Here is a 72,089-nt window from a genome sequence, read left to right as displayed (position 1 = left end):
AGTCAGAACTCCGTCACATCGACATCATATAGATTTCAAAAATATCCGCATGATCCTAAAATTTTTTGAGTGTGAAGAGGAGTAGAATTAAAATTATTACGTCAAGATTCCTCACCAGAGCATAGAAGACGAAAAAAAATCCTACTCTCCGATATGTAACTAGACTCAAAGATTTTTTTCACTAGACTGGACTCGGACAAGTTCGATCAATCAAGGGGGCTCCTAGGTTGGTACTGCTCTAATATCAACTTGTAATCCCCATGATGCGGTCCTATCCTTATTTTGGCGCGAGGATCTCGATAGGGATAGAAACACATCTCGTCGTTTTGCAAGAATGGATATTGTTACAAGTAGATGTACTGAAACGATGACTATAAAGAGTTGGCTTACTCTCGCCACATGCTACATTAGAGTCACATCAATACAATACATACAATCTTCATGAAGAAGAGCAGGGTCCGACTTCGGACAAAAACAAAGATAAAATAACGACGTCCATCCTTGTTATCCAAGGCTCCCGGCCCGGAACCCATCCTAGACCGATGAATAAGAAGAAGAAAGTCCAAATGAACAATCAACGGGCTTCTGTCAAGTAACCCTTTACATGTACCTACAACTGATGTTGTAGTAATCTATGATCCATAGGGACTGAGCAATCTCATTTTCAAAGGTATCAAGACTAGCATAGCTTAGTGGGTGAGGTATGGTTATGTGGTGAGGCTGTAGCATGTGACTAAGTATTTATTTGAGGTGGCTAACTTATGAGAACAGAATAAAAGAGAGGGATGATCTACGCATAGTGGACGTGTACTACTGATGATCAAATGAATGATCCTGAACACCTACTTACATCATACATAAGCCCACCATGTCCTCGGTCAGAGAAGGAGCTCAGGAAAGAGATAATCACAGTTACGCACTCAGTTGACATATTTAAATTAAGCTTACTTCAAGTTATCTAGAACCGGGTGTTTAACAAAGTTTCCACGTTGCCCCGTAACCGCGAGCACGGCTTTCCAAAAGATTTAGCCCTGCAGGGGTGCTCCAACTAGTCCATCACAAATTACCACAAGCCGCATAGAAAACCTCAATCACGAAACTCGTGATCTCCTTGGATTCCTTAGTAGAATACCTCAACTCTGAGATAGCCCAAAGCATCACTGGAATCCCGATGCACAAGATATTTCTTCAAAGGTAAAAGTAATCCAGCAAGGCCGCCTGACGTGTTGGTGATCCCGATAAGAGCCTCGTATCTCGTTCTCATCACACGACGGATGGGCCACACTAGGAGTAAAACCAAACCTCAGGTCGACCCGCGGTGGCCCAGTAGTCTGCCAATTTGGACCAACACTCATGCGGAGCACTGGCCCGGGGGTTGATTATTTATCCACTTGGTCCTGAAAGTCCCTATGCAATTTTCTTAAGTTATCAGGCAAATGTAGTACCAAAGTTATGCCTTGCAAGACCAGTGTTAATCTAAAACGAATTATCAAGGGGGTCCCCATAACAACTCTGATCGTGTTTGGAGAGCTCAGTTATGGAATATAACACTAGTAGCCGCAACTAAGATGGCGAAGGTGGAACAAAACACCAGTCTAGAAAGGTCGAGCCTTCCTCCTTTTACAAAGTATATAGGTGCATCAAATTAAATAGCATTTAATAGGGTGATATAACAAGGAACCAATGTTATCACATGGAAGCAACTGAACCCGCAACTAGCAACGCTAACACATGGTTAAGCAAGCGGTAACATAGCCAATAAGTGGTTCGCTAGGTTGTATAAAGGTGGATGGATTCATGACAATGTTGAAAGGCTGACATTTCACAGGTGGTAGGAATCCCGACATAACGAACGAAATGATACAAGTAGCATGGCAATGATAGTAATGGTATCTAGGGAAATGGTCATCTTGCCTGAGATCCCACTAGGAAGAAACCGACTCCGTGAAGCAGACGAACAGACGCAGTCGAACGGATCCTCACATTCGTACACGCTTGGGGAACTCTATCGAGAGGAAGCAAAACGGAAACAAGAACACGATATTCATCGACAAATGCACGACAGGATGCAATTCACATATGATGCATGATCAGTTTCAAATATGAAAGGCATGGCATCTCAATTAGCACAATCAATAACTACACATTAAGTGAAGCTCAAAATGCAACGAGTTACACATTGACAAAACTCGACATTCAAATATTGAGTTCACTCTCGTTTAGGTACACGACAATATTAAATGTTCTTATACATGGCAAGGGGTGAAGCACAAATAAATCTACATATCTAGGCATTTTAAATGAGGCAGGAAATGACATATACCATATCGTTACATTCTTATTCTGTCCAGATTTGTCCTAATCACATTTTATGTTTGTTAAACGACAAAACAAAGTGATTCACGTGAATCTAATCGTCCTTCTAATCCATTTACATATATGGCTCCTCTCCAAAGGAGCTACAGTTAACAGATACGTGCAACACATGATATTCTGCCATGAATGCAACATGCATGCAATTTTATCCAAACACAGGCAAGAAGGAACCATGGCGGAAAAACAAAAACGATGCCGCAACAACATTTCGGTCCCGATAACTCGATGAGGAACCGGTGCCAACGACTTGGGTGCGTGTGCGTTTCATGCCAATAATGATAGGGTGATCCCAGTTACTGGGTTCCCATGTGTCGGGGACACAGCAAAAGAGGGACAACGTGCAACTAGAAGGGCATCTACAAAACGGACAACATCGCCTCTCATACAACAATGCATTCGGTCCACGGGTATCGTCTCGGTTGTTATACCTTTGAAGCGTGCATCTCGGAGCGGTTCGAGTCGTTGTGGTGTAGATGTACATGGGTCATCATGGACTTCGTGGAAGTAGCGGTTCCCGCGACGGTAGCCTAAGTAGTGGTACAAGGGTCTTCGGCTTTGGTAGTTGTACATGGTTCGACGAAGAACTTGACGAATCCGATGTCCTTTCGATTCGTAGTGGAAGTAGTTGTACTCCCAAACTTGAAGACGGTTGTAGAGGTTCGGGTCTAGCAAGGCTTGCATCCATGCAGTCCATCTCAGCGTAACCGAAGGGTACTTGGTCTCACACAGAGAACTTGATGTGCACCAAAACAAAATATCACAAAAGGCTTCAGGCCAACAATTCCCAAAGGACAAAATGAATTGGTTGCAGCCCAACAATGAACTTGCACATATGGTGCTCACGAGAGCCATGGTGAAACTTGGGCGGGGGCCGCCAGAATAACGGAGGCGACTAGCTCGAGGTCTAGCAGAGAGAGGGGCTCGCCAGCGGGCAGGGCCAGGAGGCTCATGCACCGTGCGACGCGAGGGTGCTGGTCAGAGGGCGAGGGCAGGAGGGAGGTGCATGTGTAGGCAGGCGAGATGCGTAGAGGAGGCATGAAGGCTTTCTGGATCTCGAGCTCCTCCTGTCCAGGCGAGGAGGCGGGCAGCCTATAGTAACAAGTTTGGCATAGAGCTGCAGGCGGCGACTCTCTGCAACGAGGCGGTAGGGCGAGCTTCGACGTGGGGCCCTAGAGGCTGGAGCGGTGCAGAGCGACGCCAAGCAACTGATCTCACCGACGCGGAGTGACGACAACAGTGTGAGGCAAGGCGGCATGGGCTTGGGCGCGAGGCGTGGTAGGAGAAGGCTGAGCATGGCAATCTTGCGAGGGACTCGCCGGAGTGGGGCTGCAGTCGCGGGGATCAGGGCGAGGAGCTTCTCTCCTGTGACGTGCGTGTGGGTTGTGTGTGACGGCGCAAGAAGGGAGAGAGACCGAGAGGAGAGCGAGGTGGGGATCGGGCAGCGCTCTCCAAGGCCTTGTTTGGTATCTCAAAATTTAAAGGGGTTTGGAGGAGATTGAAAGGGATTAAATCCCCTACAAGTTAAAATTCACCTTAATCCACTTCAATGCACTTCAATCCCCTTGTGGGAGGGATTAACCAAACAAGCCCCAATGGTGCTAGGGTTAGCCAGGGTGGCTGGGCTGCGGGACGGCTTGGAGGCCCAAGTGGCCGGCTGGGCTCCTCTCTCTCACCGCTTCCAATAGCAGGAAAGAGAAAAAAAAAATTAGAAAGAAAGAAGAGGGAGAGATAAAATGTTAGAGAAGGAATTTAAGCACGGGGCTAATTTTACAAGTGTGTTATTGGTAATTCCAATTGATGGAATATTCATTATAGCTCGCTAAAATATTTGGCGAATATGTTATAAAGAGAAATCATCGTATGAATTCCCACAATTTAAATGGACCAAAGATCCATACAATTTACTTATTTGAGGTGCAGAAAATTAAATGACATGATGGCATGATGACATGATGAATGCAACAAACAAATAATTTAGACGACGACAACGAAAAAAAGGAATCTTTTGGAGCGTCGGTCTCGGTCTATCACACCTATGTTGCTAGTATAGGATTGTTAGCCAATAATGTTTTAGTTTCTTCCAATGCATCTGTTGCGTCATTAGTCCACTCAAAGTTTTTATCCTTTGAGCGGTTAGTAGAGCGGCAATGCCTTTTCACCAAGGCGGGAGATATAACGGCTCAAAGTCTCCACACAGCGTGCCCGTTTTTGAACGTGCTTCAATTCCGTAGGTATCGCTAGTTTGGATAGGGCTCAGATTTTAGCCGGGATGGCATCTATCCATCTATGGGAGACAATAAATCCAAGCAGTTTACCCGCCGGAACTCCGAAGACGCAATTGTTAGGATCCAGCCATATATCATATGCACGTAGATTATCAAAGGATTGCCGGAGGTCGTCTACCAGTTGGCTGATATGTTTCATATCATGACGAGATTTTGGTAAACCGCTCGGGGTGTTTAATTTCTTGGATGAATCCGGCTTCGAGTCGTTTTGCTAGTTCTTCACCCATAGGTTGATGTTTGGGTTCAAAAAATCGGCGTAGCGCCTGTTTGACTTCCTTGAAGCCTGCGACTATATTCAGGCTATGTTCCGCCAGTCTCCGTGGAAATGCAGGCATATCTGAGGGGTGCTATGGAAATATGTCCCTGTTTTCATGCAAGAACGTGCACAGTGCTTCGTCAACTTTGAGGTCCAGGTGAGCTACAATCGACGTTGTATTGTTGGGGTCCATTGGATGCACCTGAAATATGACGATTTCATCTGATGATTTGAAAGATCTGGATTTGGGCCTCTTGCTAAGGATTACATCATCCCTATCTACCATTGAGCGAAGTGTGGTTAATTCCTCTAGTGTGGAGTCTCGGAGAGTGCCTTGAGGGCAAGCAATGTTGTTTTGTTTTCAGACCGAACAGCTCTATCTGGGTCACTTATAATTGTCATCATGCCATTGGGCCCTCGCATTTTAAGCTCCATATACCCATAATGTCGTATGGCGTGAAATCTTGTGAAGGCGTCACGCCCCAAGAGGGTGCGATAACCGCTGCAAAAGGGAACAATATGGAAGAGATTTCTTCGGACCTGTAGTTCTCACGGGTGCCAAATACCACATCAAAAGAAACTCGTCCAGTGGAACGTGCCTCTTTTCCGAGGTTGATCCTTTGAAAGGTGGTGTGGCTTTGTTCGATGCGAGATTTGTCGAATTGCATGTTTTCTAGGGTATATCATAAATGAGGTTTAAACTGTAGCCCTTATCCATTAGCACCTTGTGGAGTTTGAAGCCATCTACTATTGAGTTGAGGACCAGGGCCGTAGATGTTCTGCCAGTGCAGGGTGTCGGCTGGTGTGCCTTGCTGAAGGTAATGGGTGTGTTTGTCCATGAATTTGTCGTTGCCACCTGATGTATTTGGTCGAGTTCTCAAAGATCTCTCTTCCTTTGATTTTTGAGGTAACGTATTGTAGATTGTTAGGATCTCGACATTGTTATCCGGTGGCATTACTTAGCGTCTGCTTGAGGATGGGACCCCGAGGATGGGCTCTCAAGGATGGTTCTAGGGCTCGAAGGTTGGTTTTTGCGACTTCCCTAACGACCCAGCAAGCTCGAAAGTTGTGCATCAGGTTCGTGTTCAGCAGGGCAGAGTGTATAGGGCATGGTTTGTCCAATAGTTCATCAAGGATGGTTCTAGATCCTGCACTTGGTTTTTTCTTTTTCTCGACGGGCTCGAGTTCTGCCGACCGTCATGGAGTATGCGCTTCCTCCAAGATCCCCTGGGATTCTCGACATGGATTGATTCTATGCGCATCTGTTGAGTGTGTAAGGTGATTTCCATGGCACGATATTTGCATACCTGGGCCAACAGCTCTGTGAATTTTTGTACGTGGCGACGGGCGTGGTCGTTTAGGATTGCTTCATCTCGGCAGTTATGCCGGAAGGTTGCTAGATTTCCTGTCCGCTGCAGTCCGCTATCCTGTTTTTGGTAAGGAGGAACCTAGCCTTGAAGTGTTGGACCGTTTCCCTAGCTGTTGTTTGATGAGCGATAGGTCTCGTATATCACGCTTCCCCAAATTACTTCAAGAGTATTCAATTTGGGGGTGGATGGGAAAAAACTTTCCATCCCGATATGATGTAAGTCTGAAACTTTGGTGGTCATCCCTTGTACCATCATGGAGTCCGACGTGCTGGGTTTGGGATCCGGATAATTAACCGAACACCGTTGTTTGTTATCCACATCATGCACCGAATCGGGGTTCAATCTTGAACATTTTCATGGCGAACTCGGGATTTCGAGTTGGAGGAATGATCCTGGTGATCGGAAACCTGAATGTAAACTGTTCTCGGCTTGGACGGTTAAGAGCGAAAACCCTTGGCCAGGTTCTCGATGGTGGCGACCAAGTGTGTGATCGGTGGGACATAAATGTCCGTGTCGTCGGGTTTAAGCCCGATCTAATCATAGACTGATGGTTGGCCGTCAGTTATCCCCATGGCTTGGATCTGACCGAGTAACTTGTTTAATGCCGAGATATTTGTGGAGTCCATGCTCTTGGAGTGTGTTGGCTCAATACACAGTATCGCTATTCCATGGGAGTTTAAAGTCACACCTAGGCAGTCTTCGATCGAAGATGATCCAAGTGTATCGACTAGTTCGGGCTCTAAGGACGGACCTAGGGTGGAGGTTGCCCTAATGGCATGGTCCATAACTCCCATCTTTAAGGCATTGGGAATCACGAGCTGTACGAGGGGAGTCGAAAGCTTTGTTAGAATAAGATCTCCCTCGGAGTCGCCGATGAATTCTAGGTTCCAATAACTAACCTCCTGGTCGGGGTGAGATTTCCAACCTGGCCAAAGTGGCCGGTCGGATTGGCGTGCAACGCGATGCTACTGAACACGAAAACCTCTCCAGGGACGAAAATGACTGTGTTGCAGATGTTGTTGTTGAGGATTAGGCGAGGCATCAATCCTTTGGAGACCCTACAGTGGAACTTTCAATAAAAGCACCAATGTCAGTGTCAAAACCAGTGGATCTTAGGTAAGGGGTCCTCAGCTATGGTTCTTGAATCAATGGGGAACAAGAGAAAACGAGGACAATATTTACCCAGGTCCAGGCCCACTTGAAGTGGTAAAACCCTACATCCTACTTGATTATACTCATGTGTGTATGACAATTACACAGTCAATCAACCACGGGATTAGATGAACTAAACCCTACAAGATGGTCATTGTCTCTAAGAACTAAAACCATCTTGTCTATATAGACACCGGGGGTACATAGGGTTACATATGGTCAATTACCATCATGGAATAAACATGTCGATTCTATCATCTTGAGTTGGATCACACACCGATACTTCGGAGGTTTCCTTCCTAAACACGACATCGTCTTATAGTTCGACCCTTTAGTAGTAGTCAGAGAGAGGCCCATCTGTCCGGCCCATAGAGATAGACCGGCGGCCTGAGGACCCTTTAGTCCCACACTCCCTAAGTACGCTTTGAAGTTCTTTGTGTTGGATTGAATATGATGAATCTGAAAATGTTTGATGTATGTGGAATAATTTACCAACGGATACTTGAGGTGATGTTCCAATATCTAGGTGACGTTAGGGTTGATTGATATGTATCATAGGTGTTATTGTACTACGAACTCTAGGGTTGTTTGTGACATATATAGGAATAGCCCAACAGATGGATCGGAAAGAATAAGTTTGAGGTGGTTTGCTGCCTACAACAACTTCTTATTACGTTCTCCGCTAATAGGAACTTTGGAGTGATTCTTTGTTGCACATTGAGGGATGATCATATGATTCTACTATGTTAGCATCGTTGAGAGATTGCACTAGTGAAAGTATGAACCCTAGGACTTGTTTCTAAGAATTAATATATTGTTTTGCTCGTTGTTTAACACTTGTTACCTTTCTTTTTTGTTTATACATATTATAAAAAATATATTTCTAATATCCTTACTACACTTGTATCACCATCTCTTCGCCGAACTAGTGCACCTACACAATTTGCCATTGTATTGGGTGTGTTGGGGACACAAGAGATTTCTTATATTTGATTGCAGGGTTGTTTGACAGAGACCATCTGCATCCTACATCTCCCACTGATTGATAAACCTTAAGTTATCCACTTGAGGGAAGTTTGTTGTTGTCCTACAAAACTCTGATCTTGGAGGCCCAACAACGTCTACAAGAATGAAGCTGCGTAGTAGACATCAAACTCATTTCTAGTACCGTTGCAGGGGAGGTGAGGGCTAGAAGGTATATATTCAGATATTGTAATTAAATATTTTAGTTTCTTGTTTTCACTAGTTTGGTTTTATATATTTTTACAAAAAAATGGAATTTAGGTTGCCTCAATTGCTTTTCTTTTTAATGTCTTTCGTGAAAATGATGATTCAAAAAATTTTGCTCAATTGTTAGAGGAAGAATTTTTAAAAATTCTCAAACATTATTTTTAGCAAATAATGTCCTACGAAAATGCTCAATTGATATATGGCTATTCATATAATTCGTATAATTCAGATAATTCATGAGTGAGGAACATATGTTTGTTTGATGAAAATGACATGTTTGAGAATTTATTTGCTAAAAATAATGTTTGAGAAATTTTATAAATTCCTCCTCTATGAATTGAGCACAATTTTCAAAACCATCATTTTCATGAAAGTCATTAAAAAGAAAAGTAATTGAGGCAACCTAAATTCCATTTTTTGTAAAAAAAATAGAAAACCAAACTAGTGAAAACAAGAAACTAAAATATTTAATTACAAAATATAAGATATACCTTCAACCAGTCACCTCCCCGGCAATGGCGCCCGAATAGAGCTTGATGTCTACTATGCAAATATATTCTTGTAGATGTTGTTGGGCCTCCAAATGCAGAGTTTTGTAGGACAACAACAAATTTATCTCAAATGGATGACCTAAGGTTTATCAGACCATGGGAGGTGTAGGATGAAGATTGTCTCTCTCAAGCAATCCTCCAAGTAAATACAACAAATCTCTTGTGTCCCCAACACACCCAATAAAATGGCAAATTTTGTAGGTGCACTAGTTCAGCAAAGAGATGGTGATACAAGTGTACACTACTGCAGGATGCTTCTAATGCGACACTACAATCAGAGACCCTTGAATTAAACTATGTGTGATGCATGAATCGCAAAGGATGATGTAAAAAATCATCAAAAAAGATGCAAAAAGTTGGCGATGGCGGAGACATCAAACAAGATTCAGATCAGAGTCACGTTTGTGATGCGTGGTATGAGGTTCACTCTAATGAACTATTTGCGATGAGGCAGAACAATGGAAATGGGTAGCCAGATGAAAGTGTGTGAGATATACGGCACTCGGATGAACTGTCCGTTATTAGGCAACATAGCAGAAACGATCAGCTACATCAAAGGTGTGTGCGATATACGACATATAGTTCACATGGATAAATTGTTTGTGTTGAGCTAAGAGAACAAGAATGGTTCAACTTAACAAGATGTGTGTGGTACGCGCCAAACAAGTCTTTAATAAGAAATTTGTGCGAAGACCGATAATAGCACACACGATTGCTGCTAATAAGTCGTGTGTGTTGTGGGCAAACACGTCGTGGTATATAATTGTCAGCGATTGATGAATTCATCACCGACAGTTTCCCTGGTATGTTATGTCTGTGATGTGATTGCATAGAGATCAATAACATATATAATAATAATGACATGATTGCACAACCATATTAAACTACCAATTACATAGGTGGCTAGTACACACATGACATTTTCACAGTGCGAAGTAAACTATTACATGCATAATTAATTAGGATAAACGATCATCTACTTCTTCTTGTGACGCTTGCCGCCACTGCTCTACTAGGATAAATGGAACAATATTCTTTACTGTGAATAATGCCCTCTGTTGGGCACACAAGTATATGGATCATAGCCGCAATGTGCCTGCACGCGTTGTGCTAGCTCGATGTTCCTTTTATGCTAAGTTTACATTAATTGATGGGATTCTATGAACACGCCATCGTTTCCCACCACTTCCTCACTTGTTTCTCGCGGCCACCCAGCGGTATTGCCATAAACCTACGCAGCGCGCGACGCACCGAGGCACCAAGCACAACGTGTAGCACATCCACCTTTTCCAAGCATGAAAAGCCACCGAAGCTCCGCATATTCCATCAACCTCCTCAACAAGGAAAACAATAAGGCACCAGAGCCCGTCGAGACCGATGTGCTCCCGGCAATGTGATGGACAACGCCATGATGTGGATCATTGCCAGAGTTGACCAGACCCTTCGCACACGGTGCTTCAGCGCCGCGAATCAAGATGGGCATGTCACTTCTGAGAGGCTGTATCCCACAACACAACATGATCGATGGTGCGACACAAAGAAAGATAGGCGCGTCCACGCTGATAGGTTGCGGCTCGTCGCAAAGACAGACCTCTGGAGCGCCATAGAGCAAGAGCACGGTGTGCTGCACAACAAGAGCAGATCCATCAGCGCTTGCCTGCTATTTACAAGGCGTCGCATATGGCTACATGTCCTGTCAGTACCCCCATTCCACAGCCGGAGAGGGCACATGCCATCAGCATCGTACTTTCACAAGAGGTCGGTCGTGCCATACTTGCACCAGACGGCCGCCATGTGGTACTTGCACCGAACGCCCGCCGCATTGTACTTGCACCGGACGCCCGCCGCGCCAGTCGCATGGGTCGTGCTGTTTGCCTTTTGTTCGGCCCACAGGATTCCAACATGATGGTCGCTAGGCTTAACCTCTTCCTTGGCCCAGGTGGACAGGAACATGGTCGTCGCATCCTCTACCTGGTGATCTTCGATTATATAGCCAACTTGGAGCTCGAGATCACGCTCCACATGTAACATGAGAGTGTCGACCGCTTGCACGAACGCCTGCACGAGTTCATGCGGAGCCAAGAGCAACCATAGGCAAGGGCTACTAGTCATGGGTGCATTTCATTTTGTTGAGTCATTTTGACGTGGATCACTATGTATTCACAACATTCATAATATTGCTCTATTTTGCTGTGTTTCAGTGTGTTTACTCTGTTTTGCATTCTGGTATGTTCTGTATCAATGTGCGTATATATGCTTTCCATTCTGTATATGTGGATCATAACAGCTAGACACAAGTTAGTATACAATAACAGATAGAAACATGGAATTCATAATATATATTAATTGTTCCTTAGTTCATAGAAAATATAATATCATCACTTATATCTGATGATACTTAACTACAACGTACAATGGATAAAATTGAAAATGAACAATGCTAAAAATTGTAATCCAGCATGGGGGCAGTATTCCAGCAGCCCCTCACCAACAGCTCCTTGGTGTGCAGCGTCTTCCCAGCGCGGAAACAGTACTTCGCCTCCTCCGCCTCACCAGTGCTTGACGTACCAATCTGCCTCTTGCTAGCGAACGAGCGCGACCGATCTTGCGATGTCGTTGGGCGCCCATAGGGGCTCCTCGTTGGTGGCACAATGGAGTTATCAGCGCACCTCCACGCAGCGAAGAGGCGCCTAGCGCCTTTGACCTTCCTCGTGAAGTACTAGTCTTCATACACCTCCTCTGCATGACGATGCATCCGCCACCAAAGCTCCACCGCCTCCTTTTTTCAGTGGCCTCACCGGCTTCATAGGCCGCCTGGTACGTGGCTTTCTCCTCCGACATCTCCTTCTTGAACACCACTTGCCTGGCTTTCTCAACCGGCGACGGCAACTTCCACAGACAAAGATCATACGAGCCCCAAATCCACTCCAAAGTTGAGGGGTCAGGCACAACCTCGTCTAGCGTCCCATAGGGTTCCTTTCCATTGCTGCTCTTCAACTAACATCCTCGGGGGCAGCGCATCCTCGTCGGCGTTTGGGAAGATCGTTGATGCCATGGTAGATATTTGAGAGAGAGAGAGAGATGGAGAGCTAGGGGAGGATGTGGATGAGAATGGAGGCGGCATGATGTGATCAAGGTAGTATTTATCGGCGGACCAAATATAGATCAACGGGAACAGTACACACGTCGGTCGCTGGAATTACGAGTACTGTACTTCCAATTGCACACGATACTCGCAGCAAAATCCGCGTGTGAACTTAATAGCTCATGGTTTCCAATATAGAACCGCTTCTGATTAATAACCCACGCCACTCACCTTCCAAACATAGAGGCGCGAAATAGAGTGGCAATCGTGTGGGGCCCGGTTGTATTGCAAGATATTTACATTTTCTTTCCCCATATATGGCACGAATGCTTATTTTGTGTTACGATGGCACTCCATGCATTTATCCTAGCCGTGACACCAATATGTTTGAAAATTCCTTCCAATTTACTGCACATGGAATTAACTCCACATATATGATTTTTCAAACCATTATGGTTAGCTATTTCATGTACATGAAGTTCAAATTTTAATTACGGTCACTAAATGGATAGAAAATCACTTAAATATGTTCAAAATGTCAAATGACCCCTGAAATTTTCCAAATTTATACATGATAGTTGTATTAGTGCACGTTAATAATAGAAATTTTTTGAAAGCCATAAGAGGAAGCTATCGTCGGTTCATCATCAAACTTGTGGTTTTCCCTCTTGAAACCATGAGCCTTCTATTTAGTTGCTCCGGTTTGTGAGGGGTGTTGTTCAAACTTTCGTCAAATATGCCAATTTTTTAACCGCACAATCTGGGTGTCCTGCCATTACATGAAGCAAGGTTCCAAGTGTTTCTGATCATTTTTGAATTTTTTGGAATTTAAATGACATGGCATACACTCAGTGCTTTGTGTCCACGCCGTGACACCAATATGTTCGAACATCCATCCAATTTACTACACATGGAGTTAGCTCGCACACAAGTACACAAATATGATTTTTAAACCGTTATGATTAGTTGTTGCATATACATGTAGTTCAATTTTGAATTAAGGTCATTAAAGGGCAAAAGAATCACTTAAATGTCTTAGAAAGATCAAATGACCACTGAAATTTTCCAACTTTTCATAACAAGTTGTATTAGTGCATGTTAACTTTACAAAACATTTTAAGACCACAAGAGGAAGCTATCGTCGGTTCGTCATCAAAGATGCGTTGTGCCCTCTCGGAACCACGAGCCTTCTATTTAGTAGCTCCGTTTTGTGAGGGGTGTGTGTCCAAAGTTTCATCAAACAGGCCAATTTTGTACCACATCATCTTGGTGGCAAGCCATTACGTCAAGCAAGGTTCCATGTGTTTTTTTATCATTTTTGATTTTATTTTGGAATTTAAATGCCATGGCACTCGAATCTTTGTGTCCAAGCCGTGACACCAATATGTTTGAAAATTCCATCCAATTTACTGGACATGGAATTAACTCGCACACAAGTATACAAATATGACATTTCAAACCGTTATGGTTAGTTGTTGCATGTATATGTAGTTCAAATTTTAATTATAGTAATTAAATGGTAAAAATCACTAAAATGTCTTACAAAGGTCAAATGATCCCTGAAAGTTTCCAAGTTTTGACATGACAGTTGTATTGGTACTCCAAATTTTCTCGTACATATAAAATTCGTGTTTCATAGCTAATGCAAAATATCAACAACATCACACACAGTTTGTTCTAGGAACCATTTGCGATGAAAATTTGTGGGTCTATCTAAGTCTTCCTCCATAAGCTTTGCCGGCTTCATCTGTTCTAGTACCGATCACCCCTGAATCCACGAATCCCCGATCCCCGTTCCCACAACCCCTTCCTGCAATGAATGACTCCATGGAAATGCTTCGTGGGCCCGTACGGTGGCCGCTTCCTATCCGAGAAACACCTCCTCCATTGAGAGCGCGACCACCAACACGGAGAGTGCGGCCGCGTCCGCATTGAGCGCGGCCACATCCACTGAGAGGGCATCTACGGCAGCTGACAGGGCAGATGCAGCAGCCGAGACAGCTGCAGTAGCTGCTGCGACGGCGGGTGCAAATAGTGAGAGCAGTCGAGCTGTCCCTTGTTCCACGGATGTCTCCCTCGCTCAGATCAAGGCCATCCACACCAAGATCGAGGATGCACACGCCAAGATATTCTAGGCCACCTCACAATCCAGCATGCAACCAATCATAGTTTTTTCACGGCAGATGTCCTCATCACAGGACTTAGTGGTGAGGCCATCGTTGTTGTGTGGCGACTCAAAGAGGTTAATCGATAACGGGAGGCGAGTTCACCCAGGTTCGGCCCCTCCAATGGAGGTAAAATCTTACGTCCTTCTTTCGTGTCCAAATTGATCGAGATCTCAATTACAAGGATGTGGAATATCTAACCTAGCCCTCGAGAGTTTCTTGCTTATCCTTTCTGGCTCCACGGCTCCCCTTTATATATAGGTAGAGGCCTCGAGTCTACAATAGAGTCCGGGTCTAATAAATGCCCATGACTTATTACAATTCTATTTCATCTTGCTTCTCAAGTTAGGCAAGCTTATGGCGTCTTCTGCCTAGTGGGCCTTGAGTTGCCGTCTTCTGGTGTTGGGTTGCCAGGTGGCGCACTTCATGAGTCCTTTGGATCGCGCTCATGTGTTCTATATGTCCCATCGGACACATGATCCTTAACCTGCCTATGGTCTAACCGGCTCAAACGACTGGTTATATCACGGGGCAATATCCCCGACATTAGGCCCTAGGTTGATTTGAAGTTGTTCATCTCAATCTTCCATGATCAAACTATGAGCGGGCAATCTTTCGCCCTTTATCTGTGAAAACAAACTTGAATCCAAATATAAAATATGGTGTGTCGTTTCTTCTTCTTTGAGATTGAGCGCCCATTCAGTCCATATCCGTATGATGTCATCATGCTCACTACTGTCGTCTAGGTCATCATAGCAAATCTTTTGAAAGACAACACTAAATCCAGCCTGGCACGAAAATCTAGGCGTAAACCCTGACACTAATTTCCTGCGACCATTCCCTGTGCTATCCTCTCCTTCTTCTTCTTCCTCGCGCTCCTCCTCGACGAATACCAGGCTGCTCAAACGCACCGCTTGCAGCACCGGATATCGTTCGCGACAACAGGATTGAAGCCATCCCACTCTTTCTTCGACGAGATCTACTATGTGCTCCTACCATTATGATTCGTAGATCCCTCAATCGATTCCACCGGTGTTCGTGTCGTGTTCGTCGAGCTCATCTGACTAGTCGCCTCGCGGATCTACAAGCTCTTCTTGACTTGTGCCTTCCTAGGCTTGCTGTTGGCCCCATCTCATATTTCTAGTACATAGATCCAAAATGAATCACCCTTAGGAGAACGTGTGTGACCACTGTAACTTTTGGTCCCTCCGCTAGCTTTAGAACATATATTCCTCCATTTTCCACACATATTCATATCCATCTCAAGAAGTGTCACTTGTTGCAACCTGTTTGTGAGGAATTTCTACTATGTCTCCCCTAAAGTTTACCTTTAAAAATATTTTACTTATTGTTGCGAGTTTATATACCTAATTATCGCATTGGCCGGCTTAAAACACTGCTCCATAATGACTTCGGTGACTTAATTATCCCTCGAAATAAAGACGAGTTGGCTGCTAGTATCACGCACTAGCTTATTTTATTAATGTTTGTAGCTGTTTTAGACCACCCAATGGCTCCCAGAAACTCCAAGGCTTGTAACTGGGCCAGATCCCAAGAGTCCAAACTTAATTTGGAGAACCTTGTTAGTCAAGGCTTCCTACCAGCTCGAAAGGAGATAAACCGGCAAGCTTTTAAAGAAGAGCCGTATCCACAGCCTCGAGGGGAGAAGTTTGTCATTTTTACTAATCACTTACGAATATGCTTTCGACCACCCGACTGGAAATTCTTTAGGGACCTTCTGCACTTCTTCAACCTCAAGAGTCAGGATATTAGTCCCAATTCTATGACCAATATGTGTCAGTTCCCTGTTTTGTGCGAGGTATATGTCCAGATTGAGCCGTCGGGGACTTTATTGAGGGAGTTCTTCTATGCCAACCGCAAGACTGAAGTTAGGAACCGTCCTTCTTGCAAACTTGGCAAAATATCCTTCCAGAAAAGGAAAAAGATTATGTTCCCTGAGTTAAATTTGGCATGTCATCCAAAAGGATGGTATAAGACTTGGTTCTATTCTAGAAATACCGCACCTCGAGATGAAAATCCATTGCCGGGATACAGATTGGATAGGATCGGCAACAACGTGGTACTCCCGGGTTTGCCAACAAACGAAGAGAGGGGTACGATGGCCCCTATTCTTACAAAGTTAAGGGCCTTGGTTGCTCATGGCCTAACCGGGATCGACTTGATATGTTGCTAGCTAAGGTAGCACATCCAGCGTGTCAATGTAAGGCCTGTCTTAACATGGGACTACTTAGGCGAGTCATCCGACATTCAGGGCTTCTCCACGAAGATTTATCCGATGATGCACTTAATAAAGACACAAAGAAGATTTTCTGAGATTCAAAGGATAGGTGTAGTGTTACTGGTTTAGGCCCATTCTATCTTCTTAATCCTCCGCCATCGGTACTGATCTCTTCTCTTAAATATATTGTATTACTTTGTTGGCCTTATTTCGACCCACCATCTTTATCATGCCCTTTTGTTGGCAGGAGGATTCTAACTTTTGGAAAGTCACACTTCAGATGCCTATTTCTTCCATGGGCCAAGGAAATGATCCGGCTCGGGATGACCGGCTCCTGGTTCGCCTTCAGGTGAACTATCTCAGGTAGGACTTGACTCACTCAGCGTTTTGTTTACTGAACTCGCTGACTCACCTCCTCTGAGGGAGCGTGTGAAGCCAGCCAAACTGGTGATGTTCAGATAATTCCAATTCTTCAGAAAACTTTGCTGCAAGAAGGACAAGGCAAGCTATCCGGAAGCTTAAATTGTCAAATAGAGCCGCTCATTTAGATACCAATTTTCTCTTGAAGAAAACGCAGTTGGCTAGTCAATCGAAATGCAAGACCCGGAGTGACATGGGTGAGCTACAACCAGCCTTGTCTCATGCATCACCGGCTCGTAAGCCTCGTGTTGAGGTGCCGCATAATTTTACCAGCTCTTTTCTAAGGCTGGTTGATTATAATAGGCTCTCAGTCCTTCAATTCTCTTTCGTCAGGAATCTTCCCCATCTTCGGGAGCCTCATCAACAACTCAACTTCCTACTTTCAATATCAACCGCGGCTAAATTTCTGATCATGACCCGATTGGCTATGTGTATCTTCCTTGGCATAATCTTTCATTTCTGACCTGTGTGGAGCCAAGGCTACTTTGTCTAGTCGTGCTGCCGGGTCATGCTCTGGTGTTGACAACAAATATATTTTGAACTCCCAAACAGAAAAAGCAGCCACCAAAGTTGACACTCATGAAGAAAACATTACAGATGCTGCGATCGATCCGGCAACCTTTGTTGGGATGTCACAAAGGGATGAGCCAGTTTTAATGGATGAACCAGCAAAAATTACAAGTCCCTTAGTTGCTCCTTCTGCTCATCCACCAAGTCTGACTCAAGATCCTAGTTTGACGACTCATGTGGATGATCCTATTCCAGCAGCTGACTAGGGCGCTCCAGATGTTGTATTTGTTAAGGAACAATTTCAGGCTCATGTTGCTTCCACCTCTCTTGCCAAGATTGTGGCCAAGGAAGAAACAATGAACTTGGAAAAGGGGAAAACCCAAATAGAGCTCCCTAATATGATTCTTTTTAGTGTTGAAGAAATCTACCAGCGGTACTTGACCCGATTGTCTGAAAGCCGGGAAATTGAAGCCAAAATGATTTGCGCTCTCAAGGAGAAATATGAGGTAGAGACTCTTGGTCGCCTGTTTCAAATAGAAATTTCAATCTCTATCTTCATATACTGTCTCTAGCCCCTAAGGGATGGTTTATTATATAAATATGGTAAGCCGGCTCTTTTGAAACTAGTTGAATGTGAGCTTGTGTCTGTAGCCCCTAAGGACAGAGTTGTTACGATGATAACAAGTCGGTACTGCTCCAGGATGTAATTTTAGGTGAAGATTCGATCTGTAGCCCCCAAGGGTCGGCTCATCCTGTGAGATGTGGTGGGTCTTCCACTTTTTTGAGATATCCTTTTTGAAAAGAACTACTATGCATTAGCTCCCAAGTGTCGAGTATATTGTGTGCAATATGCTGCGGACTTCAAAAAATATTTCCTCATCATGATCTTCTTAAGCCGTCCTCAAGGCGTGTTATGACCACAATTTTTTGACAAAGTCTATGCATATACCTAAGGTATGTAGGAGATGCCAAATCTGTGGCCGTAGATCTTTAGATGCGTCTGAAGGAAAAGGTGAGGTTTAGGGCTGAAGCCCAATCCACGATGGCTTATTTTGAAAATTCCGCTTGTCAAGCGCAGGACCGCCTTGAGAAGGCCATGAAAAATTTTGAAGGATAAAATTGTCCTCCTGAATCGTGCCGAAAAGGCCGAGGGGCAGCTTGGCCCCTTGAAATAAAAATATGCCATTGTGGCAAAACAACTTAACGAGATGCTAACTGCCATCTTTGATAAGAGCTTGTGACTTTCATTCCGTTGAGATTCTCTCATTGACATGAAAAAATGGGACGGCTCAAAATGACTTGTCTTCTGTGTGTAGGCCGAACAAATCAGTCCTTGGTGTAATTTCTTATTATGAAACTAAAGTCAATATTCACTTATGTGGAACAACTATTCACCGAGTCTGTTCATTCCATTATGGCCGCCAAGAACTTGAAATATCCACCCTGGACCCCCAAGTATATGCTCACGCAACTCTCCACTATGCCGGAATGGGTCTAGGAACTGGAATGGGGCAAATTTGGCTCTCATGTGTGCTAAGGCATATTTACCTGAACTGAACTTGGCGGCTCTCAAGGATGGATTTCCAGAATACAAGTTGGACGGCTCAGCATTCAGTCATGAAGATTTTGCTCGTCTAATGAAAGAGACCCGACCACTGTGACTTTTTTAATCGGAACAAGTCGACACATCCTAGTATTATGTTGCATATACTATTGATAATGAACGCATCCCAATGCCCAAAGATGAGCCGTGTGAGCTAGTCTCGACTCACCATAAGAGAAAATCTGCACCTGAAATTGATGCTTCTGCTTTGACTCGAGGAACTTCAAATTTTGAATTGCTAATGTCAATCTGGTGGATTCAGAAAGGCCATCAAGACATTGATGATGATGAGCCGGAAGAAACTGACGCTGGATCAGCCGACGATGAAGATTGAGGGCGGGTCCAAATTAACTCGCCCAACAAAAACAACCCCAAGCATTTACATACCAAAAGATCTTGAATATTTCACAACTCCTGATGTGAGTTTGTAATAGGGGTAGCAAAAACTCTTAGATGTCTTTGTCATGCCATCGTGCATGTCGGTTTGCGCTTTTAGCTTGCTATGATAAAACATGTCATGGTATTCTTTCATCCTGATCCTTTTACGATAATGCTTGTCCTTGCTTGGCTCTGTATGTTCGAAATAGGCAAGAATAGGTCATTAGAAAAACTTGTTTACAAAGTCCTTTGAATTATTCCACAAAGTCGTGAGTCAAATCATAACATTTAAACTGGTCATGATATGGTCGTAGTTTTTATAACCCGTTCACTCATGATGAGCCGGTAAATGTGGATTTGTACTTGAAAGGTGAAGACGTAATGCCTTGTAGAGAATCATATATATTTAATGCCTCGTGCAATGAGACATGGTAAAAGACGTAGGATTTTAAGCCGACAAACAAACTTGGTTTGCAAGGACCGCCTCTTAAATTTCTCACAACATTGTTGCAATTTTTAAACTAGTCATAGTATGACTACACTTGTCATAACTCAATTATTCATGATAACCTTTAAATAGTACTCATCCCTGAAAAGTGAGGACATCACGCAAAATATAAAGTGTAATTTACAGGTCGTGTCAGTGTGACGCGGTAAAAGAAAAGACCGACTTTTGATGCTCAATTATTGCTTCAATGAAGAGGCCATGATAACCCATGGCCTATCCTAGCTTTAGTATGTCGGCTCTCACGTGAAGTGGCCATGATAATCCAATGTTTTAACCTTGTTGATTCAGGGTCGACAATGGACTGAATAGTCAAGAGTACATGGAGTCACCTGATCAGAGTCGCATCAAACATACAGGTAGGTATAACCATTTTGTGGCATCTTTGTCGGATCAAGAGGGTGATAATGCTAAACTCGATGAGTTGGAAGCTCCCAAATGACATATGATCATGGAAAAGCTTGGCATAGGATTGAAGAAGACAATGTTATTACTGCCAAACAATCTGGAGACCAGATAAGCTGGCTTGATTCCATTGATCATAATTTGATAAATTTGACGATTCGTTTGAGTTGTAAGACCCCAAGTAACATTTTTTCAAATAATAAAGGCTCATGCTAAGTTTATGATCTATAAAACGAGCTTTATTAGACTCGAAATATTATAGAAGTATGTATAGAATTTTGGGGTTGATACAGAGATAATGAACCGGTGGCTCTAATATGATAGGGCCGAGGATTGGCCGGGTTATCTTACTTAACTGTTGGCTTACTTGAGGGGACCTTTGTCAGTTGGGTCAATTTTGTCTATGAGGAGCTTTAACTTTTCGGCGGCGCACAATGACTCAGCATAAGCCTCCTCTCCTTCCTCGCATTCTTGGGCTATCTTCCTGCTGCCTCCCACCGTTATGGTGCCATTTAGACCCGCCATCCCAAGCTTGTGGTAGATGTAACAAGGACGAGCCAGGAACCAAGCATAAGACGGCCTTCGGGAGGAAGCGTGATAAGGACTTTTTATTTTTACCACGTCAAACATTAGGGGTTCACATATATAATTGAATTCGTCCCCGAAAGCGACGTTCAGCTTGATCCACCCTACTGGGTGGGTTGATTTCCTAGGAATTATGACATGAAAAATCAAGGTGCAAGAGTGCAGATTTTTATCGTGAAGGTTCATCCGTCGGAAAGTGTCATAATTCAGGATGTTCATGCTGCTCCATCCATCTATGAGGACTTTTGTGAGCGTATAACCAGCAACTTGAGGCGCCACCACCAAAGCTAAATCTCCTAGGTTGTCAACTTAAGGAGGGTGATCTTCTCTGCTCCATGTGATCAGCTACTCACACCAACTGAGCTATCTAGGGACAGCCGACTTAACCATATTGCTGGATCTCTGCTTGCGGTTCATGTCTTGTTTGCAAGTGTTGGTGATGAAATTATGGTATTGGCCACTGTTCAACTGCTTAGGGTTTCTTTGAAAACCAGATTGATTGTTATGTTGCTGATTGACCTGATAAAACGCTTCCCATTGCTTGTGTTCCCTTGATGCTGAAAACCTGATCGCGAGCCGCCTCGTTCATTAAAGTCTGATCATGGGAAACCGCCACACAAGCTTCCCTATGAGCCGGGTTGACGATACTGACCTAGGTGTCCACCGTTAGCCCCCTCGCGGCTCTGGAAAGCTTGATTTCGAAACACCTACATAATATAGCAATCTTCCCATTAATCAATAGATGGTTTTATCCCTGGTACTATGCTTGCGCCTTGAGTGCATCGTTGTAAATGAGTGACTTATTCCCGTTATAAGGTCCTCCAAAGCAGCACTGGTTCTTGAACCCAATATTGGTATTAGGATCGAACTCTGAACCGCCCTCAGGATGCTTTCGTTTGTTATTCTGGCCTCCTTGGTTTCCACCTTGCTTCTTGCCCTGGCCACCTTACCTTTTCTTGCTCTTAACAGTTTTCTCTTCATCTGAGTCGGGATCCTTCATGCCGTCTGACTCAGCATACCTTGTTAGAACATCCATTAAATCACCCGTATCTTGAGTCTTCCATTTTAGGCGACCAAGCTTCAGGACTAGCGGCTTGGGAGGATGTAAAACTATCCGATGAGTGGATAATTTCTACAACCCGGCGAGTCCAATGATGATCCGACTCACCAGTGCGCTGAATACAATGCTGAAGATCCAAAATTGTCATGGGCCGTTTGCAGTTCCTTGAAAATTCTTGATAAACCATTCCTTCAGCCTAGCCCAAGTATTAATGAAATTGGGAGGAAGATTTTTTAGCCAGGTTCGAGCCGGTTCTTCTAGCATCATCATCAAATATATCATGCATACTACATCGCTACGTCGAGCATATCCATGGCCAGCTCATAACTTTCAATCCATTCTACTAGCTCAAGATGTGTTGTATAATTTGGTACCTTGTGAGGTCCTTTGAAGTCCCTAGGCATAGGCTCGCTGCAAAGAGCCGGCGATAGACAAGGAATGTCGATCATCCAGCTGCTGTTTCTAGGCCCCCGTGTTGCTGACTGGGGTTCCACAACAAGTTGTTGGGCCGCCCGCCTTGCTGCTACTTCTGACTCCGTCTGCCGAGCGGCTCTCGCCACATTAACTAGGTCTTGGGCGTTCTGTAATCCTGGCGACGTTGGGTAAACCTAGGGCTGTTGTCGCCTCCCGCTACTAGAAACAGCCGAAGACTCCTCATGACACCTGGCATGTAGTGTGGAGTGCATCTGATCTCGATTGTATGAGTATTGCGCATGTTGAACTACTATTGTCTTCAGCATCTCAATGAGGTTCCTAGCTTCAATCTCAACACGGTAATTTCCGTGAATAGGGAGTGCCTCCAAATTACGTGTTGTTGCCAGCATACTGTCAAGGGGGTTGGATAAGTGACCCTGTGGTGTCCGAAAATGTTGCGGCGATGCCTGACCCGGAGGGGGCTGAGTCAGCTCTTCCTGCCCGCGCGATGAATTTTGTGCAACACGTGGTGTGTGTGGAATGGCGAACAAACAAGTCAACATCACGTTTTGCAGGAACCGGTGGTGCCTCCTATGTCGAACCACCTCAGAAGCATTATGTCGAAGCCCTAGCCGTCAAGCATCAGTCCTCAAATGCTCCAACTCATCTTGGATTCGAAACTGCGACTCTGCAATCCGGGTGTTTTCAGGGTCGATCTTTCACTAGACCTTGACCATCTCCGCATGAAGTTTTACTAGTTCCGCGTTATGCTTCTCCTTTTTTTCCATAGAGACAGGACCCTCAAAAAGTTTGGTCATCTCAGCCACCAGATCTCTCATGGCGTGAGTCGGTGTTTTGCCTGACCTGTCAGCGCCGTTTGCAGCTTCTTTTGTAGATGATCCCGGAATCGCTACGGCTCCTTCCATGTAAACCATGACCTGACGGGGCGGTTCATCTTTCTCCCTTGCGGCTTCTACTTCTGGAAAGCCCCCAGGCCCATCATAGAGAGGAAAGATGGATCCGGTGTCTCTTATTGATGACTCGTCGTCATGGTTGTCGAGGATATCCTCGCTACCCACCGGCTCATCAGGGAGGCTGATTCTCTGGGTGAACACAATGAAGACGTGACGACAGCCGGCTTGACGTCGATCGCTTCGCGCGCACCGAGCCGGCTCCACGATGATGGTGTAGATGTCCGACCCGGGCGCTGATGCATAGATCTACCCGAAGGGACTTGCTGATAAGACTTGGCTAAGTCGGCCTCGGGGTCCCAACCTGGATTGTTGGTGTAGCAATCGCGACGACGGTTCTTGATCATCATGGAAACTACGTAACTGCCGAACCCTGGGCGGGTTCCCTCTGAGAAAACAACTCCACCTTGCGATAGCCCCATGATGGGCGCCAACTACCGTGGTTTTTTCACAACTAATGTCCTCATGAAAGGACTTAGTGATGAGGCCATCGTTGCTATGTGGTGACTCGAAGAGGTTAATCGGGAACGGGAGACGGGTATACCCAGGTTCGTCCTGTCCGATTGAAGTAAGAGCCTACGTTCTGCTTTTGGTGTCTATATTGATGGAGATCTCGATTACAAGGACGCGGAATAGTAACCTAGCTCTTGAGAGTTTCTTGCTTATCCTTTCAGGCTCGAAGGCTCCCCTTTATATATACATAGAAGCTTGGAGTTTACAACAGAGTCCGGGTCTAATAAACGCCTGTGAGCTATTACAATTCTAATTAATCTTGCTCTTCTAGTTAGGAAAGCTTCTGGCGTCTTCTGCCTAGTGGGCCTTGAGTTGCCGTCTTCTCGTATTGGGCCGCCAGGCCGCTCAGTTCGTGAGCCTTTGGTTTTCCCTCCTGCCTTCTCTACGGCCCATCAAACACATGATCCTTAAGCCGCCTATGGCCTAACCAGGACAAAACAGCGGGTTATATCACCGGGTAATATCCCCGACACAACGACCTCCGAAGAGGCGACAGAGGCCATGGAGCACCTGCTTCCTCAATAGATCATCGAGCGGGAGCTGGATATAGAGGAGGCGGTGGAGATCAAGGACGAGGTAGTGAAGAGCCTATTCGTCAAGGAATCGGTGGTGGAATCCCAACGCGAGATCTGGCGCAACTACTAATACAATTACTACAACCATGAGTGCATCGCCGAGGACAAGGACAAGGATGGTGACGCAACCGACTTTAGCCAGGGGGCGCGAAGTCCACCAACGGTGCCATGTTGCCAGGACAAGTCATCTACGTATCATCTTACACTGATGAGGCATAGGGCGGTGGGGCGGCGTCTTTATTAAAATTATGCGTACTTGGCCTTTGTTTATAACACTCCTCTTTTCTTTGAGCAATGTTTAGGTCAACTCGCTCTGTTTAATTACAAAAATTGCCTGATTCAGTAAGTGTGGTCTATGTGTTGTAGGCTCTTTTGTGTGCCCAAATTAGCAAACGATGTTAAATTATGCAATGACGTGGAGGAGGATAGTACCGAGGGAAATTTCCATGAAAAATTGAATAATCAAACTCATCGCATGCTCGTAAAGCATAAGAATCGTTTGCAATTCACACATTCATTCAAAGTGAATGGTGGCACCGCGCACACAGTTTTCCTCCACCATTCAAAATTTTTGGCCTACCGCCGAAATATCTAACCCCCCTCCGCACCCACTTTTCTCCTCGACCACAAGTCACATTTCCCTTGTTTCCTCCTTCCTTCCTTCCCAAGCCATAGCTTCATCCTCACTGGTTTTCTCGCTCCCTCTATCTCCAATACGACCGCCTCAGTCGCCATGGTCTTCTTCAATGACCTCTCTGGTGGTTCCTCCTAAGATGATGACTCATTCACCACCCGGGTACGCCTATCTTCTCTCTGTCATGTCACGAGTTTCAATGAACTATTTTAACCCGGCGGTCAATTTGAGTCAATTCTTCCTCTTGTAGCTTCCTAGGACCATCAGCTGCAAGGAATGGAGTGGGGTAGATACAGATATGCATCCTCATTATCACCATCAATCTCCATGCATGAAGTTAGTTGTCTTTGAATCTGTGGATAGTGGGAGGAAGTTTCAGGCATGTACAGAGAAGGTTAGCACCACTTTCGTTGTTGCAAAACATTTGTTAGATGTGATTCAAAGACTCTCATGGTGCTATGTTATACTGGATGTGATTAAGACAGTGTCACATATTCTACCTAGTATCTAAAAATGTTGCCCTGTCATCAGTGATGCCATTATCAAATTATTTGGCACCGTTTCAGCAGTTTGTGCAGCCACTTTTGGTCCACACATCCGAGCAGCTATCTTACGATCATGCAATGGCAATATGAGAGTGACCGCACAAGTCATGCAATGGCAATATGAAAGTTACCGCAAAAGTCATGAGACGGAACAGTGGGAGTTGCATGGCAATATATCTCAGAATGGCTATGAAAATGCCATAGTAGGTAGATATGGTGTCTGTTTTGAGGAAGGAATTTGGTGGGTTTGTGCACCGGTGAGAATTGTGCGGCACTAGAGAGGCTAGCAATGGTGGAAGGTGAAAGTGCATCTATACCATGGGCTCACATTACTCATGAAGAACTCACATACTTATTGCGAAAGTTTTTATTAGAAATCGAAACAAAGTGCTAAACGCATACTCCGAGGGGAAGGGTTGGTAGGTGTAAACCATCGTGCGATCCCGACCTCAACACAAAGGATGACAATAAATAGAACAATTATGCTCTGACTTCCTAACATAGAGGTTCACCATACGTGCATGCTACGGGAATCACTATCTTCAACACAAGTATTTCTAGATTCACAACACCCTACTAACATGACTTTTAATATTACCAAATCCATGTCTCAAAACTATTTGAGAGGAATCAAGACTTCTCTTTCTACTCAATGCACATGAAGATGGAGGTTTTTGCATCCTCTTTGGGTACCTATCACATTTGGAACTACTTTCATAGCACAACCCAACTACCAAATCATGCACCGCCGTGCTCTAAAATATATAAGTCAAGCACACAGAGCAAAATTATCTAGCTCAAAAAGATATAAGTGAAGCACTATGAGCATTCTAGCAAAATCACGATGAGTGCATGTCTCTCTCTCTAAAAAAGGTGTGCAGGAAGGATAAATGTGACAAAACAAAAAGAAAAGACTCCCAAGATACAAGATGCTCCAAGGAAAACACATATAATGTGGTGAATAAAAATATAGCTCCAAGTAATGTTACTGATGGATTGAAGACGAAAGAGGGGATGCCTTCCCGGGGCATCCCCAAGCTGAGGCTTTTTGGTGTCCTTGAATTTGGCTTGAGATGCCTTGGGCATCCCCAAGTTTGAGCTCTTTCCACTCCTTATCTCTTTGTCCATGAGAACACGACCCACAACTTGAAAACTTCACAAATCAAAACTTAAACAGAAACTTGTGATAACATTAGTACAAGAAAACAAACTACCACTTCTTTTGGTACTGTAGCAAACTTGAATTCTATCTATATTGATGATGGGCTACTGTATTATCACTTTTCCATGGCTAGTACCCACCGATACTAACCATAGTTTCATCAAAACAAGCAACCAACTGAACAAAAACAGAATCTGTCAAAAACAGGCCAGTCCGTAGAAATATGTATACTTCGTATACTTCTGGTACCTCAAAAAATATGAAACATTATGAAGGCCTGGTAAAAAAGCATATTAATCAGCAGAAAAAATAATCAACTCAAAATCTCTTTCTGAATAAAAATGAAAAATCATCTCGTGAGCGAAAAGTTTCTGTCTTTTTCTAGCAGGATCAAACAACCATTACCAAGACTAGCCATAAAGGCTTTGGTTGGCTCAAACACAAAAGAAACACAAAAGACACAATCACAACATAATTATGAAAGTATGGATGCAACGGAACAAAAATAAAAAGATAAATTGATTGGGTTTCCTCCCAACAAGCGCTATTGTTTAACGCCCTTAGCTAGGCATAGAAGCGATAGAATCACGTATCGTCGTCTTTGGTGCTCAAACCATAAGTGGCCCTCATCATGGATTCATAAGGCAATCTTATTTTATTTCTAAGAAAGTGTTCCATGCCCTTCCTTAAAGTAAATTGAAATCTAATATTCCCTTCCTTGATATCGATGATAGCACCGATAGTCCTTAGTAAAGGCCTACCAAGAATAATAGGGCAAGTAGGAATGCAATTAATGTCAAGCACAATGAAATCCACGGGTACATAGTTCCTATTTGCAATAATCAGAACATCATTGATCCTTCCCATGGGTTTCTTGACAGTAGAATCAGCAAGATGCAAATTAAGAGAACACTCTTTAATCTCATTAAAACCTAGAATATCACATAAAGACTTTGGAATCGCAAAAACACTTTAACCCAAATCACACAAAGCATTGCACTCATAGTTTTTGATTTTGATTTTGATGGTAGGTTCCCACTCATCATGAAGCTTTCTAGGGATAGAGACTTCCAATTCAAGTTTCTCTTCAAGAGATTTAATCATAGCTTTGACGATATGATCGGTAAAGGCTTTGTTTTGGCTATAAGCGTGTGGAGAGGTCAACATGGATTGCATCAAAGAAATGAATTCAATCAAGGAGCAACTATCACAACTGAATTCCTTGAAATCCACGGTAGTAATTTCATTACTACTCAAAGTTTTAACATCTTCGACTCCACTTTTAATGCTTTTAGCATCAAGATAGATGGACTCCGAATCATTGGGGCACTTTTCAACCAAAGTGGATTCATATCCAGCCCCATAATCATTAGGATGGACACAAGAAAACGAAGATTCAATAGGAGTCACACCAAGCACTTTAAGATCTTCATGATTCTCATCACGAGAACACTCCTTTTTAAGCCATTCATGTCTAGCACGAATTTGGGCGGTTCTTTCTTGGCTCTCAATCATGGAAACGCGCATAGCTTTGAAAGTTTCATCCATGTTGATTTTGGGAGGAGCACATCTAACTTTCAAAGCATCAACATCACAAGAAATTCTATCAACGCTCTTAGCCAAATCGTCAATTTTGAGTAGTTTTTCCTCTATGGACGCATTGAAAATCTTTTGAGAGTTGATGAACTCTTTGTTATTAGTCTCTAGATCAACGGGTAATCTATTGTAATTTCCATGAGTATTGTTTTAAGAGTTGCCAAAGTTATTAGAGGAGTTACTAGGAAAAGGCCTAGGAACATAGTTTCCTCTAAAAGCATTGTTGTTGCCAAAGTTATTCCTTCCAACAAAATTAACGTCCAAGCTAGCGTTGCTAGTCTCAATCAAAGAAGACAAGGGCATATCATTAGGATCCAAAGGAGCACTTCTACTAGCAATCAAATTCATTAACTCATCCATCTTAGCACTCAACGAGTTAATTTCTTCTATAGCGTGTAACTTCTTACTAGTAGGTGACCTTTCAGTGTGCCATTGAGAGTAGTTTGTCATGATGTTGTCTAAGAGCTTTGTGGCTTCCCCTAACGTGATTTCCCTGAACGTTCCACCCGAGGCGGAGTCCAAGATATTTCTAGAAGCGAAATTCAAGCCAGCGTAAAAGATTTGAATAATCATCCAAAGACTCAAGCCATGAGTGGGACAATTTCTAATCATTAATTTCATTCTCTCTCAAGATTGTGCAACATGTTCATGATCAAGTTGCTTGAAATTCATGATATCATTATGGAGAAAGATGATCTTAGCCGGCAGAAAATACATGGATATATAAGCATCTTCGCACTTATCCCAAGAATCGATACTATTTTTGGGCAAAGAAGAAAACCAAGTTTTTGCGCGATCTCACAACGAGAAAGGAAAAGGCTTCAATTTAATCACGTCATTATTCACATCTTTTTTCTTTTGCATATCGCAAAGCTCAATAAAGGTATTGAGATGGGATGCGACATCTTCACTAGGAAGGCCATAGAATTGCTCTTTCATAACAAGATTCAGCAAAGCAGCATTGATTTCGTATGCCTCTGCACTAGTGGCGGGAGCAATCGGAGTACTAATAAAATCATTATTATTAGTATTCGAGAAGTCACAAAGTTTGGTGTTTTGGTTCACGGTGACTTCCGCAAGCAAGCAAGTACACAAGAAAACAAAGAGCAGGCGAGAAAAAGGGCGAACGAAAGGGCAAACGAAAAAGGCAAATTGGTGAAGAGGGGGAGAGGAAAACGAGAGGCAACTGCCAAACAAAGTAAATGCAAGTGATGAGTTTGCGACACCTACTTGGATGATTTCTAGACTAGATTTTCCTCCCCAGCAACAGCGCAAGAAATTCTTCTGCTATCCCACAGAAAACAGCGCCAGAAATTGACACGTTGACAGGGGTTGGGCTTGCGTTGGTTGTTCCCTTGAAGAGGAAAGGGTGTCACACCCCAATTTTTGGCCTTCTTGATTAATTAACTTATTGCAAAATTTAGGACCAATTAAATTGTTTTGTGAATGCTTGTGATGCTTGGAGTGGCTATTGTCTGTCTGTTTGTTTTGCATGTGATTGATCCCCATTAATTCTTGCCATTCCCCTAATCACATCCTCACTCCATGATCTCGTGCCTAAAGATCATACCATGTGTTTAGGACAAATATCTATTTTTATGAAATATTATTTTCACCAAAAAGCTTTTCTTTGAATTAAACTTTCAAACCCCTAAGATGAGGTTTGTACTACAAGTCCTCAAATTAGGGAGTTTATTTTGCACCAATTATTTTATTTAAAACCCTTATCAAAATGACTTTCAAAAACCACCATATTATTATTTTAAAAAGTTATTTTATTATTTCATTTAAAAGCCCTTCTGTGAGGCCAGAAATGGTCTCCTATGAAGGAAAGTTATTTGTATTGCCTTCAAAATATTTCAGAAAATTTAGGGAAACTTAGTGGATATATTTATTCCATATTTATGAGTTTCAACACATGGTCATGTTCAAAATATTGGGCAAACCCCTCCAAAACCATTCCTGCCTATTTCAAGCTTTTGGAATATTTATATAAGCAATATTCTCAATAAATTCGAGTAAAAGTCTAGCATGTCATCTATGATATTCTTGATGATCTTGCCAAGTTTCAATTCAATCCAAGTTGATTTGACTCCCCTAGTCACTCTAAAACCCTATCTGTCCAGAATCAAATTTGAGCAACTCTACATTGTGAAGTGTCTCCAATTGTGCTCAAATTTGGTGGACATGTTCCAGTACTCCAATGACGCATCCACACCAAGTGGTACACCAAGGAGAATAGAGGAACTTTTCCTAAGACCCTCAAAACCCTCTCTGTTGATTTCTGACTTTGGTGAACTTTACATTATAAAGTTTGTCCAATTGACCTCAAAATTTTTGTGCATGCCTTAATGCTCAGATAATGCCCCTACACCAAATATTGGATTTTTGGGAATTTATTTGAACAGGGTTCTAAGCAGAAACCCATTTCTGCCCCTTTCGAGGGTTTTTCAAGTCTACATTGGAAAACTTCTCCAGCAAATCCCAGATTTGGTGTGCAAGCCTATTTTCATCTATTATTTGATCCTGTTAAGTATCATAGCCATTGGAATCCATCTGGTAGCCCTACCACAGATCAAACACCTTGTGTGCACTCACTAATTTGGTTTCATTTGCCCCTTCCACTTTATTCCTTGAGCTCAACTTTCTACCACAGCCTCTCATAGTCATATTTTACCTCCAGTAACTTTCCCATGGACACTGGTCAATTATTGGAGAAGGTTCCTTTGTAACTTTCTCTCATTTTCACCCTTGGCAGCACTGTTTTTCCTCTCTTTCCCTTCTTCTGCTCAAGCTATCACTCCCAACTCTTTCCAGACCATCTAATATATGCCAAGGCTTCATTTAGAACCAAGTTATGGCATGCTCATGTAGGAAAAATGAGCAGCACCTCCTCAAGTTCATTTCTGGCTGAATCATGGGTTTGAACAGCAAGTAGTAGCTATACTCCCTTGCTTGGGCTGAAACTTTGCAGTATTAAAGTCCTTCCATGCCTAGCACTGCCAGACACAATTTCTCCCCAAGGATCCCCACCTAAGACCCAGTTTTGTCAGCTCTAAGTTTGTTGTTAGAAACTTGGCAGCAGTCAAAATTAGTTCAAACCGACACCACTAGTCACCAAACTCCAGAGTCCCTTTCCAGATAGCATGCCCCACCTCCCAGACATGATTGACTGGACTTTGCAAACCTGTGGGTGTGGGTGGCCGTGGTGACCACCACCCTGGCGTGCAAACCGGGTGCTCTGCACCTAGTTTCACTCCTCCCGACCGTTTCTTGGCGAGGCAGGCTGTCCCAGCGTGTCTCAGAGGGTCCCCTTGACCGTTCAAGCCATCTCCATCCATTAGCTACCCTCCAAACCCCCGCAGGCATGCGTGGAATTCATGCACCAGAGAGCTCCAAAGGCTCCTAGGCTTTCTCTCCTTTTCCCCCTCCCCATATGGCTCCCTTCCGAGCTCCCTAAGCCTCCAGAACCTCTCCCTCTCTCTTTGGAACCACCCTGGAGCCCTGCTATCTCCCCAAGCCTCCCCCTCCTCCTGTCTTAGCCATGGCCGAGAGGGTAGAGCTTCGGCCTCCTCTCGAGTTGGCATGCGCAGGGCCTCCCCTCGCCTCCTTCCTCCCCTACGAGAGACCCCATACCGCCGCAGCTCCTCCGCAACGCCTTCAGCTCTCTCTCCCTTCGCGGTTGGTCGAAGCCAGGGGGTAGACGACTTCCCCGCAGCTTGCTCTTCCCTGCGTAGCCCCCATGGCCGAGGCTCTCTCCTGGTCCTTGCTCCATGCTCAGGAAGGACCGAGCTCTCCCTCCCCGTGGATCCTCCGGGGTATCTTTCCCTGCTTTCCATAAATCCAGATGGTCGGACGCCGACCTCCTCAGCTACCGACGCCGCCCTCAAACCGCGGCCATGGCCGCTCTCCCTGCAGTTCCTGTGCGGGAATGGAACCCCAAGGTCGATGCGGCTCGATGCCCCGAGCAAGCTGATGGCCGGAGCACCGCGGGAGGTTGCCGGGGCAGCCAGATCGGTGCTGGCGCTGCACGGCCTACCCCATGCCCTCCTTCTTGCCGAGCGACAGGTTGAAGAAAGGCCGTGAGACCCACGCGTCAGCTGGCGGGTGCAGCCACCAGGTGGGCCGCGCCACTTAAGTGGCAGCGCCCCCACACTTGTCGTCTCCCTGTGGGGGAGGCGTATTACTCGCTAGGGCGCATCCTGCGTGGCTCGGCTAGCCAAGCCAAGCCAGTGGGCCGGCCTGCAGGCCTACCAAGCGCCCAGTGCGCAAGATAGCCTTCCCCCCAGAAGCTGAGCCCTTTTATCTTTTTTCCATATTTCTTAAACTTCTAAAATCTCCCATAAATTCATACTAACTCCAATTTCATTGATTCAAATTTCTTCAGGTTCCTAATTTCAAGATCTATCCACACATGTGCTTTGCACATTTTTCCAAGACATGTTTCTGTGGTGTTTATCCCAAAATCCAAATCTAAATATTATTGCCCCATCTTTCAAAAATCCCATAGGCTTCAAATCAACTCCAAATGGAGTGATTCAAACGCCTAGAGCCTTCTAAAATCCTCCTCTATTTTTGGAACCCTAGTCAACATTTTTGTGTGACTTATTTCTCTTGCAATAAATAAATAGCTCCTATGGCTATTTAATCCTCACTGTTAAATCCCTAGAATATTCATACCATCTCCAAATCCAGTGAAACCACTTCCTAAATATTTCTGAAATCATTCTCTGTTAAATGGGTGCCTCCACTCATTTTTAACAGAAAGATTTCTGTTGGCTTATTCAATGGCCACCTATTGCTCCTTTCACCTATTCAAAAATCCTTGATGATTCAAATCTCCCGTGAGAAGCTTCAGGTATTTTTCTTATGACCAGAGAGGTCCAAGAAAAATAAAACTTCTATTTATAGAACACTTTTATTCTGCTGGATATATGGCTTACTATAGTTGTTTCCGACGCTAGTTGACGGTAGACGGAGTATTTGGAGTTGGAGCGGAAGACCTCGAAGACCCCGAGGACTTACATGAGCAAGGCAAGCAGCCCTTTGACCATGACTTGAGCAGATACATTGGTGCATGCTAGAATAGCAAGTACTTTTTGTTGCATGTGATCACGATGCCGGTTCAACATTGTGGTGATGGTACCGAAGGCTTCTTCGAAGCACTTGCATGATGGTAATGTTATTCACATGGCTCCTCGGAGCATGAGCATGATGAGCTTTATCTTACCATCTACGAGGATGATGCTACTGTCATGCTGACTACTAGAATTATAGAATAATTACATTGAGCTTGACCCTACCCCGTGAGGGTCATGTCATTACCATGTTGACAAGCAAAGTTAGAGCATATTATCACAAACATGATGATGAGTTAAATAAAGAGTTTATGAAAACCCCGTCGGGTGCCACTAATGCCTGAGGGTGATGACGGGTTGGTGATCACTTTTGGTGAAGTGATGCACCGGTGTTTTGGTGTGAGTATGGTTTCGGAAATGGGATTAGATTTATGATGTGTCGACCGTCCCAACCTTACCAGTACGACCACGATACCCCTTTATGGGACGGGGCTTTGTTGATTACTCTGGTCGGTACTAGCATAGAGCCACATTACTAGTGGCGGGAGTGATCGGTGTCACTCTCGTGATGGGGTCGTGCCAGGTAGGACGACTATGCCATTATTATGAGTTCCAGGCACACCGTTGGTCCCTGCATGGTTGATACAGTCCAGAGTCGGTGCTCGTAAGACGTACAACATGTGGGTTGGGTACCAATCGAGTGGACCTCTTTGTCTAGTATCGTCAGGGGAAAGATGATGATCGGGTAGTTACCTCGGGTATATGTGATATACCGCGAGTCGTGGAAGACACGGAAGTTTCCCGTTTCTCGTGGGTCCAGCGTACTACCTCTGCAGAGTGTAAACTATTCGAATAGCCGAGTCCACGGTCAAGGACAGTTGGGTGGTGCTGCTTAAACTGTGTCCAACGTTTCAGCATAAACCAAGTGTGTGTGTATGGTGTTAAAAAGGTATTGTTATGATAATTATAATAATATGACCAAGTTCGGAGACTGGGCATATAGGGTAAACCCGGATGGTTTAGCCCTTGTTAATACATTGAGATTATGACAAGTACGATGACTCGGCATATATGGTGAACCCGGTGTGTTCAACCCTTGTCAGATATGTCGGTATCTGTAACCTGTTCTTCAAAACTAATTCTTTAACTTGATGCATATCTATGATCATTCCACCCAGATGAGTTATACTAAAAGATGAATGATATTGTTACCTTCATTTTCGTCGTTCATATCATCGGCTGTTTGCAAGTACATTCAAAGTACTCATTGGCTTGCCACTGGTTATTTCATTGACCTGGTGTGAAAGAAAGGATATGGTGAAGATTAAATCGGTGACGTTCTTCCGAGCTAGGACGCTTCCCAGTCAGAATGCCTGTAGGTTAAGGCTGATGGCATGGGATCACGCTTTCAACCAATAATTCCTCTATTGGTCTAGTTTGGTGCTTTGGCCTTTAAGGCCCTATGTATGTAAGACACGACCGAAGTGGTCATTTATTGTATCAAACGTTATGTATGGATGTAAGACTCTATTATTCAGTATCTCTGTTCAGTGAGCATTGATCCTTGGGATCACTGGGCACAGCGATCTCGACTTACCAGTCGTGGTCCCCACAAAGGGTGATGCAGCACAGGAGCAGTAAGTATTAACCAAGGTATAGATCCAGAAGGAGGGTCTCGTCAAGTCCAGAGTACCTGCACAAACACAAACAAGCTTGCACCCAACGCTTCAAAGGGGTTGTCAATCCCTTCAAGATTGTTTGCAAAGTGAGATCTGAAGGCGGAAAGTGCAACAAAGTAAAAAGTGTAAGGCTGAAAATATGGTGTGGAGTAGACCCTGGGGGCCATAGTGCTCACTAGAGGCTTCTCTCAAAATAGCAAGTATAACGGTGGGTGAACAAATTACTATCGAGCAATTGATAGAACCGCGCAATGTCATGACGATATCTAAGGCAATGATCATACATATAGGCATCATGTCCGAGACAAGTAGACCGATACTTTCTGCATCTACTACTATTACTCGACACATCGACCTCTATCCAGCATGCATCTAGTGTATTGAGCTCATGACGAACAGAGTAACGCTTTAAGCAAGATGACATGATGTAGAGGGATAATCTCAAACCAATGATGAAAACCCCATCTTTTTAATCTTGATGGCAACAACATGATGCGTGCCTCGCTACCCCTTCTGTCACTAGGTCAGGTCACCACACGGTATGAACCCAAAACCAAGCACTTCTCCCATTGTAAGAATCATAGATCTAGTTGGCCAGACAAAACTCACAACTCGAAGTGAATTACAAGGATATGAAATCATTCATAAGAGAGATTAGAAGAAACTCAAATAAGATTCATAGATAATATGATCATAAACCCACAATTCATCGGATCTCGACAAACACACCGCAAAATAAGATTACATCGGATAGATCTCCATGAAGATCATGGAGAACTTTGTATTCAAGATCCAAGAGAGACAAGAAGCCATCTAGTTACTATCTATGGCCCCGTAGGTCTATGGTGAACTACTCACGCATCATCGGAGAGGTCATGGTGTTGATGAAGAAGCCCTCCATATCCGAATCCCCCCTCCGGCAGGGCACCAGGACGTGCCCCAGATGGGATCTTGCGGAGACAGAAGCTTGCGGCGGTGGAAAAGTACTTTTGATGATCTCCTGATTTTTTCTGGAATTTATGGGAATATATAGGCGAAAGACCTAGGGCAAAGGGCGTCCAGGGGGCCCACAAGCCGGGATGGCGCGGCCTCCCCCCTGGCCGCGGGGTGGGGGCTTGTGGGGCTCCTGAGGATCCCCTGCCTTGGCTCCCAAGCTTCCCGATCTTCTTCCGTTCCAGAAAAAATCTTTTCGGTGATTTTCTTCTGTTTGGACTCCGTTTCAAAATCTCCTCTCAAAGGGGTCAAAAACATGGAAAAAAAGGAACTCGCACTTGGCACTGACTTAATAAGTTAGTTCCAAAAAATATGTAAAAGGCATGCAAAACATCCAAAGTTTGACAAGATAATAGCTAGAAACCATAAAAAATTATAGATATGTTGGAGATGTATCATGTGCCATTACTAGTTTTAACTAGTAATGGCACACCACGTCAACGGTGCGCCACTACTAAATTTTTTTTCAGTTTTTGTTTAAACTACTAATGGCGCATTCTTCCCAGGTGCGCCATTAGTAATCATGCTTACCAATGGCGCATTCTTATGTGGGTGCACCATTGATAACCAGAAGTGAAAAAAAACTCCCGCTCCCCACCCCTCGTGGCTCTCCCTCCCGATCCAAATCCAGAAACTCCTGCTCTCCTCCCTCCGGCCGCCCCTCCCACCGGCCGCCCCTCCCACCGCACCTGCCTTCGCCTGCTGGCCCTCTGGTCGCCTCCCCCACCGCACCTGCCGCCCCCGGCTGAACCCCCTGCTCCCCCCTCATCGCTGCGCCACCGTCCGACTCGCACCGCGCCCTCCCCGCTCCCTGCCTCTCCCCACCACCGCCAGGAACCCCCTATGAGGGGCGATGACAAGGGCGCCGCCGCCACCCCCCTCCGCCACTGCCGTGCTCCCCTCCTTTGGCTGCGAGGTTTACCCCGAGGTTCGCCCTACTCCCTCCCCCGCATTTTTGAACATAGATTGAACATAGATGGTGGTCTTGTTCATGTGTTAGCTGATCTGGAACTTCCAGCCTCCACTCCCGAGAGAAATATCAAGTGCCAAACTAGGACAACCAACCAATTCAGCATAGCACATCTAGTAATCAGGCTTGGTGGAGTAAAAGGATTCCAGCTGAGCCCATTAAGGGTTGCTGGTGATGGTTTTCACATCACCCCCTTGGGTAAATGGACATACAATCTATATTTAACCAGTTTATAATCAACGAAGACTCGCTTGTAAAGTTTGCCACTGTCATCTATGATAGCTTGAACTAGATGGTCAATCTCCTTTGCAATCTTAAGATCAAGCAGATCAGAGCAACATGGCTTCCTTAGCTTGCCATCCGCGAATTCAGTAATTCCCCTTCTGTAACCCATGTTAGGCTTGTTGTGGATGTACATCAATTTGCTTGCCACTAGCCCCTTTCTCAATATAAAATGAACTATATTTTTTACCTGCCAAGGTGAACACCATAAAGTGCACTACATGTATGTAACTGCAAACCCACAATCGAATTTTCTATTCTCACTTTATCGGTCCTTCAGAATGTGCATCCAACACAGTTTAGCTTCATCATGTCCAGATGATTATTAGCGTAAGGCGTCTGTTCCTGCCACTTCGCAAAGGAATTAACTTTACAATCATGACCAAAGTGCAGGGCATGTGATCCCATAGTTTAAGAGATGCTGGTGACAGAAGGTCACGTGTCATGTGAAGGACCATTGACTGTTGTCCCTGGAAGCCTTGAACTGATGATTATATTTGGTGTGTTTTAGTGTTTTTGCACAATCATTGTATTTGGTGTGCCTTAAGATGAACCTTGTTATTTTGATGCTATTCGAAGCTATTTGAAGTGACATGATTATATTTGAACTGCATCAGAATAGCTTCTAATAGCAAAAACACACCAAACACCAGTTTAAAACAGCATAACTAGAAGCTATTTGAAATGACATGATTATAATTGGTGTGCTTTAGTGTTTTTGAACGGCTGACTCTAGTTATGTTGTTTGGTTGCCTTAAGATGAACCATGACACTTTAGTTTGAAGCATGGTTACCAGGCAAAAGACAGTTAAGATGTAGGTGAATCGTTTCATCTTTGTTACTCATGTGCCGATGATATGAAACAAATGCATTTTCTAGTTGATGTAGATAACTAAGTAGTTGCCGTTGTTAACTTGTGATGGTGTTGTTAATCCTCACATTCCCCTCCTATGATATGATGTTTGCCAATTATTATCCGAACCAATTATTAAGTAGTTGTTGTTGTTAACTTTTTAGTATATGTCATGCCCAAATTTTCTCTGTTTTAGGAATTGTCGTCTGATGACGAATACGTTATGTGCAAATACTGCAAAGACAAGTGCTGCCTTTGCGACACACCTTTCCTAGTTGATGATAGGCGCTTCAGCATCATGCTGGATGGGGACTTCCAAGTGGATATAGTAAGTCACAACGACAAGTATTTTTTCGTAATTAAGCATGACTTCTTTTGCTTCAACTTATAATTTTTATTATTTACTATTCTTCTAGCGTATCCCCTGCCATGCAAGACATTATGTGTTGGACAAGATTGGTTTCAGTACTGAAGAAACTAGGGAGGTAAAGATAGTTCACTTAAGGACCGAGCATGGTTATACTTTTGCCGTAACATTGTACAATGCAGACACCTACTCCTATTTTGAATGCAAAACTTGGGTAGCACTATGCAAGGCTTATGCATTTGAGCCTAATATGCTTATCACCTTTGATATTCGCTCGGGAGATGAAATTGAAGGTAATATCAACATCTGGGTCGATGTGCAGACGCCTCTAGTTCTACAATTATGTGAGTTTCTCAACCACATTTATTAAGTAATTTATATTGTTTATTTATAAGTAGTTGACAACTTATTTCCATTGACAGCTTATTTTCATTCTTCAAAAAATGTACAGAAAATGGTAGACAAAACCTATTACTACAATGATGAAGCAGAATTAACTTGTTAGGAGATACATCATCTTGTCCATTTTATCATTGATCTTGAGAAGTACAATACCAATCAGCAAACTTCCCCACGTTATGGTAAATATGTGCCACTAGTGCACGTGATGAACTACGGTAACATGCATCGAGATTGCATTGTAAGATTTTCTACTATTACGACATCCATGCATCTTTTGCATAAATTCTTGTAAAACTAAACTACATTGCTAGCTACAAAGCTAATACTATGTTTTTCAACAGAAAATCCCGGAAGATTGTGTGGCTCATATGATGTCACCAAGAGGTAGCGTTCATGTTATGATGATACAACCAGCGCGGCCATGTAATCCTAGGTATCTGATGTACTCCTGTCCATACCGGATTTCTAAAACCAATGAAGTCATGACAATCAAAGATTGGAAAAAATGTATGGTCTATCCTAGAGAGCTACTTGGAAGCAACATTGTGCGTAGGCCAAGAATTGGAGACAAGATGATCTCTATTCTCCATAATGGAGAGTAAGGGCCTATCTTGTTTTGTGATATTCGACCTAAGCAGAGGAGTAGGTCCTAGGTTCAATGTGTTATTATGTGCTATAATGTGATGATGTGATGATGTGCTATAATAAATTAAATAGTATTGGTGGTAATGACTATGATGATTATTAGCTATTTCCGAGAGGATGTGATGATGTGCTACAATGTGTTAGAGTTGACGATGATGATGATGTCCTACAATGTATTTTGTAACCTTTGCACCATCTAAAAGTACACAGGTTACAATGATGACGATGATGACGATGATGATGATGATGTGCTAGACTGTGCCAAAAAAATCCTAATATTCATAGTAGTGGTGCACCATCTATAAGTGCGCCATTAGTAAAACCACAGCAGTGGCGCACTTCTGGGCCTACTAATGGCGCACCAGGTGGTGCGCCGCTGTTATGTATATGAACAGTGGCGGACCAGTGGTGCGCCATTACTATTTATTAGTAGTGGCGTGATAATAGTGGCGCACCTATAGTGCGCCATTAATAGGCAAAACAGGTGCGCCACTAATAGCCTTTTTTCTAGTAGTGATTCTTCAAGCAATCTCCATAAACAAATAACAGTAAATTAATATCGATGCCAAAAATTAGATCCAAAAGAACGAAAGAACAAAATAAGTCAGTGTGCGAAAAAAACAACATACTAAGGTTTGATAGGAAAAATATATTTTGCTGTTACTAGGTGAAGGATGATGGGGTCGACTTAAAAGAGTCAGAGAATGATGAACTATTGCTATACAAGCTTAGGTTGGATACATTACTGAAGATGACTCAAAGTATAGGAAGAATAACATGAATGTTGCTTGACACACAACATATGACATATGAATTTATTTGAAACAAGAATTAATTGAAAAGGAGAACTACAACACAAGATATAGAAACATAATTTAAATTCAGAAAGGTCAAAATTATTTGAATTGGAGTATGGTGGTTATCAACAGAAAGTATATGACACAAGTTTGCAAGATATGATCAAATGAATGTTCGAACTCAAATGTCAATCGCTCAAATTTGGAAGGTTCAAACGTTGAAACTAAGGAAATTACTGGATATAGGAATATAATATGAACATGTAGGAAAAAGATTACTAGATTCGGAACAATAGAGCAAATGATACAAATAATCAATATAGCGTTAAATCTGCTTAGAACGATGTGTGGTAACACTCTTGTGGGCTAGTAGAATGATTTGACTATAATAAAAATTATATGTTGAAAAGATAACACTAATGGTATGAATGAAAGTTTTACTATGAAACAAATCTGATGTAGTTGGATTCATCGAAAACGGAGCTATGGATAAAAAGACATGATCAAAAAAAGTTTGCATATGAATCTGAACAGATTTCAAAATTTAAAAGATGCAAAAGTTTATTTGATATGTCCACTGGATGGATGAAATCAAAATAAAAACTAGGGCATTGGTTTAATCTAATAAAGATAAACGACTTGAGAGTTATGGCTATTTGAAAGTGAGGGTCAAGCTGTTTTATGAGAGAAAAAGAGCAACGGCTAAAACAATTCTAGGCTAATGTATAGAAGTAGAGAACAAATGATCATATAATTACTCTACAATATAGTAGTCTAGAAATAATAAACTATGGGAGTATAAAAGAAAATACAATGAGACTACCTTCCGAACACACAAAGGTGACAAGTTCAAGAATTCCCATGAGAGAGATGATATAATATTTAATTTTCATGAAGCTAGTAAAATAAAAAGATTTATTTAACTTGAATTGATGATTTTTAGGTGATTCTATGGGTCTATATATACATACATATATATATATATATATATATATATATATATATATATAGGAAAAATAAATCCTACCACCCAGGGGTAGTTACCCCACATGTTCCATATAATATCATGCGATAGTATATATATATATATATATATATATATATATATATATATATATATATATATATATATATATAGGTTGAAGGGAGACTCGAAGGTCAACAGCTAGACAATATAGGACTAAATATAGACAAAAAAGAGAAAGGGAGAGAAAAGAGGGAAAAAGGAAGCCCCATGGGCCTAAAAGATTCGGCCGCCCACGTGCACACTCCATGTGCATTGCACATTTTTTCTATATTTTCTTTTCTTAACAAAAATATTTATTTCAATAAAAAAACAATCTTGTGAAGAAAATACTTTGTTCCACCAAAAATACAATGTTTCAGAAAATCATTTTGTTTTTGAAAAAATGTATATATCCTTAATCACATATATTTTTTTAAATTTTCAAGCACAAAAATGCTTGGAATAAATATCAAACCAACCCAGCAGAAATTGAAATTTTGCACAAAAATACTAGAGTATATGTACGTACATGTGAACTATTTATTTTGCTAAAATGAAATAAATAAATAGTTTTTAGAAAATCGAAGAAGCAACGTGATGCTCAAAATCAATTCAAACTCACTTCAAAAAATATGAAATGGCTCCAAATAATTTCCCACTAGTTTTATCATGGAGGTAGTCATCTTACCCTCACTCATAATGAATCTTTTCTAGAGGAAAAGTATTTTGAATAAACCCAATAAAACTAATATTCATAATTTCAAGAAATAGCAATGCAAATGAATTCGTTTTTTTTTCAAATATTTCTTTGTTTGTCCTCTCATCACTTCCAACTCTCGTTCATATACTTTGAAGAAGTCATTTTATATTCTGCAATAAAAATCATTGAGTTGCCTAAAGTTTCTAGTTTGAAATATTTTGAATTGAAATCCCCTTCTTATTTATTTAATAGAACAAGGCATATTATCTTAACTCTTAGGTTTGTGTTGAAAGCATTTGAAGTCATGATAACCAAATGAAAGAATGAAGGTTTGGGAAAGTACTTTTCAAATTTCCAATCTACTTCAAACAACAATCAAACAAGAAATCATTATTACTTAGTAAGTATAATATTCCAGAATTAGAATTTTGGGATGTTACAAACTACCACCCTTCAAGTTAATCTCACCCTGAGATTCGAAGAGGCTAGAAATAAAAGGTTAGGTTCAGGGTCTTGTTGAAAGTCCATTAGTCGTCAAAAGGTCTAGGGTGCTACCGCCCTCAAAGACAAAGTGATGATTCATTCACAAATCATGACTTCCTCCATAGTGTTGACAACATCTGTATTCTCACATATCTTGTGGTAACTCCTTCATTGACGCTCTTTCAGTATAGGCAGAATGTTTTCTTAAAAATCTTGAGTCCTTTGATCAAAATAAAGTTCTAATGAGACTTGATCTTCTTGCCTGACAGGTCTGGTGACAATGCTAAACAACTATTGATAATCTAATGGGGGTTAGCATTAATGGTTCCTGCAGAAAAATAGGCCTTGGCTTTATTCTACTATATAACCTACGATTGACAATAGTTGCCCTGTAAAGGGTTTCTCGTCATACCATTCTGAAGTTTAAGTAGGCTTTAACTAATGTCATCTCTCTCCTATAGGTTAGTCACTCTTGATTTACCATTAGGAATAGCAAGAGTGAATGATAAGAGTAGCCGTCATCGTGATCAATCTATTTTGCATCCAAATTAATACCCTGTAAAAGGTTTAGCGAAGCTCGCTTTCTAAGACCCTGGAATTCTCACAAGCATTGCGGAATACATCTTGTTAAAACATTTTAAAAACTAATGTTGTGAGTGCCTTGATTGTCATTGTATGCTTGAGTGCTTGATGATTTGATGATAAAAACCACATTTCTCAAGATTAAATTATTTCCAAAACCCTTTTCTGGTTTCCGATTAAGGTAAAACCCTACTTTGAGTTGCACTACATGCCCTTGATGGCAAGGAGTGTTCTTACCCAAAGTTGGTGATTTGATTCTAGCACTATTTACAGCACCAAAACCACAAAATAATTATTTTGTGAATTATTTTTCTAATTTATTTATATGTCCATTTTTGAGGCCAGAAATGGTAATCCTATAGGGAAAAATACTTTTCCGCGTTAGAAAAATCTGATTAAATTTGGAGATGATCAGAAGGACATATATTTTCTATACATAAGATTTTTACCCCTAATTATATTATTATTATTATTTCAGTAAAACCTTGAAAACCATTTCTCTCTGTTTTGACCTTTTGAAATATTTTGAAAGGAAAAATACTCAATAAAATCCTAGAAAATTCCAGTGGTATCCCTAATCAATATTTGGTGTCCACATAAATTTTCACCTTGATCCAAGGTGATTAAGGACACCAAATAACTGCAAAACCCCTTCTGTCCAGATTGAAGTTAGAGCAACTCTACATAGCAAAGTTTGTTCAATGGAGTTGAAACTTTGCAGGAGTGCCTAATACCTCAAATGAGGGTTCCACACCAAAAATGGGATTTGTGGGACTTAATTTTCCCACACTCTCTTTAGAAGGAACAGATCTGGTTAAATGGTGAAGTTTTCAAATTTACAAAGCTAAACTTGTCTAATGGAGCGCAGACTTGGTGAACCACTGGTGGGGTGCAACCACCCCAAACCTAATCGTGTTAACTTGGTGAACCAGTGGTGGGGTGCAACCACCCCAAACCACTGTCGAACACCTTCTGACAGATGGGTAAACGCCCCTCTAATTAACCCTAGCTAAACCCAACCCCTTTTCCCCTAAACTCTCAGATTAGGTGGCCAGTATCAATGCACAACCCGAGTCAACTGGCCCCTCTCTGGTTTGAACAAGAAATGCCAAAATATCCATTCTAAGCTTCAGCTCAAGGCTGACAGCACATGTTTCTCTTGTCTCCCTTGATCAGCCGAAGCTCCCATGGGACATCAATGGCTAGCCTCATCCCAGCCAGTGCCCAGGACATGCTAGACAGGTCCAAAGCACCCCAGAGCGCGTCAGCATGCCGTGGCATGCCAAAACTGCGCTCTGGGCGCTACAGAGAACTCCAAGGTGGGGGTGACGCCCTCGAGTAGTTCCAGCCTCCCTCGAGGTGTCCAATTTCTTCCCCGACAGCCCTTCTACATCGGGCGACCATCAGGGCCCTCCTCTCCCACGCTAGAGCTAGTGCGGCGCGTGCCCCGCGCGCACCAGTACCGGCCAGACATGTGCGGCCACTGATGCTCGTCTCCCCTCTCTCTCCCTTCCACGCAGTAGGTTCTGGCAGTCCAAAACCACATCCTGCAACCGTGGTTTTGACCCCAGATCCTCTCTGCACCTCCCCATGCGCGCCACGGTGAGTCACCAACGCTCCCGAATCGGCTCACCATCGCGGGCATATATATAGCCCTCCCCCTCGCTCCAGCACCCATCAGATAGCCTCACAGCAACCTCTAGCACCTCCCAAGCCACCCCAGCAAGCTAGCAGAGCCCCGGTGCTTGAGATCGACCGAGGCCCCTCCGCCTGAGAGCTCCGGTCGATCTCCGGCTACACGTCTACTCCTGCGTCCCTCTACCCCCCAAACCACCCCCCTTGACACCAGGGATCTTTCCCCCGTCTTTCCCATGCAAATCTATGCCCCTAGCTACCCGCTCGACCTTCGCCCGAAACTCCTCCGCCGCGGCTTCCTCGTCGCCGGTGAACCTGATCCTGTCAGTCGTGGTCTTGACCACTAACAGGTAGGCGATGACGAGTCGGACCCATTTCCGTCTTCATTGGGGACCGAGGACATCGGTAGCCACGCCAGCGTGCTCCTTCTCCTCTCTAGACAGAGGTAGGTGACGACCCCGACAGGTGTGCCCCACCTGTCAGCGGCCCATCTCTCTCTCCCTCGCTGCCCGCAGGCACTGACCGCAGGGGCCCGCGCGTCAGGTTTAAACCTGACGGTGCGCACGCCTGGGCAGGCTAGCGGGCTAGCCTTTGGGCCGGCCCAGTCCGAGGCCGAGCTAGGCCACGAGCTGTAGCCCTTTTTCTTTTTTAAAAAACTTGATTTTCAACGATTTTTATAAAAATATTTAACCAATGTAAAAATATGATTCTTCCACTATTAATCTTCTAAAAATGCGTAGTATTTAATAAAATCACTGGTTGAATTTTTGCAGCAACTATTATGTTCTGTAATAATAAAAAGGATTAATTTGGAATAGTTTTGCTTCTGTTCAGTTGATTTTAAAAATATTCCTTCATTGGAATCAGAGGCAAATATTTTTAAAATAACAACCTAGATTTATCAGAAATAACCAACATTTTTAAAATAACTTTGTGATCAGTTTTGGAGTGAGCTATTTCTTATTTTATCTTTTGTCGACGATAGAAAACCCGTGTGACGAAGGAATCGGAGCGGAAGACCTCGAAGACCCTGGATACCTAGCTGACCAAGCCAAGCAGCCCTTTGACCATGTCTGAGCATATGTTATGATGCATGCTAGTGTAGCAAACATTTCCGTTGCATATGATCATAAGTGCCGGTAAATCATTGAAGTGATGTTACCGATGACTCCTCCCGAGCACATGCATTGAGCTTCCTCCTACCACCTATGAGGGTCATGCTAATATCACGATTGGCAAGTAAAGTTAGAGTAATAATAGCATCAGTATGTTGTTGATATAAATCAAAGATATATGAAAACCCTGTCGGGTGCCACTATTGCCCGAGGGTGATGATGAGTTAGGTGGCCTCTTTTGGTGAAGTGGTGCACCGGGTATTTGTGTGAGTATGGTTTCAGAAATGGGAATAGATTTATGATGTGTCGACCGTCCCAAACTTACATGTACGACCACGTTACCCCTTATGGGACGGGGCTATGTTGATTACTCTGGTTGGTGCTAGCAAAGAACCACATTACTAGTGGAGGGAGTGATGTGTGGTCACTCTCGTGATTGGGTCGTGCCAAGTAGGGCGACTATGTGGTTTTTACATGTTTCAGGCAAACCATTGGTCCCCGCATGGTTGATACGGTCCAGAGCCGGTACTCGTAAGACGTATAACATGTGGGCTGGGTACCAATCGAGTGGACCTCTTTGTCTAGTATCGTCAGGGGAAAGGCATTGATCGGGTACTTACCTCAGGTATGTTATATATACTGCGAGTCGTGGATGACACGGAAGTTTCCCAGATCTCGTGGGTCCAGCGTACTACCTCTGGAGAGTGTAAAACTATTCGAATAGCCCTGACCATGGTGAAGGACAGTTGGGTGGTGCTGCTTAAACTACGTCCACTCGTTTCCACATAAATCAAGTGTGTGTGAGTTGTGTTATATGGTGTTATTATGAAGATAATGATATGACCAAGTTTCATGACTTGGCATATAGAGTGAACCCGGATGGTTCAGCCCTCGACAGATATATTGATATATGTAACCTGTTCTTCAAAATAATTTATTTATGATGCATAACTACGATCATGTTTATTTACCACCAAGTAGATATCCACCAAAGAAGCATTTTATTGTTATCCTTCACTTGCATTGTTCATATCATGGGCTGTTTGAGAGCACATTCAAAAGTACTCATTGGCTTGCCACTTGTTATATTATTGACCAGGCATGGAAGGACCGGAGTTTGGAGATGAGTACGTCTTCGGAGACGCCCCTGCGAACTAGGACGCTTCCCAGACAGAATGCCTGTTGGTGAAGGCCGATGGCATGGGCACCCGCTTAGCCCTATGATTTCTGTTACTAGTTGTATCGGTGTGATTTGGCCCTGTAGGGCCTACCTTGTGAACTTGACCATTTGGTCACGTGATGTAATAATTCGGTACTTGGATGTAAGACTCTTAATATTCAGTATCTGTGTGTTCGGTGAGCAGTGATCTCTGGGATCACTCAACACGTTCATTCGGCGATCTCGACTCACAAGTCGGGGTCTCCACAGAGCTGGTATCAGAGCCATCCTAACTATAGGAAGCCTTAGGTAGCATGGACGACAGCTGAGACAACAAGTTCACTTAAACCTTAATCTGAGATTTGGCACCCACTAAAAACTTTCTAACCTTCTCCCCTACATCTTGTATATGTCCGCCGTACCTGAGATGCTTCTGGAGACGGGCTTTCCCCTACTTTTGGGTGAAAGCCTCTAGAAGTGCCAAGTACGCCGCATGCCCATCTTCCTCTACCACGAGCACTCGGTCAACGCAGACACCAAGGAGTATCACGTGGATGTGATAGTGAAGGCTAATGACTCCCTGACGAGCTAGTTCTTTGAAGGACCATAGATGAAGGATCTGATGCTGGCAGTGGAGACAGCCACACGAGAGGCGCTCGTGCGTTTCCGCGATATCCTTCCCGAGATGGCTAACGAGCCAGCTACTCGTCACCTACCTTTTGTTAAGTATGGGATACACGGGAGTTGGACACTTAACCCATCTTCTGAGGACGGGACGCCACTAAGGTTTCAGACCTACTTCAGCCTCTCCTCCGACACTTTGACGCACCTTTTGATCAAGGAGTCAACTAAGATTCGCCAAGAACTGTACCATGTCAAGGATCTACTCTGCATGGAGAATATGAAGAACCGCAAGGTGAAGTAGGAAGGAGCACCCGAAGAACAATCAGGCGTTCCTTTACGAGGAGGAGTAGCACCGCTTCAGGCCACTCCTATTCGGATTCGCTGCCTGACCGCGGAAGAGTACACCGAAATCTTTGCTCCCTCAACAACCAAGAGACGCCATGATGGACCGCTTCCTTCACCTATCCCTCTGTAGGAGGGAAGTACTCATGAAGGTGAAGACGAAGACGAAGATCCTGCAGAACCCGCCTATGAGACCGAGTAGTCCGCCAGTTAGGATTACGACGTAGGCAATTAGGAGTTTCTCCCCAAGCGTAGGAGTTCATGTATCGGTTCGTGCAAACCATGAGTGTTGAGTAAGCATGTCTGGATGCAAGTCGCATTCTGCCTTAGGAAGCTTGTGAGCGACTACATCACTTGTTTTAATCTAATGCATTAACTTTTCCAACAACCATTGTCTTCAAAATTTCACACTAGCACAACACCAGACCGCCCCTTTACTAGAACATCATCTCTTATGATTTCGGCCAGTTCTGCAAATTGACTTGTCTACTCCCCTGATAGGATGGTGATTGCAACTCACAGCAGCACTTTCGGCAACCCCGACTCTGCCTCTTCAAGTCAGCAGCAGGGAACCGGAGGGGAAGCTCAAGCTAGAGATCACCATGCGCAGCAAGACAATGTTCCACCGCCACTACCTCCTTCTGAAAGCTTGACTATGGCTCAGTTCCTTCAAGCTCTCCGAGAGCAACGTCAAGGCAATGATGCCGCTATTCAGCAGCTGGCTCAAGTCTTGGTGAACAACCTGCTGCAGAATGGGAATGGCAACGGTCGCTCTACCCTCTTTGAGTTCATGCGAACTACGCCACCCATATTCATGGAGATGACTGAACCATTGGATGCCGATGACTGGATCCGTACTATCGAAGACCTCCTCACGCTGGTCAAATGAACTGATGATCGTGAGAAAGTCCTCTATGCTTCTCACTGTCTCGTAGGCACAACCAGAGCTTGGTGGGATGGATTTCAGATCATGCGAGCAGGGCAAGTCATCACTTGGGCTATGTTCAAAGAGGGATGCCGCGCTACTAACATTCCTGCCGGAATGATGACCATTAAGAAGCGGGAATTTCGAGCCTTAAGGCAAGGCAGTGGATCCGTCAAGGAGTATTTGCAGAAGTTCAACCTCCTGTCAAGATATGCACCAGAATATGTCAACACGGAGGCCGCAAAAGTGGAACACTTTATGGAAGGACTGCAACAGTCACTCCAGTATCAGCTGGTTGTTTGTGAATGCCAGACCTTCAGCGATCTGGCTAATAAGGCCCTTATGTTGGAAGATAAGCGTCATGCAATGGACAACACCCGTAAGCGCAAGCTGATGGGTAGTGGAGGACCTAGTAACAAGAATCCACGCCCATGGCAGTCAGCTCCAGCAAGACCCAACTATCAACAGCAGCAGTACAAGTCTCCAACATTTCGCTAGAACTACCAGCCTCAGCAGCAAGTCAACACGAAGCCGACATTCAACCCCCCAAACAACAGTTGGGTCAAGACCAATCTTCCAGCAAAAGTTACCTGTTTTGGATGTGGACAGACAGGGCACTATTCCAGGCAGTGTCCCAAGAAGAAGCCCGACGCACCGCGCCCCAATGCGCCAAACCAAGGCAAAGGAGCACAAGGCAGGAACCAAGCTCCCCGCAACCAGCAGTATCACAGTAGGGGGCGGATCAATCATCTCTCCACAGAAGTGGCACAGGAAGACCGGGACTGCATTATGGGTACGTTCCTTGTCAACTCCACCCCAGCAACAATATTGTTTGATTGTGGTGCTTCGCATTCTTTTGTTACACAAAGATTTGCGGACAAAAATTGTTTAAAGCCGACTCATCTTAATGGACAAATGGGAATTCAAACCCCGGGAGCAGTGTTAAGGACCAACCTAGGATGTAGGAAGGTTGGGAGTATTATCAATGGGATAAGCTTCTGAGCAGACCTCATTGTCATTAAGTCGTAAGGCCTAGAAGTAATTCTTGGCATGGATTGGTTGGCCAAGCATCAGAGCATTTTGGACTGTGCCAACATGTCTTTTACCATGACAAGAGACCAAGGGGTCAAAGTCAAGTATGTCTCTCAGCCAGTAACCACTCGAGTACCACAGGTTAACAGCTTGTCAGAAGTAGAGCTTGATCGAGTGCCAATAGTCTATGAGTACCTGGATGTCTTTCCTGATGTGCTACTAGGAATGCCTCCTGACCGAGACATTGCCTTCATCATTGAGCTCATGCCTGGGTCAAGGCCTATATATAAGAAGCCTTAAAGGATGGGATTCGAAGAGTTAGCGGAGCTGAAGAAGCAGCTGGATGAGCAACTCAGGAAAGGGTTCATTCGTCTGAGTGTGTCACCTTGGGGATCACCTGTTCTGTTCATGTCCAAGAAGGATGGGACTATCAGACTTTGCATCGATTACCGTTCTCTTAATGAGGTCACGATCGAGAACAAGTATCCACTCCCCAAGATTGAAGACTTGTTTGATCATTTAAATGGAGCTAAGGTATTCTCCAAGATCGATCTCCGATCAAGATATTACCAAGTGTAGACCCGACCCGAGGACATACCCAAGACTGCGTTCGTGGCCCCGTACGGTTTATACGAATGCACTATCATGTCTTTTGGGTTGACTAATACCCCACCTTACTTCATGTACCTCATGAAAAAGGTCTTCATGGAATACATGGATAATTTTGTCGTCGTATTTACTGATGACATCTTAATATTTTCCAAGTCCGAAGAAGAACATGAGCAACACTTGAGGTTAGTGTTGGAAAAGCATCGAGAGCACCAACTTTATGCCAAATTCAGCAAGTGCCAATTCTGGCAGAATGAAGTTGGATTCTTGGGTCATACCATGACAGCAAGTGGATTGGCAGCTAATCCCTCCAAGATTACTACGGTAACCAACTGGGAGTCGCCAATTGATGTGAAGGAAGTCAGGAGCTTCCTCGGACTTGCGAGATATTACCGCAAGTTTGTGGAAGGATTCTCCTGCATCTCTTCACCCATGACTCAGCTCTTGAAGAAGGGCAAGAAGTTCGAATGGACGCCGGAATGTGAAGCAAGCTTCCTAGAGTTGAAGAAGAGATTGACTACCACCCCGGTATTGGCTACTCCAGATATCAGCAAGGAGTTTGTGATATATTGTGATGCCTCCAGAACCAGGCTCGGCGGAGTTCTAATGCAATACGGCAGAGTTTTGGCGTATATATCACGACAGTTGCGCCAACGAGAGGAGAAATATGCCACCCATGATCTCGAGTTGGCAGCAGTAGTGCATGCCCTAAAGACATGGCGACATTACCTTCTCGGGAAGCGATGTGAAATATACACTGACCACAAAAGTCGGAAGTACATCTTCACCCAAAGGGAATTGAATATGAGGCAATGAAGATGGTTGGAGTTAATCAAAGATTACGACCTCAACATTCAATATCACCCCGGTAAGCCCAATGTGATGGCTGATGCCTTAAGAAGGAAGACCATCACCTTGAACGTCATGCTCAAGGAAAGGCTACCCGCCTTATATGAAGAAATGGAGAACTTCGGATTGGAGCTAGTGGAATCAGGATTCCTAGCTAACCTCAAAGTCAAACCAACGCTGGTTGAGGATATTAAGGAGGCCCAGAAGGGGCACAAGAGCATTGAAGGAATCAAGCAGAAGATTCAAGAAGGCAAGGCCCCAGAATTTTCAGTGGATGAACAAGGAGTAGTGTGGTTTGGGAAAAGTTTATGTGTTTCCAACAAGGCTGAACTCAAGGATTTGATCCTGCAGGAAGCACATGATACACCCTACTATATTCACCCCGGTGGTACCAAGATGTATCAAGATCTCCGAGAAAAATTCTGGTGGCATGGCATGAACAGGGAAATAGCATCTTATGTTTCCAAGTGCGACGTGTGCCAGCGAGTCAAAGCTGAGCATCAGCGACCTGTTGGACTGCTACAACCACTTCAAGTGCCAAAATAGAAGTGGGACAAAGTCGGCATGGACTTCATCACTTGACTGCCCAGGTCAAGCAAAGGGCATAACTCCGTATGGGTCATTGACGACCATCTGACCAAGGTGGCCCATTTCATTCCAGTCAACACCACTTATGATGGAACCCAATTGGCTAGTCTGTATATCCATCCAATTGTGAGCCTTCACGGAGTTCCCAAGGAGATTGTATCTGAACGAGGCACGCAGTTAACCTCAAGATTCTGGAAGAAGTTCCAAGAAGCCCTTGGAACCAAACTCTCTTTCAGCACCGCTTTCCACCCGCAAACGGGCAGACAAACGGAGAGAGTAAACTAGATAGTTGAAGATATGCTCCGCGCTTGTGTCTTGGCACATGGTGCCAAATGGGAAGACTGTCTGTCATTCGTTGAGTTCTCATACAACAACAAGTACCAGTCCAGTCTCCAGATGGCCCCATTTGAAGTGTTGGATGGACGAAAGTGTCGCACCTCACTCAACTGGTCCGAAACCGGTGAAGGGTTCATTTTCGGGCCGGAAGTTTTGCACAAGGCAGAAGAGAACGTGCAGCTTGTCCGAGAAAACCTAAGAGCAGCCAAGTCATGACAAAAGAGCTATGCGGATTCTCACCGCAGAGAATTGGAGTTTAACCTTGAAGACCAGGTGTACCTCCGTGTCAGACCTCTTAAGGGAACCAAGCGTTTCCATGTTAAAGGAAAACTTGCTCCAAGCTTCATTTGACCTTTTAAGATCACGACAAGGCATGGGGAAGTTGCTTACCAGTTGGAGCTACCTCCGGAACTTTCGGGTGTGCACAACATCTTCCACGTGTCACAACTTCGGAAGTGTCTTCAAGCGCCATACCGTTCCGATCTTTACAAGGACATTGACCACCAGGCCATCAACCTTCAGCCAGATCTCACCTACCACGAGAAGTCGATCCGCATCCTGGATAAAGCAGAGCGTTGCACCAAAAGCCACACCATCAAGTATTTCAAGGTTCAGTGGAGCAACCACACCGAAGCAGAAGCAACATGGGAGCGTGAAGACTATCTCCGATCTGAGTTTCCGTACCTTTTTAGCACCTAGTTTAGGAATCTCGGGGACAACATTCTTGTAAGGAGGATAGGTCTGTCACACCCTGTTTTCACTACCACTTTTTTCTGTAGTTAAAAAATCTGAGCTTATTAAAACTTTTTCAAAACTAATGTTGTGAGTGCCATGATTGTCATTATATGCTTGAGTGCTTGATGATGTGATGATAAAAAACACATTTATCAAGATTAAATTATTTCCAAAACCCTTTTCTGATTTCGGATTAAGGTAAAACCCTACTTTGAGTTGCACTACATGCCCTTGATGGCAAGGAGTGTTCTTACCCAAAGTTGGTGATTTGATTCTAGCACTATTTTAGTGCACCAAAACCACAAAATAATTATTTTGTGAATTATTTTCCTAATTTATTTGTATGTCTATTTCTGAGGCCAGAAATGGTAATCCTATAGGGAAAAATACTTTTCTGCCTTAGAAAAATCTGATTAAATTTGGAGATGATAAGGACATATATTTTCCATACATAAGATTTTAACCCCTATTTACATTATTATTATTTGAGTTGAACCCTAACAACCATTTCTGTTTGTTTTGACCTTTTGAATTATTTCCAAAGAAAACATTCTCAATAAAATCCTAGAAAAGTCCAGTGGTATCCCTAAGCCATATTTGGTGTCCACATAAAGTTTCACCTTGATCCAAGGTGATTAAGGACACCAAATAACTGCAAAACCCCTTCTGTCCAGATTGAAGTTAGAGCAACTCTACATAGCAAAGTTTGTCCAATGGAGTTGAAACATTGCACGAGTGCCTAATACCTCAAATGAGGGTTCCTTACCAAAAATGGGATTTGTGGGACTTAATTTGCCCACACTCTCTTTGCAAGGAACAGATCTGGTCAAATTGTGAAGTTTTCAAGTTTACAAAGCTAAACTTGTCGAATGGAGCTCAAACTTGGTGAAACCCCATGTTTTAGCACCAAACCCAATCCTGTTAAGTTGCAGAACTAGTGGTGGGGTGCAACCATCCCAAACCACTGTCGAGAACCTTCTGACAGATGGGTAAAAGCCCCTCTAACCTTAGTTATACCCAACCCCTGTTCCCAAAACTCTCAGATTAGCTGGCCAGTATCAATGCACAGCCCCAGTCAACATGCCCCTCTCTGGTTGAAAGTCGAAATGCCAAAATCTCCATTCTAAGCTTCATCTCAAGGCTGACAGCACCTGTTTCTCTTGTCTCCCTTGACCAACCGAAGCTCCCACGGGACTTCTACAGCTAGCCTCATCCCAGCCAGTGCCAAGGACATGCTAGACATGTACAACTCACCCAGAGCGCGCCAAAACTACGCTCTGGGCGTGCTACACGGAACTCCAAGGTGGGGTCGATGCCCTCGGCCAGTTCCAGCCTTCCCCAAGGTGTCCAACTTCTTCCCCGACGGCCCCTCTGCATCAGGCGACCATCAGGGCCCTCCTCTGCCGCGCTAGAGCTTGTGCGACGCTTGCCCCGCGCGCACCAGTACCGGCCAGAGATGTGCGACCACTGATGCGCATCTCCCCTCTCTCTCCCTTCGCTGCAGTAGGTTCTGGTAGTCCAAAACCATGTCCTAAGACCGTGGTTTTGACCCCATCTCCTCTCTGCACCCCCATGGGCGCCACGATGAGTCACCGGCGCTCCTGAATCGGCTCACCGTTGCGGGCCTATATATAGCCCCCCCCTCGCTCCAGCACCCCTCAGGCAGCCTCGCACCAATCTCTAGCACCTCCCTAGCCACCCAGTAAGCCAGCAGAGCCCCGGTGCTCGAGATCGACATAGGCCCCTCCACCTCGGAGCTCCGGTCGTTCTCTGGCTACACGTCGGCTCCTACGTCCCTCTGCCCCCAAACCACCCCCTTGACAATAGGGATCTTTCCCCCATCTTTCCCAAGCACACCCGTGCCCCTAGCTACCCCATCGACCTTCACCCGAAACTCGTCCGTCGCGGTTTCCTCGTCGTCGCTGAACTTGAGCCTCTCCGTCATAGTCTCGAGCACCAACAGGTTGGCGACGACGAGCCGGACCCATTTCCGTCTTCGTTGGGGCCCTAGGACGTCGGTAGCCATGCCGGCATGCTCCTCCTCCTCTTTGGCCAGAGGTAGGAGACGACCCCGATAGGTGTGCCCCACTTGTCGGTGGCCCATCTCTCTCTCCCTCTCTACTCGCAACCACTGACCGCAAGGGCCCGCTCGTGAGGTTCAAACCAGATGGCGCGCGCGCCTGGGCAGGCTAGCTGGCTAATATTTGGGTCGGCCCAGTCCCAGGCCAAGGGCTGTAGCCCTTTTTCTTTTATTTAAAAACTTGATTTTCAAAGATTTTCATAAAAATATTTAACGAGTGTAGAAATATGATTCTTCCACTATTAATCTTCTAAAAATGCGTAGTATTTAATAAAATCATTGTTTGAATTTTTGCAGCAACTATTCTTTTCTATAATAAAAAAACGATTAATTTGGAATAGTTTTGCTTTTGTTTAGTTGATATTAAAAATGTTCCTTCATTGTAAAATATTTCTTATTTTTAAAATATTTTTAAAATAACAACCTAGATTTATCAGAAATAACCAACATTTTTAAAATGACTTTGTGATCTGTTTTTGAGTGAGCTATTTCTTTTTTTATCTTTTTGACGATGATAGAAAACCCGTGTTACGAAGGAATAGGAGCGGAAGACCACGAAGACCCCGGATACCTAGATGACCAAGGCAAGCAGCCTTTGGACCATGTCTGAGCATATGTTATGATGCATGCTAGTGTAGCAAACATTTCTGTTCCATAGGATCATAAGTGCCGGTAAATAATTGAAGTGATGTTACCGATGGCTCCCTCGGAGCACATGCATTGAGCTTGATCCTACCACCTATGAGGTTCATGCTAATATCATGATTGACAAGTAAAGTTAGAGTAATAATATCATGAGCATGTTGTCGATATAAATCAAAGATTTATGAAAACACCGTCGGGTGCCACTAATGCTCCATGGTGATGATGAGTTAGGTGGCCACTTTTGGTGAAGTATTTGTGTGTGTATGGTTTCAGAAATGGGAATAGATTTATGATGTGTCGACCGTCCCAAGCTTACATGTACGACCACGTTACCCCTTATGGGGCGGGGCTATGTTGATTACTCTGGTCGGTGCTAGCAAATAGCCACATTACTTGTGGCAGGAGTGATGTGTGGTCACTCTCGTGATGAGGTCGTGCCAGGTAGGGCGACTATGCCGTTTTCACATGTTCCAGGCACACCGTTGGTCCCCGCATGGTTGATACAGTCTTGAGTCGGTGCTCGTAAGACATACAACATGTGGGCTGGGTACCAATCGAGTGGATCTCTTTGTCTTGTATCGTCAAGGGAAAGGCATTGATCGGGTACTTACCTCGGGTATGTTATATATACCGCGAGTCGTGGATGACATGGAAATAACCCGGATCTCGTGGGTCCTGCGTTATACCTCTATAGAGTGTAAAACCATTCGAATAGCCATGTCCACGGTCAAGGACAGTTGGGTGGTGCTGCTTAAACTACGTCTAGTCGTTTTCGCATAAATCAAGTGTGTGTGAGTTGTGTTATATGGTGTTATTATGAAAGTAATGATATGCCCAAGTTTGGTGACTTGGCATATAGGGTGAACCCGGATGGTTCAGCCCTCGACAGATATATTGATATACGTAACATGTTCTTCAAAAGTAGTTTACTTATGATGCATACCTACGATCATGTTTATTTACCACCAAGTAGATATCCACCAAAGAAGCATGTTATTGTTATCCTTCAGTTGCATTGTTCATATCATGGGCTGTTTGCGAGTACGTTCAAAAGTACTAATTGGCTTGCCACTGGTTATATTATTGACCAGCCATGGAAGGACCGGAGTTTGGAGATGAGTATGTCTTCGGAGACGCCCCTGCGAACTAGGACGCTTCCCAGTCAGAATGCTTGTTGGTGTAGGCTGATGGCATGGGCACCCGCTTAGCCCTACGATTTCCGCTACTTGTAGTATCAGTGTGATTTGGCCTTGTAGGCCCTACCCTGTGAACGTGACCATTCGGTGACGTGATGTAATAATTCGGTACTTCTATGTAAGACTCTTAATATTCAGTATATGTGTGTTCTACGAGCATTGATCTCCGGGATCACTGAGCACGTTCATTCGGCGATCTCGACTCATAAGTTGGGGTCCCGACAGATAAATCCATCGATTTTTCAAGCCAAACAAAATATCTATCGTTTCTTCGTAACCTCCTACGAAACGTTTGTTGATGAAGTCGCAGCTTCTTGATGCTTGTGATCTGTGTTGTGTTTTCATACGAGGAACGGGTGATGCAACACAATATAGGTAAGTATTTCCCTCAGTATAGAAACAAGTTTTATCGAACAAATAGGAGTAACAACAAACCCCAGTCTTCAACGACTACACACAAAATAAACGAACACTTGAACCCAAAATCGACAAGACGGTTGTAAATCCCCTTGCACTCATTATTTGCAAGCAAGTAAAGTGTGTAAATATAAGTTGTAAAGTGAAAAGTAAATAAAGTGTAAAAGAAATCAGCGAGGTATTTGTAGCGTTTGTAAACTTATAAATGAATCGACCTGAGGGTCGTAGTTTTCCCTAATGGCTTATCTCATGTGGTTCGCATACGGTGGGTAGACAAATTACTGTTTGGCAAATGATGGAAAGACGCATAGTTATGTGATATTTATGACAATGATCATTTGTATGTAGGCATCACGTCCATAAGCAAATAGGCTCACTCCTGCGTGCACCTATTTATACTACCCTACTTCAAGAGCGCTTCTATGCTTGCCTCTCACTATATTACTTTCACAACAAACAGAGTATACAAAGAGAAATATGCGATGACATGATGTATACAAAGAGAAATCAATCAATCTAAATTAATTGCATTTTTTTATCCTTAGTTCCAACAACACAAAGACGTATCTTGGCCCCTTCTGTCACTGGTACCTGTCAGGTTGAACCCACTACAACGCATCCCTCTCACTGAAGAAATATCAACCTAGTTGGCCAAACTATTTTAATAGATCGGAAAAATTTACAAAGCTATGATAATCATACAAATAAGAATCATATTAAAAATTCAAAGCAGAATCTTATATTTATCATGAATAATCCGAACATAAACCCACAATTCAAGGGATCCCAACAAATGCACCGCATAATAGGATTACATTGGATAGATCAAAGTGAACTTGTGATCGGCATTGTATGGAATATCAAGAGTGAGAGATAGCCATCTAGGTACTAGCTACGGAATCATAGGTCTATGGTAAACTACCCACACATCACCATGGGAGTAGCAAGGTTGATGTAAAGGTCCTCTGTGATCGATCGCCCCTCTGACAGGACATCGAAAAAGGGCTCCAGATAGCCTCATGGTGGAACAAAGACTTTGGAGAAGCGAAAAAAGTGTTTTGGGTGGCTATCTAAGGGTTTTGGGATATTTGTGAATTTATAGGACAAAGAGGGATGCCAGAAGGCGCCAGGGGACACCACACATCAGGGCGTGACCACCCCCCTTAGGCGCACCCTGTTCTGTGGTTGCTCCCTCGTGTGTATTTCGGCCTCTTTCTGAAGCCTCCACGTCTTCTTTTGATCTAGAAAAATAGCAAAAAGGTTTCTCGACTATTGGACTTTGTTTGGTACTCTAAGCTTGAAATGTCAAAAACATGCAAAAAACAACAACTCACACTCGACACTAGTTTAATAGCTTAGTGCTCAGAAATAATATTAACTCATACAAAAACACCCAAAAAGCATCCTGGAATAATAATATTGTAGCATGGAACAATAAAAAATGATAGATACGTAGGATATGTTCCAGCACCCCCAAGCTTAATTCCTCCTCATCCTCAATTAGGTAAATGATAAAGCGAGAATATTTGATGTGACATGCTACCCAACATGTAATATGTTGCAGGTTTGATCATTGGGAAAAGATAAATCAATAAACATTACCATAGTAATCTTCATAAAAAAAGCAACATAATCATCAAGTTTCGAAATATGCGATCCATAAAGAATATTCACCCTCTATTCATTTTATTATATAAGTATGGCATGGCTCTGTCCTAACCACATAAATACAAATGTTAAGCACCATGGTTTCAAGTCAGGTAATTGGATCGTACTCTTTAACGCACTTCCGCTTTTTATTACTCACTCGATATATGAGCGTGAACCATGGATATATGGTATGGGGTGGAACCCCTAGGTGTCGATGTTTCACGAATTGGAGCGGGAAACCTCAAGAACACGAAGAACACGGGGAAGAGTAGAGAGAAATCTCAAGAGGAGATACTCAAGAACAAGTCCAATCACACATCTACTATACTCGCCACACATAAGATCCACGAAGGTACATGAAGAACAAAGGGAAACATGATACATGGTAGACTTCATCCCATATCCCATGGGGAGATGGTGCCTTGATTCCACGAGGGATCTTACCTCGCAAGGGGTCTTCCCATCCACTAGCAGATCTTCTCACACGGAGGTCTCATCTCCATAGGAAAGGTAGTGGAAGGAGCAATACTCGACTAATCTATGAGCTAAACCATTGCTAACCCTAGATGGAGGAGGCAAATGTCTATTTATTGTCAAGGCGACATGGGGGGTTGCAGAGAGATACATGGACCTTGGCCCATGTACTACTTATGGGCACGCGCCATTGTGCGGACTAAGAACTAGATGTTCAAACATTCGAAAGGCATTCGATGTCCGGAGCTTTGCTCGGATGTCTGGCCTAGCACTGTCAAAGAGCCGCGGAGTTGGTGTCTTCGAGCCATATTTCTGGGTGGAGGTTGGATGCCGAGTTGGGCTGGATGTCCGGCCGCCATAGCTTTGTTGGCTCTGCCTTGGCAATGGCTGGGTCTTCACGTGCTGGATGTTCGGTCCATGGGTTGGATGTCCGGTCGCTGTACATTTCGCGTGCCTCCACTTGATAATCTTCGTCGTGCGTATTCGTGGGGACTTGGCCTTCACTCCAAGTGTGTGTGAGGTCGGCTTAATGGTACCTAAGCATGCATAATTTTTCTGCTTGAGGTAGCATCCATGTCTACTGTGAATTGAAAGGAGAGAGACTTAGGAGGGAGTTCACCTTATGTCTAATGGAACTTGGGGCTTGGGGTGTAGTCGTAGTGTACTTGTGGATGACCGTAGGATACTCCACATCATCCCTCCCCCTTGGGAAAGATCCGTCATCAGATCAAAAACCTCATCACCATGTAAACATAATTTTTGGATGGACTTGTAATTGGACGGAGTGGAAGTCACGGTGCGATCGAAGTACTCCAAGATGTGTCCAAGATGGTGTACATACAGAACTAGCGAACACGACGTACACTTGGAAACACATTGCTTAGTGCACACAAGGTGTCCATAAATTAAGCACGAGTTCATCCAATAAGAATGTTTGTGACAAGTATCATAAAGCCTAGTTGAATGGTGGAGAATGAAATACAAAGCATTCATGTGATCAAGAACAATGTTCACAATGTGACAAATTCTACTATTATGTAGCATGATATTATAGTGAGAAGTTTTATCAAAAGCATGAACATGGCAAATATCTCTCAAAATCATTGTGTTATCATGCAATTGATGTTGGAGAACATGAGCATCATGTATAAATAGTCCATCAAGGTAAATCACAACAAATTTGCTAAGAAAGTGCACAACCTCATAAATCAAGGAGGGTATGTAAATACAAGAAGTATCAAGCTATTCATAATGTGAGTCAATCCATTCATACAAAGCAAATTTGTTGTAGAAAACATATTTCAACATGTTGGGCAATAAATGTGAAATTGTTGGAACAAATGTCCAAATGCATGAGAATGTAGCCAAGGCTACTCGTATGCACACGGTATGTTGCTTCTCCATCCATGACATGTATTATTTAAACAATAAGGAGGAAACAACAATGGAATTGTGGACCATTCAACAAGTGCATGGGGAATTGACCTAAAGGGAACGAGCTCACCATAGGAAGGTTATCGATGATCTTGATGTCATTCATCACATATGCCTTTGCATGACCAATATGTCTGATGATGGCATCACCTTGTGAATCCTTCAAAACAAAACAATTTCACAAATACTTGGAAAAACAAATGAGGCTAGCGTGAATGCAAACCCTATCAATATTGTGGTGAAAGACCCACCAAGTGTCATCATCATTCTTATCATAAGAACGAACAAGAGAATGCCACATGGTATGTGAGCATATGATCCAAATCCAACCAAAGATATGAAGGTCATTCAAACAAGCATGCTTCACAAGTAATATGGCGAAGTCTCCGAGATCATCAATAATCATAACATGGGTGCACTCACTACAAGATTCAAGGGAAGGAAACAAGAGACAATGATCAACACGGATCATGTGAGAGGCATGGCCATGTATGTTATCAACCCAATGAAACGTGCACATATGTAACATGGGTGATGCAACCAGGCAAGTGATCATAGTAAACAAGGCATGGAAACTAGTAGTGTGAAGATGCAACATACTAGATGCAATCATGGTAATCATCTCATGTGTGCAAATAGTGGTGATACATCATGCACATAGAAGCAATACAAGAAGCAACAATAGCATAGAACAAGAATGTGATAAATAGTAATGGAACTTCATGATTCTCCCAATACAAGAAGCAACAATAGCATAGAACACGAGGTGAATATGGAAAAAGTAACTAGGATCTCCACCAATCATGCAAATACACATAGAAAGTATAGAATGGTGAATCATGGGTAAATGCAAGCAAGGGGCACAATCGCATGACAAAAGCACAGAGTAAGGCATAACATGCAAAGTGAGCACGAGAAAATGGGCATAAGATGACACATGGTATATAGTCCATAGTCATGTGGGAACCAAGTAAAAGAGGTGTGCATAGTCCTTGCACAATGGGAATGGTTGGATACACATTCAGATGAATCCCTAGTTGCCAATGGTCTCAATAGCTCTTTTGGTGAACTCATGGGATTGTAAGGTTGACGAGTATTCGTGAGTACCTACATAGAACAAATACAAAGGAAAAATTGTGTGCGCGTGATATATGTATACATCATCCGTTAGGATGTGCATGTGCATGTGTTCATTAGAAAAAACATCCAATGCTCAAATAAATGAGATGCATGATATAGGAACATTTCATCCATCATGAAAGGTGTGTTGTAATGTATAGCATAAGGGAGACTACAAGTTTGTAGTGCATCACCTGAATTATCGAGAGAATTGTTCTTCATGATATTCAGATGGTGCACAAAAATATTGGGATCATTGTCACATCCCTGACATCTTAAGCAAGTTAGATTTGTGCTCATGTTTTCTTTGCATTGCATCTAGGAAATTCTCAACAAGAATAAAGCAAGTGATGAAGGAAAATGCTAAAACCCTAGCCACTTCTCAAAATGAAGGAAAATTCAAACTAGTTAAAATCAATGAATCCAAAATGGCCTCAAGAAAAGTTCAATCTTTCTGATAATTCATGAAAGTAAATAAGCAATGAAGAAAACCATTTTCTTGATACTTTAAGCATTTTAAATAAATGCAAAAGCTACTAGTTTCAAGTTTTAAATTTGAAATCAGAAACATTAAGGTTTCAAAAATGTTGAAAACTTTAGGAATGGTTGGAAATATTCCAACAAATATTATGGTGTGTTTAAAATAGCTTTTACAAACTTTTCGGTAGCTGAAATAAATAGCAAATCAATGTGAGTAATTAAAATAGAAACAAAACAGAAAGAAAAATGAGAAAAGTCTATCTGTTGCTCACCTGGCCCAGCCCAGCTCCCCTGTCGTCTTCCTCCTCACCAGTAGGAGCAGGAGGTGGCCGCCGCGTCGCCGCGCGCCTCCACGCACGTGTGCGCCTGCCTGGACGCTGCTTCGCGCTGGCAAACACGGGGATAAGCTCCCCGAGCTCGTAGCTATCCATTCCCCAGCTCATTCCTCCCCCTCTCCTCTCGGTTCCCTCGATCCCCTCTGCCGCCATTGACAGGAGCTCGAGCTCGAGCTGCCCGTGCCCCTAGCCATAGGATCCTCATTCTGAGTTTGCCGTTAGCTACGGCTCGACGAACTGGTCCTCCCTGCAGAAGCCGAAGCCTCCCCGAGCCCTGCAACGGCCACAGCATCACCGTCTTCAACCTTCGGCCGCCGGCGAGCTCTGCTCGATTCGTCGCCCTCAGTGCCTCACCGAGCCGTCTGAGACCTCTTCTGCACTCCTCGTGAGCTTGCGCGTCTTCCCCCTAAGCTCTCCCCGTCGATCCCCTCCTCTAGACTTAGTTCCATCGGAGCCCGACGAGAACCGCCGCTGCAGCTCGTCGCCGGTAGCCCTCCGGTGAAGTGTTGGTCCGTCTGAGGCCACCAACAGCCTCAGGACATCATGTAGATGCGTTAGGTGCCCAGCCCCGCGCATTTTGGCCCCGTATTCGATGGCTTCGACGATGGCCGAACTTGGTCGCCGCCAAGCTCGTCACCGGCGTTGATTCCGGCCACCCCAGCCCCTGGGGCTTGTTCCATCGTGCGCGTCGTCGAGTGGCCGTTCTTCCCGTGGTCTCTGCCGTGAGTTTGGCCGTCGCAGGCGAGTTTCCGATGCCCTCCACCGTACTGGTGGTCGCCGGAGGCTCCCTGCCGGCGAGGACGACCTCGCCGCCGGTGGATCTCAGCTGGCCTGAGCCACTGACGTGTGGGGCTAGCCTCTGGATAGTTTAGAAATAATAAAAATAAATCAATTAAATTGATAAGTCACTAACATGTGGGTCAAGTGAGTTTAATTAACTAAATAAGATTAATCCTAATCTAAAATTGACAAGAGACACTGACCAGTGGGTCCCACTGGTCAGGTTTGACTTTCAACGGCCAGTTGGACCTGCTGATGTCATGCTGATGCAGTAAAGAGATTTTCCAGTATAAGAATAATTCCAGAAATGTTTAAAACTTCAAAAATTCATAGAAATTAATATGTAACTCCAATGAAAATAATTTATATATGAAAAAGTATCAGAAAAATCCAAGGAATATGAATATGCCATTTTTAAACATGTTTGAAAAAGTTACAGAACCCAAACATGTAGATTAATGAATAAGTCAATTCTTATAAATACTTTATAAATGGAATATGGAAAATATTTAAATTTCACTATGATTTACATGATCAAATACTGTCCTAATTACAAACCAGCAACCTAACATGTCATTCCATGCATGTTAACATCAAGTTGGTCTGAGCATCAGGTCGAATCAATTAAAATGGTATCCGAGAATACCTCGTTTGAAGTTATATTTGAATGTGATTCAAATCAACTCCAACCTAATACATGTTAGTTATAATAGATATCACCTTGCATTCTCATGCTATGCTCATGCATCATCTTGATTGCATATGCTTGATATTGATTGTTGTCATTCCTATCGGTAGGCTCCGCTCCCCCGGATTCCACCGAATATCCGTCTGACGGATATTGTCACTCCTCTGAGCAACAAGGCAAGCAACCATTTTGATCATCCCGATAAATCCCATGTTCTTGCTCCTGCACTTACTTATTGCATTAGGATCAAATGCTTCAAATGCTTTTGCCACGTTAGTTGAACCCACTTCCTTTGCATGACCTATCCTTCTCACAGTAAATAGCCGAACCTTGCAACCTAGCATACCTGGTAGTTCCTTGAGCCATGATGTGCCTTATCCTGCTATGCATGCTATGCTTAGAGGTGTGTATGGTCTGTCATCTGGGAGATGAACAGAATTGTGAGAATGTGTTCGGTAAGCAAAGGTTGTGTGTCGAACCTGATTTGGTAAAGGTACCGGTGAAAGGCTGTGTAGGAGTACATGGTGGGTTGTTTCATTGGAACCGTCCTTAGGAACTGAGTTCCGTGTATGTAATCCAAGACTAGATACTACCACACGTCGGGATACTTAATTGACCCTCTCGACTTATTAGTCGTTTAGTACACGGTCCAGGAGTTGCAAGTAGTTTCTGGTGTTGATAGTCATGCTGGAGGCTATGCACGGTGCTGACCTAAGAGGTGGGCTATGATGCGGTAGGCACTGGCATGGTGTACCAAGTGGCACCCGAATGGTGGGCTTGGGAACCCTGCGCACATCGTTTGGGGCCGTGGCGGAAACCTCGGCCGGACTTCCATGCGGGTTACCCTCAGATAGGCGATAAACCTGGACTAGGTACTAGTGTGATTAACGGTCGTGGCCGACTCCCTCGCTGGGCTTCCGCTTGAAGGTTGCCGAGGTGCATGACGTGCACATGGCGATAAGTGGCGAGAGCGTGTGTGATGAAGTACCCCCCTACAGGGTTATGATCTATTCGAATAGCCGCGGTCGCGGATATGGACCACTTGGAGACATATGTTGTTCATAAATAACTTCAATGGCTACTCATAAAATTGTCAAGATAAGCGTGAGTGTCGTGGACGGAATTTCCGTATGGAGACGGAATGATTCAACGATGGTGTATTGTTGTGGTGTTAGTGGACTCGTGTGCAAGGAATCAAGTTGTCAAAATTATTTAAAAATGCAAGTTGTCTAGCCACGAGTCAAATGCTGGCTTCCCGCATGAAACCCCACAATACCTTTTGATACATTGCATGAGTAGATAGTTATCCTAATGTCTTGCTGAGTACCTTCGTACTCATGTTTTCTTAATAAATGTTGCAGAGGTTGCTAGTCACCCTAATGGAGGGTTCTTCGTAGACATCGACGACGACGAGTAGCTGGTGTCCCAGCTACGATCTGGCCCTACGTTGGGTCTGTAGTATAGTCAGGCCATGTGCCTTCTAGTTGCACCTATCTGTACTCAGAGAGTTTTAAACTCTTCCGCTGGCTTGTAACTGAATGACTGCTATTATGGGTCGTGGGACCCTTAATGTGTAATATTATGTGTGTGGCTTCTTCCGAGCCTCTTAAATAAAGTTTGTATGGTTATGGTTATGTTGTGATGCCATCGATGTATCTATACATATCAGTATGCCATGCGTACGAGTGTCGTACTTGATATGTATGGGGTTCAATTACCTAGTCGTGAACTTTAGTAGCACTCCTTACAAGGAAATGCCCCTTTGTGATCCAACGAGCCTTGGTAGTTCGCTACTGCTCCGGACACTTTGGTTGACCGGCATGTGTCCTTCTTAGCTGCTGTGTCTGTCCCCTTTGGGGAAATGTCACGCGATGTAATGGAGTCCTTGTAGCTTGCTACGACTCGTCTACACTCGCTGGTGACCGACACCTGCTTTGTTGGGTCATGTATGCCTGTCCTTCTGCGGTACTACCACTTTGGTTTGTGACTAGACTTGTCAATCCGGATTCTTTGACATTGGAATGCTAGCGACACTATTGCATACGTGAGTCAAAAGATGCAAACGGTCCCGGCTAAGGTAAGGCTGCAGCCGTGGAGTTAACCGTGCATGAGACCGCAAAGAGATGCGATGTGTTATAGGCTGGATTCCTATGTCCTAGGATCGGGGTCCCGACAGCGTTGGTATCAGAGCCTGACAGACTGTAGGATTACTAAGCCAAACTGGTCGAAGTTGAGTCTAGAATTGCTTTAGTTATATATAAGGGAATTTTTTGTGGAAGGGAACGTAAGACTGTTGTTCTCTTCTCAAGTTATTCTATTCTGGTCATCCTCGTCTTTTCTGCGGGAATTAAGGACTAGGTTAGTCATCTTCTTCTCGGCTCGTGTTTTTGATCGGTAGATTATAGGACTACGGGTCAAGAGATATTTGGGTTTCTTTTATTCCTAGGAAAAAGGAAGTAAGTTTGATGATCAGAGAGTTGAACTTGATAGTTGAGTGGTTACACTATTCCATTTTTGGGTTGTCTCAAAATTTGTTTTTCAGCATTAAAAGCAGTTATGCTACCCAATTCTGCATTCGGAGCTCTAATGCTTTTGCATTACTCTCTATTTACAGATGCCTGGTCGTCCTTCTCGTCAGGTGGTACGTCTGACCAGGTGCATTGATGTACCGGGTCATACGGCCATGCTGGTCAGTGTGATGTCGTTGTGCGGTTACCGCTGGTACCCTGAGTACACCGTGGAGGAACAGTACCGAGACTTCAACCAGAGCGAGTATATCTGCACTGTTAGGGTATTTCCAGACTACCCTGGAGCTGAGGAGCCAATCCATTGGTCCTATGGGTTGGGAGTCACTGTTGACATGGCAGTACAAGATGCTTCCTATTCAATGCTGACCATTATGAGAGCGAGACATGAACTGCTGCAGAATTCAGAGTTCTGCTTTGTTCCGGCCTCTCAGCCTGGTGAAGAGGGATACCTCAGTGGAGTCTATTTTGATTCTTCTATGGATGATCCACTACTGCAGTCCACTGTTGAGATGCTAGAGAACAGTGACATGGATGCTCGTGCTCTCCGCATGGAGCTTTATGCTACCCGTGCCCGTCTGTGGACGGCTTTGACACAGCTGGCACCGGTAGTCCAGACAGGGTACAGAGATGTGGAGATGCTGAACCCTGTTAGGATCCATCTTCCGGCCCACGTTGACTAGCCAGCTATCGGAGGAGTCACCCCTCTTCGAGGGCCCCTCTTACCACCAGTCAGGGGACCAAGGCCACATCCGTGTCCTTATGGGTCCCAGGGATCTCAGGCTAGAGTGTTTCCTGATCCGCAGGTTGAGCTTCCAGGTCATGGAGGTAATCTCTATGAGATGTTTTATGCGGATGCCTGAGCTGTGAGCGGAAGGATAGTATGGTACTAGCCGTACGTTCACAGTCCTGCGTGACTTGTGAAGTATGCCTGTGATGTGAAATGAATTCCGGAGGCCTAGATAAATAATGTATAGGAAGCTTGTAAGCCTCTGATGAGTAGTTTCATAATTTCAGTAGTTTGCTCTTCGGTTAAGGTTGTACTGAACTATGTAAGGGTGTGTATGAACCATGGTGTATATATAGCAGTTGCTGGTTACCATGCTGTTCGGATATTCATTTCCACATTCCGTGTGTTCAGTACATTCTTAATCCATAGCTAGTATTGATATGATGTTGGTCTAAGCTATGAGTTTGTTTGTCAGGATGGTGTTCACCAGGTTGAACCGTGCCCCTGCTCATGAGCAAGGCGAGGGTAGTCAAGCGTCGCAGGAAGACCTGCCTTACCTGCCCTCTCTGGCGGAAGTTATGCTTGAGGCAGAGAGAAACAAAAGGGAGACCAACCGACTGTTAGAGCGTATTGAGCAGAATACGGCTCGTCAGCCTAGGAATGCTGCAGTGTCCCTCAACAACTTTGTGAAGCTGAATCCTCCAAAGTTTCATCATTCCGTCGATCCCCTCGACGCTGATGACTGGCTGTGCAGCATCGCACGCAAGATTCGCTCTTCGAATGTTTCTGAGGCCGACAAGGTGACCTTTGCGGCATATTTCCTGGAAGGACCCGCCAATCTGTGGTGGGAGAACTTTGAAGCTATGCGTCCTACTAAACCAGTAGCCACATGGGCAGACTTCAGTGCAGCCTTTCGTCTGCACCATATTCCAGAGGGCCTGATGGACAGAAAGAGAGAGGAGTTATGTGCCTTCACTCAGGGCAAGTTGTCTGTGGATGCCTATAGCCGCGAGTTCGGTAACCTCGCCCGCTATGCAACACAGGAGGTGTCTACTGATGCCAAGAAGCAAGGAAGATTCCGTAAGGGTCTGAGCCCTGAGCTTCGTCGTGATGTGCAAGCTTTCAAGCCCTGGTCAACAAGGCGATCAGTGCCGAGACTGGTCATACTGACTTTGAAGCCACAAGGAAGCACTCCCGTGACTTTGGCTCGTCTTCTGGTTCCGCGTTCCCAAACGCATGTTGTGGGTTCCGAACAGTTCTCTGCCGCCAAGATACACTACGAGGCCATCCTACGTGGCGCCTCAGACGAATCAGGCCAACCCTCCAGCAAAAACTTACGGTGGTCCAGCTAACAATGCTGCACCACGTTCCAACCAAGCGATATGCTACAAGTGTGGAGAATCAGGGCACTATTCCCGTGAGTGTCCTCAAAATGTGGGTGCCAAGCAACCCGGAAAGTCCGTCGGGCAAGGCAAGTCGGGCAAAGCTTACTATGTGAAGCCAACTCCTGCACGTGGCCGTGTGAACTATGTCTCAGCAGAAGAAGCTGCAGAGGATCCCGACGTCATACTGGGTATGCTTCTTGTTAATCATCACCCAGCGTCTGTTCTCTTTGACACTGGGTCTTCTCATTCCTTCATTTCACAAAGTTATGCACAGTTGCATAACATGTCTTTTTGTGAAATGCCAATTCCATTGGTTGTCCAAACTCCTCGTAGTAAATGGAAAACCTCTAGGATAACCTATGACAATGAAATTCTAGTAGACAGGCTTGTTTTTCTAGCCTCATTGATAGCCTTGAAATCTTTGGATATTAATATCATCTTGGGTATGGACTGGATGTCAGCTCACTATGCCAAGATTGATACTCATTCTAGAAATGTCCAGCTTACCCATCCCTTGGGTGAGATAGTTAATGTCTCTACTCGAGTTGCCAAATGCCAACTCTATTCCCTAAATGCCAACCCTCTTCCGGAACTTGAAGACATTCCGGTAGTCCGTGACTTCCGGGATGTTTTTCCAGAGGAACTGCCAGGAATTCCACCTGACAGATATGTTGAGTTTGTGATAGATCTTGTTCCAGGAACGGTCCCAATAGCCAGAAGTCCATATAAGATGGCACCCCTGGAGCTAGCCGAACTTAAGAAGAAACTAGATGAGGCCTTGAATAAATGTTTCATTCGTCCTAGCTCTTCTCCTTGGGCTTGCCCCGTCCTCTTCGTCAAGAAGAAAGACGGAACGGATCGGATGGTTGTAGATTACCGACCAGTTAATCTGGTCACCATAAAGAACAAGTATCCGCTCCCCAGGATCAACGACCTGTACGACCAGCTCGTTGGGTCCTCAGTCTTCTCCAAAATGGATTTGACGTTGGGATACCATCAAATCAAGATCAAAAATGGGGACATTCCAAAAACGGCTTTTGTTACTCGTTATGGCCAATACGAGTACACCGTCATGTCCTTCGGGTTAACCAATGCCCCAGCCACCTTCTCTCGTCTGATGAATTCAATCTTCATGGAGTATTTGGATAAATTCGTCGTGGTATACCTCGATGATATTCTCATATACTCGAAGAGCGAACGAGAACATGCCGAGCATCTAAGGCTGGTATTGATGAAATTTCGAGAGCATCGCCTTTATGCCAAGTTTTCGAAATGTGAATTTTGGTTACCAGAAGTGACCTATCTAGGTCACGTAATCTCTGGTAAGGGTATTGCTGTCAATCCCGAGAGAGTTCAAGCTGTCCTTGATTGGACTCAACCTGAATCGGTTAAGCAAGTCAGGAGTTTTCTTGGTCTAGCGAGCTATTGTCGCCGCTTTGTCGAGAATTTCTCCAAGGTTGCAAAGCCTCTAACTGAAGTCCTCAAGAAGGATAAAAAGTTCGAATGGACACCACAGTGTGAGCATAGTTTTCAGGAACTGAAAAGACGCCTGACTTCCGCACCTGTGTTGCTACCACCAGATTTTTCTAAGGACTTAGTTATCTATTGCGACGCCTCGCGACAAGGATTAGGTTGCATTCTCATGCAAGATCGTCATGTGATCGCATACGCATCTCGATAGTTGCGTCCACATGAGGATAATTATCCCACACATGACCTTGAGCTTGCAGCTGGGGTCCATGCACTAAAAACCTGGCGACATTACCTTCTGGGTAATCGTTGTGAAATAGTCACTGATCACCAAAGTCTGAAATATATCTTCACCCAGCCGGATTTGAATCTCAGGCAAAGACGGTGGGTTGAGTTGATCTCGGATTACGACTTAGGGATAACTTACACCCCGGGGAAGGCCAATGTTATGGCCGATGCACTAAGTCGTAAATCTTATTGTAACAATTTGATGCTACAACAAGGTCAACCACATCTCTATGAGGAATTTCAGAAGATGAATCTTCATATTGTTCCTCAAGGATTCCTTTCTACCCTGGTGGCGAAGCCTACTCTTAAGGATCAAATCATAGCCGTGCAGGCTTATGATAAGGGTATATCCCGGATCAAGGAGAATATTGCTAGCGGTAACGCTAGGGATTTCTCCATCAATGAGAAAGGTGTTGTGTTCTTTCAGAACCGTTTAGTGGTTCCTAAGAGCAAACGTCTGCGGCAATTGATCCTTAAGGATGCTCATGATTCTCCTCTCACCATTCATCCCGGTTGTACTAAGATGTATGAGGACCTACGCCAGAGGTTCTGGTGGACTAGGATGAAGAGAGAAATTGCTGAGTTCGTTGCTAACTGCGACGTTTGTCGTCGAGTTAAGGCAGAACCTCAAAGGCCTGCTGGCACCCTTCAACCTCTAGCTATTCCTGAATGGAAATGGGATAAAGTTAGCATGGATTTCATTACCGGATTTCCCAAGACCAAGAAAGGAAATAATGCTATCTTTCTGGTCATTGACCGTCTTTCCAAAGTGGCTCATTTTCTTCCTGTTCGTGAGAGTATAACAGCTAGCCAGCTAGCGGAGTTATATATCTCTCGGATAGTATCTCTTCATGGTGTTCCCCTGGAGATTAACTCGGACCGTGGGAGTATCTTCACTTCTCGCTTGTGGGCAACTTTTCAAAATGCCATGGGGACTCACTTATCTTTTAGCACTGCTTTCCATCTCCAATCAAGTGGTCAAGTAGAAAGAGTGAATCAAATCCTAGAAGATATGCTCTGAG

Source organism: Hordeum vulgare, chromosome 4H (assembly GCF_904849725.1).
Source record: "Hordeum vulgare subsp. vulgare chromosome 4H, MorexV3_pseudomolecules_assembly, whole genome shotgun sequence".
In the NCBI taxonomy this organism is placed as follows: Eukaryota; Viridiplantae; Streptophyta; class Magnoliopsida; order Poales; family Poaceae; genus Hordeum; species Hordeum vulgare.
Note: the sequence above shows the minus strand (reverse complement) of the source record.